General features: G+C 35.2%; 3 protein-coding genes and 1 long non-coding RNA gene across 6 annotated transcripts in view; 2 read left to right on the plus strand and 2 right to left on the minus strand.

The window, feature by feature from the left end:
* LOC128546262 (uncharacterized) overlaps positions 1-240 on the minus strand; it is an 8,470-nt gene extending 8,230 nt beyond the window's left edge. For both annotated transcript variants that reach the window (XM_053516558.1, XM_053516559.1), the window contains exon 1: positions 137-240. In XM_053516558.1, the coding sequence (XP_053372533.1) occupies positions 137-173 (37 nt within the window). In that variant the 5' untranslated portion in view covers positions 174-240. The remainder of the gene's footprint in view (positions 1-136) is intronic.
* A 12,684-nt stretch (positions 241-12,924) lies between these two features.
* Positions 12,925-54,644, minus strand: LOC123561052 (uncharacterized). The gene is made up of 7 exons (XM_045353205.2): positions 54,534-54,644; positions 49,880-50,045; positions 42,528-42,762; positions 37,569-37,764; positions 33,692-35,037; positions 32,675-32,759; positions 12,925-13,335 (listed from the first exon to the last, which is right to left on the minus strand). Exons 1-7 carry the CDS (start codon positions 54,609-54,611, stop codon positions 12,925-12,927), a joined length of 2,517 nt encoding a protein of 838 aa, XP_045209140.2. The 5' UTR covers positions 54,612-54,644.
* Positions 54,645-61,103: 6,459 nt separating this feature from the next.
* Positions 61,104-64,190, plus strand: LOC123560148 (perlucin-like protein). 2 transcript variants are annotated; one of them, XM_045352410.2, is made up of 5 exons: positions 61,104-61,246; positions 61,582-61,667; positions 63,222-63,312; positions 63,520-63,746; positions 64,018-64,190. In XM_045352410.2, the coding sequence occupies exons 1-4, from the start codon at positions 61,204-61,206 to the stop codon at positions 63,744-63,746; spliced, it is 447 nt and encodes a 148-aa protein (XP_045208345.2). In that variant the 5' UTR covers positions 61,104-61,203; the 3' UTR covers positions 64,018-64,190. The 2 variants fall into 2 exon arrangements, with proteins under 2 accessions (XP_045208345.2, XP_045208344.2); XM_045352409.2 differs by having other exon boundaries at positions 63,520-63,742.
* Positions 64,191-71,082: 6,892 nt separating this feature from the next.
* The window catches only part of LOC123560149 (uncharacterized), a 1,726-nt gene continuing 719 nt past the window's right edge, over positions 71,083-72,089 (plus strand). The window contains exons 1-2 of the long non-coding RNA XR_008365902.1: positions 71,083-71,171; positions 71,950-72,089. The exon at positions 71,950-72,089 is cut by the window's right edge and continues 86 nt beyond it. This is a non-coding gene — a long non-coding RNA (uncharacterized LOC123560149). The remainder of the gene's footprint in view (positions 71,172-71,949) is intronic.

Consider the following 72,089-nt stretch of genomic DNA (forward strand, 5'->3'; position numbering starts at 1 on the left):
TTCTTTTTTATTCTTAATTTGTATATTTTAAGTATAACATGTTTTAATTTGAATAGTTTTATTCCATATATACTGCACTTTGATGAGACTTTAATAAATGATTTATCTCTAATTATAGAAGTTAGACTGTGTTTACCTGTAAAGACGAGATATATCCATCTATTCTTTGCCATTTGTAATTGAATTGCATAGAATACCAATGACTGTATAGGAAGCTTTCCGAACCAATGACAAACTATGGCTGCACGCAAAACTGATTTGTGCATTCATAATTACATTATAACAATAACTATAAATACAAAAGAGCACCCGGCTAAACTGGCCTGTAAGTCATCTTAATTCATCAACAATGTGCGTATACATTCGTCTTCTGTCTGAATACAATGAATGTCTGCCATATGTAAATAGATATGGCAGACATTCATTGTATTAAAACAAAAGACGAACTGATAGGTGCGATCAAAACATGAACAATAACGCAAAAGCGTAAAATATCAACTGATATATCAAATCTACAGGCTATAACAGAATTATACAAAAGGTTCTACATTTTGAAAGGACATAATTAATCCGTATGATGCCTATGAAATGCATCACAGAAAGCAAGCCATCCTGGATGGCTGGGTCAATCCCCGCCTAAACGGTACGGAGAACATCTATGGTACATCTCACAGAAAAAATAATACTTTAACTACCCAGAATGGCTGCGTAATTTTGCATTGTACAGTTAAACTAAAAGTACTTATGAATATTATTCGTCATTGTCGCATAATATTTATCTGCAAACACATAATCTAATCGAAATTCTATTTATGAAATAGATATACAATTTGGTAAATGGTACTTCACTAGTGCTTATAAATTTGCTTTATCTCATGTTTGTTATATACTGTGTGCAGTCATACACACATTTGTGTTTATCATTTATAATTGTATTGTATATGTGTATGGGCTGGAAGCCTATAATAACGCAATAAACCAGTTTGAGTTAAATTTTTCTACTTTAACGCATGACCGATAAATGAATCTGTCAACATAACCTCGATTGGATAAAAAGACCTAGAAACAGGTAACACGTGTTAAATGATGAACGCAAAAAAGACAGAAGATATTTAATTCAATAAAGCTAATCATTAAATAAAAACAAAAGTTGGTCAAATTCAATTGTTTGCCTTAATTATTTATTTAGGCATTTAGACTTAGCCCTCGTTGTGTTGCTTGATAAAAAGGTAAAATTATAGATTATGTAGAGAACATAGCTCTACATCAGAATAATATTTGTCATAAAATTGAAATTTAGATTTAAATCGCGACTTCTTTGTACTATTTACAAGTTATCTACAAGACATTAATTAAATAAATACTTATATCAAGACTCAATGTCAAAGGACCTCGGACATGTTCCTATTCAGATTGCCTATCCGATTAAGGAAAAAGTGATATAGGGATAGACTTCTGAAATTGCATAGTTATGATAGTTGAAGATCATTTCTTGATAAATGCGACTTCATTTTACAAGTTTATGAACAAAAAAGAAGACTTTGTAGACATTTCTCATTCTCTTTTCTATTAAAATATGAACATAAATCATTTTTACGTTTTAAACATCTTTCCCACCAGTGACGCAACAAAATAGTTCACATGCCTTTGTAAATAATTATTATATACGTATGATGCAAAAATGGCACTTGGTCACAGGTGGGAAAGTGTTTAAAATTGAAAAAAACTATGTACAGGGTATCAGCAAATAAATTTTTACATAAATATTTGACACTTATTGCATGTGTTTCATAAACCTTACATATATACAGCTTTATTCATTTTTGTAAATATTTCAAGCACAGAAAACACTAAACTAAATAAATAGCGGACATAGAAAGTCGTAAGTCAAGAACCAAGCAAGTGGCTTCGACATATTACATATGTGTCTTCAACTTAAACATAACAAAGAAATACAAACGAACTTCTATGGGAATAGTGCCACTTAGGTGCAATTTTTTACCTTTTGTAGGACACAGTTGAAGCGAACCTAGAATGCATTTTAAGAGCAACATTTGCTTTTATACGATCTAGCATACTATACCCAAACAGAACTACACCAGACACTATCTCATTAACTAACCTAGTTGCTTCTAGAACTTACACTGACACCCATAGAACTAATACTGACTCGCCCATAACTAACACTGACACTCCCAGAATTAACATCAATTCGCTCACACGTCTGAAACTTATTTCGAAGCCAACCGAAATACTAGTAAGGATCTCAAAGAACAAACACAGACACCCCAAGAATATCTATATAAATGTTGATACTAACTAGTGAAGTTCTGTTCCACTGATATAAAATGCTAAAAGTAAGGCATCCCTGAACCCGCAGTGAAATAGGCAGTCTCCTGCACCCCTCCGTCTCAACTGAAAAAGGCCAACTACGCCAATGTATGGCCAGCTACACCACTGCATGTATTCAATAATAATGCCCGGTCAGTATTGTACATGTGTATAAATACAATATAGCAATAGATGTATAGAAAACAAACAATAGGATATGATCAATGCATCAGTGTTATCATGGGCACTCGGGTGGAAATAACAGAAGTAGAGTTAGGGACCAAATGTTTTGTTCTACTTTTATTTTTTCCGTTTCGTTTATTTTCAAAAATGTCAATAAAACTGATAATCTGCATGGTATCAGTTTATTTATTGTGTTAAAATATTTCATAGTAGACATACCTTAAATACCAATGCTTATTTTAACTAAAAATACACATTTTAAATTTTTCAAAAATATGACCCTTAGTTACAAACTGTTCGAATTTCAAGAAAACGAATATGAAATAAAACTAATTTTTGTGACAATTTGATAGGAATATAACTTATTTATCAGTATTTGAAGCTGTTATATAAAACTATCAGCTACTGAAGTCAAAACATAGCATTGAACTTAGGGCAAAATCCCTAGCATAATGTCCGATGTCCTTTGTAATAGAACCAACACGTTTAAAGTAAAAGTATTAGGCAATAACATGACAGAAAAACATGTTATAGGTGTATATGAACAACTGGCGGCGATAATATAAACTTTTCACTTCGTTTGTTTAAAATACGGGTATTGATGTAGAAACCTTTGACAGCAGAAAAAAGAGTCATACAAGTTAGAATTTTTTTTTTCATAACTTCAGTAAAGAGTGACTATAATCTGTTTTCATACTAAAGTAGTTTCGCACCAACCTCCGCGCAGGAATATCGTCAAACAATCATCCTTGCCTTTTCAAGCAAATCACGTGACGATGGTACAGCCATGTGATCCTAAAACGGCGACACGCTTGGCAACGCCTGGTAAATTAAATGCTTCCCATAATCTACAGGCATTTTGGTATTTATGTCACAGCCTTTAAGAGCATAATGAAAGTATTTACAGTATCAATTCTCTTACTGTACTCAAGATACTGTCAAATAATTCCATTGTTTACATTTTTAGCAGATGTGCGTCACAACACAAGAAAAAGAAGTAATTTTAGTATTACTGCATTATGTTTTAGTTTATTGCTCGTTTTACAAGCAAAACATATAATATTTAACTACTGAGATAAAAATTTTGTACAATGAAATTAAAATAATGAAAACTATAACACGGCTGAAATTCAGCCCAACTTATACGTGGTGGCAGTGTCTACTGTACCGATAAAGGGAAGTAACACTATTGGAGTTTCATCCCATGTACCCGGAAAAGACGTGTTAGGCTGGTTGCTAACGTATTAAGTTGCGGCGAAAATGACAATTGACGAGAGGTACGTTATTTTGAGTTTGTTTAATTCATTTCGTAGCTACACGAGTAAAACGATGAACAGGTATGTATGCAGTGGTCCTTCATCTTCACGGAGATGTAAATTTTTCCTATCACAAAAGTCGGATCAGATTTTAAACTTGAAAATGTTCTCCGTGACTATTTGATAAACGACATTGTGTCTGAAATCATTAGTTCTCCACCTCTGATTCATGTGGGGAAGTTGACAGTTACTTGCGGAGAACAGGTTTGTACTGGTACAGAATCCAGGAACACTGGTTAGGGTAACTGCCCGCCGTTACATAACTGAATTACTGTTGAAAAATGGCGTTAAACCCAGAACAAACAAACGTCTTTTCCGGTTACACGGGGTGGAGTTTGGTTTCGCGCAAGAATTCCATTGTACGGGTATAAGACTATCTCTGCTTACACGAATGAGTAACGTCGCGTGCTTTGATTGTTTAAAAATTTTACGGCTAAATACGCAGAGTTATTTCTGTTTTCGGTGTATGTACACGACTGAAATGTAAACGTTCTTTGCTCAGGATGAGCTACCGTCAAAATTTAACAAGAGTGCCAGAATGTCACAATATACGCCCGTCACAGCAAATTTCTTTACACTAGCACCTGTATTTGCAAATGGAATTTTAATTTTGTAGTTGTTTACAAAAAAAATTATTGTAATTCTTTTATTTTGTAAGTCCACAAAAAAATCCTTACCAGGTAGAGATGCCTTAAAATACACCCAAAACTTGAAAGTAACATCAATGTTGTACCACAAAAAAGTGGTCTTGGTTTTTCCCTACGGTCAATTATAAAAAAGTTACAATGTAAGTTATTTATAGTAACATCTAAGGGAAGTTAATCTTTAAAGAGAGAGAGAGAGAGAGAGAGAAAAAAAAAATCATAAAAAAATTCAAGTCCATACAAAAATCCTTACCAGGTAAAGATAGCTCAAAATACACCTCAGAATTAGATGTAACAAGCATGTTGTACTACAGAAAAGTGGTCTCGATTTTTCCCTACGACTAGTAATGAAAAAGTTACAATATAAGCTATTTATAGTAAAAACAAAGGGAAGTAATTCAAAAGAAGGGACCAGTGCATGACACTCCATCTCATGATGGTGTACAATTGTGCCAAGTTACATCAAAATCCATTCATGCATGAAGAGGAAATGCTCCGGACAAAGTCATTCTTGTATCTGACCTTTGGCCTCTAAGTGTGGCCTTGACCTTAGACCTAGGGACCTGGTTCTTGCGCATGACACTCCGTCTCATGCTTGTGAACATTTGTACCAAGTTATATCAAAATCCCTCGATGCATGAAGAAGAAATGCTCCGGACAAAGTTTTCATTCTTGTATCCTTTGACCTCTAAGTGTGACCTTGACCTTAGACCTAGGGACCTGGTTCTTGCGCATAACACTCTGTCTCATGATGGTGAACAATTGTGCTAAGCTACATCAAAGTCCTTTCATGCATGAAGAAGATATGCTCCGGACAAAGTTTTCATTCTTGGATCCTTTGACCTCTAAGTGTGACCTTGACCTCAGACCTAGAGACCTGGTTCTTGCGCATGACACTCCCTCTTATGACTGTGAACAATTGTGCCAAACTACATCAAAATCCTTCCATGCATGAAGAAGATATGCTCCGGACAAAGGCATTCTTGAATTTTTCATTCTTGTATCCTTTGACCTCTAAGTGTGACCTTGATCTTAGACCTAAAGACCTCGTTCTTACGCAAGACACTCCGTCTCATGATGATGAACAATTGTGCCAACTTTCATCAAAATCCCTCCATGCATGAAGAAGATACGCTCCGGACAAAGTCATTCTTGTATCCTTTGACCTCTAAGTGTGACCTTGACCTTAGACCTAGGGACCTGGTTTATGCGCATGACACTCCGTCTCATGACCGTCTCATGATGGTGAACAGCTGTGCAAAGTTTCATCAAAATCGCCCCCTTGCATATAGAAGATATGCTCCGGACAAAGTCTGTGGACGCCGACCGCCCGCCCGCCAGGGGCGTTCCCATAATACGTCCCGTTTTTCAAACGGGTGTATAAAAAGCCTACGTTCGGATTATGAATGTGTAAATGAAATAATCAGTGCCATGAAAATGGAAAGAAATACTAAGTAATCTGATTAAACTACAGGATGATTTAAACTGGAAAGTTGTGTATCATATAACCGTTCAAATCTGCATTGAGATTTTACTCAGAGATGCAAGAATCAATATAGAATAATTGACGGTATGAAGGCGGAACTGTCCGAATCAAATAAAAGAAATCTTGAACTACAAGAGCAAATTAAGACAAACAAACACGAGAACCAACAAAGAAACCTCGGTAGGCACAAAAAACAAACAAAGAACGTCCGCCACGTGGATTTTACGCTAGAAGAGGAAGACATTAACAGTTTGATAGTGAACAAAACACACGGCTATTAATGCATTTAAATTTAGTGTAAATATGTACTTTAATATTTTTGTCACACGTATAGTTTACAGTAGATAATATCAGACACTAAATTTGAACAGACAAGATAATATTATGTTTTCCCTGACATTCGCTCACATAAGATGACACTGCTTTTCACGGAGTGAAAAAAATCGGAGGGCAAGTGTCCTGCTATAAACTTTTAAGTTGCTAAGTTTTAAATCATATTCAGTAATATTTAATGACAATTAAGCTGATTTTCTGTTAAGCAGTGCAAGATTCATAAGTAAAAAGATAATCATCTAAAAAAGTCTTTGTTTCATTGTTTGGCGCTTCTTTCACTAAGATCTAAAGAATGGTTGTATAGGAATAATAAATATTCATATGCCTTTTCTTTGGCTGAAAATCGTAAATTGAAAAGTCATGAAATAATGCAGCATTCTGGTAAAAAAGAAATCACAGTTAGTTAGCGGCCATCCACAGAACAAGTGCGATATACATATTTTAGCATTCTGCTTTATATTGATCATTGTTAAGAGATGGTTGGAAATGTTAAATACTGGAATATCGTTTCAGAACAAAGCAAGAAAAAGGTGTTATTTTAGATTTCATTAGATCATTCCTGGATATGGGGTCTGAATATCTAATTACTTTAAACAGACAAGCCTACTAGTATGTCCACTTTCGGAGACAAAAATACATGTTTATGTATTTACCTTTCTACCAGCCAACCCCTGACTTTGTAGTGGTCATTGCTTGAATGGATGATCGTCCAAGCCTGCTGTTAACTACGGTCATGATTGCAATTTAGTGCGAACATTCCACAAACAAGAGGGCCATGATGGCCCTATATCGCTCACCTGAGTTAAGTTGCTTGCTTGAACAAATTTCTTTGCTAAAGCTTCAAAAACATGAAAGTAGGTCAGTAGGTCATATTCATGGTCACTGAAAGTCAGTTTTAAGATTAGTGTGCAAAACTATACATGTCATCCAAATTTCAAGGCTATATCTGAAAAAACAAGAAAGTAGGTCAGTAGGTCAAGGCCACAGACGGGTGACCCTTATCACTTGGGGTCATCGGGTAAATATAATTGAACAGGCTAGGAAATATGATCTGATAATTTTTGAAGTATTTTTTCCTATATAACTCATATATCAAGTGACCCCTTGGGCTGGGCCTCTTTTCACCCCAGGGGCATAATTCGAACAATCTTGTTAGAGATCAACTAGGTAATGATACATGCAAAATATCAAAGGCATAGGCACTGAACTTTCAGACAAGAAGATTTTTAAAGTTTTTTCCTATGTAAGTCTATGTAAAACTTAGGACCCCAGGGCAGGGCCGCTTTCACCCCATGGGCATAATTTGAACAATTTTGGCAGTAGACCACTAGGCAATGCAACATATCAAATATCAAAAGCATAGGCCTTGCAGTTTAGGGCAAGAAGATTTTTAAAGATTTTTTTCTATATATGTCTATGTAAAACTAGGGAACCCCGTGGCAGGGCCTCTTTTCATCCCAGGGAAATAATTTGAACAATCTTGGTAGAGGACTACAAGGCAATGCTACATACCAAATATCAAAAACCTAGGTATTGTGGTTTCAGACAAAAAGATTTTTAAATTTTTTTCCTATACAAGTCTATATAAACCATGTGACCTCCCGGGGCGGGGCCATATTTGTCCCTAGGGGGGAAATTTATACAATCTTAGTAGAGGCCCACTAGATGATGCTACATACCAAATATCAAAGCCCTAGGCTATGTGGTTTTGGACGAGAAGATTTTTAAAGTTTTTCCTTTCGGTCGCCATGGCAACCAGAGTTCTGTACAGAATTCAATTCTTTGATTTTTTTTTAAAGAAGACCATCCAGAGATAATCCCTGTGAAGTTTCATCAAAATTGGCTTGGTGGTTTAGGAGGAGATGTTGTTTAAAGGAAAGTGTGGACGGACACCTGACGGACGGACGGAAGACGGACGCCGTAGGATGAGCGATCACAATAGCTCACTCTGAGCCTTTGGCTCAGTTGAGCTAAAAACCAAGGATATTGGGTGGAAAAACAAGTAATTTGTAAGATCTCCGTAGAATATTGTATTATGTGATTGATTAAATACTGTAAATCTTTCAATTTAGTATGGTGACAATCGTGCTTAGTTCTTGCATTATCGGTCAAAGTAAACTGTGCCATGGATTACAGAAGAAATCAAATGTATATGGTTTACTTTGTGACAAATCATGCAGTGAAAACTGTCTACAAGGAACCTGCGATAGAGTGTATGGTTATTGTGATAAAGGGTGCACGATTGGTATTAAGTGACCGAGTATTACAGTGACAATACAAAAGTCCCTTCCGCTATAAAATTGTGTTAGAGTTCGTCCGTTGTGGTTGTGGTAAGACTTAAATACTTCAAGGCAATAAGGAGCTAAGAAACAAAAAAAACTTTTTTTGCTTAAATTTCAACAGTGATCTTGACCTACAAACATAAATCATGTACACGACACATTGTCTTATCATTGGAACATTTATATGCAGTGTTAATATAATTCATCAATACACATAAATGTTTTGGAGCGGAAACACATTTTATTTGACCTTGAATAGTGACCTTGACCTTTGACCGACGGACATGGGTCATGTGCGCGACAAGTAGTAGTTTAATCATGACAAACATTTCTGTATAGTAATTAAAACTTCTTCGAAGCAAATAAAAGTTACGGGGCAGAAACAAACTTTCACTTGACCTTACACAGTGACCTTGACCTTTAACCGACAAGCATAGATCATGTGTTGACAAAATGTCTCATCATGGGGAACGTTTTTGTGTACCACTGAGATAATCCATCAATGCATATAAAGTTATGGAGCGGAAACAATTTTTACTTGACCTTCAATAGTGACCTTGACCTTTGACCTACAAGCATAAATTGTCTACATATTGCCTTCTAAATACACAACACGTTTTATGAATCTAGCTTGCATGCTTTTCGAGTAATTGCAGGATACAATGTTTGTGGACGGACAGACGGACGGACCTTCTTACGAACGGACTTTTAGTTTGGGTTTTTGTTGTTATAAAGTACCAACACATGACAGAAAGTATTCAACAAGCAGTACGAAATGAATAGAATTTACCGTTACCTATTGTCCTCAGTACCCAACAAATGTCCTCTCGTTTGCTTGGACAGACGACCGGATCGACGGAGGGCATTCCTATAGGCCCCTCTGGTGAACCGGTAGGGGACTAATTACGTTTATCGCTGCGAAAAGTCATGCAATTAAAATTGCAGGCAACATGCACTAGGTACTGTCATATAGTACATGTAACGTTGTTTTACGCGCCGTTCCGACGGCGTCACTTTAACACGTGTTAGTATTGTATCATAATGTTTGTATGACGGCCTTGATGTCACTTATCTGTATTACATCCGCCGCTTTGTACAGATCAGCAATAAACTAAAGAACCGTTCATTATCGTCTGCTTACTAACATTTAGTGTCTATCCGACATTTTGGTGCCGTGGCCATGTCCTCAAAACTACGAGCCGTATTGAAAGGACAGAAAGGAGCAGTTACGCACATTCTGACGAAATTCGAAGCCCTCCAGACGATGATCGAAGAAACGCTCAAACATAAACTAGAGACAATAACTGGCATTCATGAGAACATCATTGGCAGATTTCCGGAAGATATTGCCGAAGAAATAGAAAACGAGATTTTGGAGCAAGAAGAGAACGCGATTGAGCTGAAGGTACAAAAGGTCAATAAATTTTGTAAAGTGACATTGTCGAATTGGAACGCTAATCTGCAAGTTTTCCCGATATCCTGGAATAAAGCCGGAACTTTTAGTTTATTAGTACAGCGGTCGATTTATTAAGTTCTTCGTGAGTCTGGAAACTGGTACTGGAGAGGCTGAATACAGGAAAAGAAGTCTCGTCCTTTAACAAATCAGGGCCGTTGAACTATAGTCTGTTGCCTTCGAATTTGGCTTAAGAAAGGCCCCGTGAACTTGGAACTTTATTGCTAAGGCTTTAGCAATATCATCGTTGATGGTGTATCATTCTTTGATAATGTCGTCTGGTAGAAGTTCATCCCATTCTAATTTCTGCTGCCTTAGGCCTCACCAAATTAAAAAGTTGTTCATCGGATTTGCCGCTCGTATATTTTCAGAAACACAAAAAATATTTTATTTTTTTGTTTTTGGCTTGCGCTCGCCCAATTGAAAAAAATCAATTCAAAAATTTTTGGTGCGCTACTTTTTACAGACGTAAAAGTGTATAAATGCTTTTAATTCCAGTCCCAGATTGTTCTCAAAATGGATTTTAATCAAAATAGATACATTCTACGCACACATTAAACCATAACACTTATATTTAGTTGCACTAAAGTTATTTCCCCTTTATGCAGTTACGCCATTTTCTTCAAATGTTTACCATATTACATGCTTCAAAAATCGATTTAATTCATTGAAAACTGAACGAAGAAAAACATACTAATTTATTTGATAACATCAATCTACATTATTTTGGTAACTTAAGAGTAAATACTTATTGATGCATGTCACTTATCTGTTTTCTGTTTTTTCCTGTCCAAATGATCATTATTTGCATACGAAAGTTGGTGGGGTAAGGAATTTACATTAACTCATATCACTTTATAAGTTCATTTTAGTTGATATTTTATATTTTTTATTTTCCATGTTATGTCAGGACATTGAAAAAGGCTTTGATAGTAAAAATGTAAAATGTCAGAATATTGAATGTTGAACGTCAAATGACAACTTTTTCACGTCTAATTGTTTGGACTAACATTACGAGTTGTTTTCAGAACAGTTTCGATTTTCAAATTTTCCAATCATTTAGTAGACTAATGTTAATGCACATAAATCTCCATTTCAGACTTTAATTGAGACTTTGTTTCAACAAATTTAATATGTTATGAAAGTTTAAACTAAAGTTAGAAAAAGAGTTGTACATAAGACATCATGCTTGACCTTTCTGAATCAGAGCTTTGTCAGTAAAAGGGGCATAATAGTCAGAAGCTATTAAAGTACAGAGCTATTGGTCATTACATAAAACTTAATTAAAAATATTCTATGTTAGAAAGGGGTATAACTCTGTCTAGAGTCAGACTTAAGTGTATTGTTTCTCCTGGTGTAGACTTTGACAGTAAATAACTGTTCTAAGTTTCAAATCAGAAGCTTTAATAGATCTAGTAACACTCACATAGATATTTGATGTATAAAAAAGCTTTGTAAAGTCAGCTAAGAATGCAGTAAATATTCAAGTCACATGATTATGGATGTGATAACTTAAGTGTGGTGTAAGGTTATGCATTGTTGTTTATTACATATTTTCTAACAGCATTTTCAAAAGCATGCATTATTTGATTACAGTGTACTGTATGACAATGTTATTACCTTTTTTCACGAGTTCGCTTTGTTGTGCGTCTGCAGGTCAGATTTTCTCAATCCCTGGGGACTTACTTTTTAATTTAAAAGGGCTATACATTCTATTTTAAGGTTTTTATTAGTCAGTCGAGAGCCAAATGAAGACAAATATATTTCTTCGCTCTTCGCTCGCTCCTGATTTTCTCAAAAAAAAAAAAAATATTTAAATTATTTTTTCGCTCGCCGCCTCAATTTTTTCAGAAAAAAATCCGATGAACAGCTTATCAATTTGGTGTGGCCTTAGTGATTTTATCAAAATCTTTGATTTCACGGTAACAGGACTAAGAAATCCTAGTGGGTCAAATTTGGCCGATGACTCTTCCGAAGTTTCTCTTTCCGTTAGTTTTGGTCAATTTCAGTGGACAGTGGGCGTTGTGGTATATACAGGACATCGTTTCCGGATTCTAGAGCATTCCTAATTATTTTATCTCCTGGTCTTTGTTTTCAGCTCCATTAGTTTTGAACCTACCTTGCAACGTTTTGCTGTTTGAAATCCACTACATGTATTTAAGGTTGAACGAAGCTTGCTGGAACAGATGTCTTCTCGTTATAAAGAAGTCAAGTTACTGCTGTTCGTCGGGGACACTCGTAAGTATGTTGTCGACATATAACCCTTTCTTAATCAGCTCGGTAATTTCACCTGGATGTGCTTCTAAATGTTTCTGGATCGTCGCATTGAGTATAAAAGTGAGCATGTAGCTCCAAATAGTACTGACTTAAATCTGTATGTCTTTTATGGGGTTGCTGGGTCGCTGAGATCAGATAACCAGTAAAATCTAGTGACGACACTATCGTTGTCGTGTTAATCAACGTTCAAGAATGCTTTCGTTCTCGATGTCCGTGCACATGGCGTTCTTGATGTTTCAGAACCGGGGCAATATTTTTGTAAGGTCAATCAGGTGGGGAGGGATGTTCATCAAGCATTTATTAAGGCTGGAGAGTCACGTGACGACTTGCAGCTACAATCGTAAACAATGCGTATTGAACTGGTCAGTGAGTCCTTCACAGGATCGTGGGGAATGTAGTGAGACTTTCTGTTGGTGTGCATTGCATCAGCGGTTATTTATTTAATCTGTTGATCACTTCCTTGTCGACTGTTCACTTCATTAGTAGGTAATATTTCGTGCTCTTCTCTCCATGGTAGTTTGGCAAAGTATGAAAGTGAAGGTGATACATGTATCTTGGTTACGTGTTAGGTACTATTCATATTCTTGTTTCTAAGTAACAAGCTCGACTCTCATTGTTTCTACCTTCCATATATTTCCGGGTCGACTTTTTCTCTGACATGCGTCGTGACAACATTCATCATGGAGATGTTAATATGTATGGTATTTCTTGTTGTATTTTTACTAATGGGTCCCACCAGAAGGTATCCGATTTTTGATTGTATGGCTGTTGGTCCGTTGCCACGAATAACTTCATCTTGCATCGTCCAATAATAATCAGCTCCAACTAACACTTTTATGTTGAATTCATCATTCTTAGTCACTGGGTGAGCGAGCTTCAGTCCCTTGAGGTAAAGTAGTTCTCTAACTTGGTGTCTGTAATTTCTAAACCGCATGGGAGTCTCTAATACTCTCAGTACTTTGATTGGGATTTCTTCGGTAGCAGACTCTAAATAGATAAAGGATATTTCTAAATGTCGTAGTTGTCGCTCCTTGACAAAGATAACATTTCTTTCCCTTTAGGTTTCAGTTGAAGTTTATTAGCCATGTCTTGGGTTATAAAACGAAATCATCGAAAAGTATATTAGACATAAATGACGCACTGGTCGATTTTATTGTTGATACAGCATGTTTCATTAGAACTGGACAGGTTACGATCGAAACTGCAGTGCCTGTGTCCTTCACGTTGTGTTGTTGATTAGTAGTATTCTCTGTTGTTGACAGTATTTCCATGCGGCTTGGGTGTACTTCCGGTCGTTGCTAAAGTATTTCCAGTGTATAAACTTGTTCGTTAGCATCTGGTGCACTTCTTGCAGCGGAGTCTTGACTTGCAGTCGGATACTTTGTGGTCGACAAAGCTGTTTCTTCTTTACAATGTCTAGTCACTGCACGGGATCGGTTACTTTTCTGCATTCAATACTTGGATGCTGTCTGCCATAATACATGAACATTTTAATTGAACTACTGGAGACTTTCTGATGCACATTTGAATTGTTTCTCAGCTCCGTAGTACTCGGACTTTGTAAGGTAAACGGATGTCATGGCTGTGATATCTTGGGGGCTAATAAAATGAGGAATCAGCATCAGGGATGGTTATCTCGGACAACAAACAGCTTATTAATTCAGACAAGCACCATGTGTATGACCCGTGCGCATGTGATCTTGGTTATATTCCAACCAAGTTATTTGACAAATATAATACAACAGTGCTCATGTCGATTTCGTTCCTTGGACAAAATATGTATATTAAATGTATACTTAAGCTTTAAAAAACTCTACGTTGGTTTGGATAGGTATAACAAATTTTAAAAATACCTCTATTGACAATATAGCACGTATCAAGCGATCGCTTAACACAAATGAAAGTAAATAATTGATTGTTAAATTGACAAATGAATCCGTTACTTGACCCAAACTTGATTAATCAATTTTAGGCTCTTTGGATGGGCCTCTGTGGACGAGTGGTAAAGCTCGTTAACTTCAAATCACTTCTCTCTCATCGATGTGGTTTCGAGCCTAACCGGGGCTTAGCATTCTTCAGGTAAGGAAGACGTCCAACTGGTTTACGGAAGGCCGGTGGTTATATCCTCCAGGTGCCCACCCGTTATGAAATAATGCCCAAAGGGGCACTTGAAATATTCCTCTACCACGAAAAGCTGGAAAGCGCCATATAATAATTGTGTCGATGTGACGTTAAACCAACAAAAGCAAAACATAGGCCCTTTGGCATTGGTTGTGCATAGATCTCGATGATAAAAAAATATAAGAAGTAACTTGAAAATTCATTACACGATTTATGCATTTCGATTAAATATACAAAAGGACTGAGTGCATTTGATACAGACTATTTGAATAGACAAACTGCATGACTGTTCAGTTGTTTGATTTAATTCAGCAATGTATTCACAACGACACAACTTTGCCTTAATTCTCGAGTTAATTGTCTTGTATTGTTTAATGTACTACCGAATGAATTTTTTTTCAGAAGCGCCGGCGATAAACAACACTCCAGTGGGAATTGCTGTAAGTGGTGGTTGTTGTTCTTTGTGATATTTACTGATTTGATAGTCACATTTATCTCATTTTATATACTTTATATATTGGTTATGGAAATTAATTTTGGAAAGAAAGTTGAGGCGCTTTACACTATATACCTTACGCATTTATCATATCCTTGTGACAGGTATTACAGACAATGGGACTTTCGGTAACCTTTAATATCGTATATTTATATTATTCATACAATTTATATGGGAAGAAAAGGCTTTTAGTTTCGGCAAAACAACATCGGCGTTATAATAGCGAACGCGGTCGTTTCCTCGAGAAAGCACTCGTAACCTTACGTCATACTTGGTATTTTTTATGCACATATACAAAGGCAAATCAAATATATAAAATTTCGCAGTACTTTTGTTTTTCTTATAATTCTTATATTGATTTTAATTGTCGTTCCTTATTGCCACGACAAAAATGAAAATGTTGCAGGCTCGGTTTGATTCCTCGTTCTTGGACGGTAGTGGTAACGCATGCTGTCGTCCAAGCTCTCTAGTCCCGGGCTGAACAAACCTCAACATACACACATGTTGCAATTGCAAAAACAATTTAGACATCCACAGATGTTTAAACGGGGGTGCACACGTAATCTTTAATGATACACTAGTGTGTTATTCATGAGAAACGGTGTATGGTCTCTGGTTAAGATAATTGGCTTAACCTAAACGAGAAAACAGCAGGCCAAACTAAACAAACTGACTTTAGAAATAGAATATCAGCTCTGGGAGCCTGCATATCACAAAAACTACCATAACCAAAACCAAAATACAGGCACCATATACAAGGGTTGATTATAAAATATACAAAACTATGAAAGCAGGAGTACTGGAACCACCCAAGCCAAAATGCTCAACCTGAAAAAATTAAAGTACCAATACCACAACAAAAATTGTGTTGAACGTTCTGAAAAGATTGAAATATAACAGTTCTGATTGATGTGTGTGTGTGTGTGTGTTCGGGTTTAACGTTTTTCTCAACAATTTTTCAGTCATATAAACGACGGTGTCTACTTGTAGCAGTGAGCACAATGCCCAACTTTATAGTGCTGCCTCACTGGAATATCACGCCGTAGACACGTGGCATGATACCCCACCCAGTCACATTATACTGACACCGGGCTGACCAGTCCTAGCACTATCCTCTTAATGCTGAGCGCCAAGCGAGGAAGCTGCTAGTACCATGTTTTTCGTCTTTGGTATGACGCGGCCGGGGATTGAACCCACGACCTCCCGCACTCAAAGCGGACGCTCTACCACTAGGCTACCGAGGCGGTTCTGATTGATGTATTCGAATTAATTTGTTTTCATCGCGTTATATATATATTACAATAAAATTATTTGTTATTAGACAACATTTACAGAGGAGGAGTAAGCAAGGTAAAAGTAAAATATAGTTTTTATTTACATCTATACATTTCATGTTATCAAAATAGAAAAATTTGAATCGACTCCAATGGAGACAAGTAAAAGAGGGTAAACAAAGCTAGCCTAAAGAACATAAAATGCCCCAGTTGCCCTTTCCGTTAAAGTACATTGTACATAATGTAAAACTTTTTAATTTGGTCAAATGTCATCAGATCTAAATTAACTGAATAACAATATCATCTTTCTACATGTAATATGTGACAGTCAATCTTGTAACATGTATATAATGTATTTTTATCTACAGTAACGTAAATTCTTCCATATTGTAATTGCCCCTTGCCGGCGGGGGGATAGAAAATGCCGGCTGTATCTCCATGCAGAGGGGTACGACTCCCCCGAAAATGGAGCCACCTGGGGAGATGATATGTACTTGTTTACATGTGTACATCCTCTTTTTGGGATGTTGGTGCAAATACACATCTTTGGCCTCTGATTCGGTGTAGACGTTTTTGGCGGTCGTATTGGCCCGATACGATCAATCGGCTAGTCATGCCAAGCCCTAGAAAATCTCTTTAATTACGTTTGCATCTACTTGTTCTTCACTTTAAATATCATCTATGTGTTTTCATTTCTAAATTGTACAATTTTCTGAGCTTTTGCAAATTTATGTTATACAAAATCTGATGTCTCTCTCTATTGTCATATCTTAATGCGCTCAGCAAATTTCATTGTACGTTCACACAGTTATTGAACACTTCACTGTAATATGTATTTCCATCTTATTTCCTAGAAGGCGGTGGCTTAGGGTCAATTGGTTGGGTAGAGTAGCAATCCCTTCAATCCCCTTATTGTTTTCTGCAATACAGCTGGTGATATAAAAAGATTGCAAAATATCTGGCCGAGTATACCACTACAGTATCCCTAACATGTATAAGCTGGATATCCGCTTTGTTTACATGTTCCCTTGTTGGACTCCGCGGCGGGTGGGGGCTGCGAGTGATGAATCTGAATAATTTAAATATGGAAAATACAAATAAAAATAAACGACCGCATACGGAAACAGACTCTGACTGCAAGGAAGGTGAGAATTCTTCTCACCAACCATTTGACTCAAACACTATTTACCTTAGCTTTCTTCTGATTCAGTCCACCGACGAAACATTTAAAATGTCAAGTATCTCTCCTTTTGTGATTGAGAAAACACTCGAGAGTGTCGCTGGTGCTCCAAAATCAGTTAAGAAACTACGTACAGGGGACCTGCTCGTGGAGGCTGACAAAGCAGCGCATGCACATAATTTACTAGGCATGACGTCATTTTTAACCACCCATGCAAGTGTATCCCACACCGTTCTCTGAACTCCTCAAGGGGGATCATTCGTTGTCCTGATCTTGCAGGAGTATCGGTGACGGAAATTGTGCGAGAACTTGCTGCGCAACATGTCACTGCTGCTAGACGCATTGAAATAAAGAAACTAGGCAAAGAAATCCAAACGAACACTATCATTCTAACATTTGGCGTTCCATTTCTTCCTTCTGTTATCAACATTGTCTATCTTCGTACAAAAGTTTCCACTTACATTCCAAATCCTCTTCAATGTTATAATTGTTTCAAGTTTGGCCACAATGGAAAGAACTGTAAAGCTGATCACATTTGCCCAAAGTGCTGCCAAGATGGCTATTCTCATGAACATGACACCTGCAGATATCCATTGCGTTTTGTGAATTGCGGCGAGCCCCATTCAGCCAAGTCTCGAGACTGCAAGACATGGAAGATCGAAAAGGAAGTTATCCATGTCAAATTCACACAGGGCATTGGATTTCCTGAAGCTAGACAAATTGCCAATGCTAAATTCGTATCTCCATCACTGACATCGAAATATTCTTCCATAACAAAATCTAACTCAAACAAATCAACTCAATGTATTGATGCGTCTACGCAAACTGATTCTGTGCCTGTTCCAAATGCTCAAAACGAAAAGCCAAAGTTGTAGCAAAACCTGTTCAGACACCAGTAGTTCAAAATGCAGCTGCTAAACCAAGGCTGCCACCAGCTGTACCAAATGTTCCCAACTACGCAAATTCGCAATCGTCAAAGCAAAATGTTACATCAAATTCTAATCAACGTGGGGTGAGTCAAACACCCAGACAAAAAATTGACTTGAAAACTGATGGGTTTGGAAAGGGATTAAATGATCCCATACAAACCCATAACCGGTTCTCTCTTGATATGAACCGGTTGACAGGGGGAGATGATGACGATCCGCCATTATCTGCTCCGTCCAGTGTAACTAGCACAGAGGAGGGGAAGATCAAAATGTTCCCACCTCCTGAGTCAATGCAACACTAATACTTTAAATTTCCAGTCGTTCAGTTTTCGTTTACCATTGTAAATGGAAAGTAAAATTATCCAGTGGTAAATGGAAAGTAAAATTATCCAGTGGAATTGCCGTGGACTTAAAGCAAATTATAATGAAATTCTCCTTCTCTTATCAAAATATAATCCTTCACTTATGTGTCTTAGTGAAACATTTTTAAAGGAAACGGACAAAATGGCTTTCAAAAATTATTCAGTGTATAACTTCATTAATACTAACACTGATAGAGCTTCTGGTGGTACATCTATTATTATTAATAATGCATGTCCGCGCAGAAAAATTGTTCTAAATACAAGTGTTCAATCAGTTGCAATAAACGTTACATTGCATCGACCAATTACTATCTGTTCGATTTACATACCTCCCAAATTTAAACTAAATCTTGAAGATCTTGATGATCTTATAAAACAATTACCACAATTTTTTTTGCTTATGGGAGATTTTAATGGTCATCATGAATTTTGGGGCTGTTCTGACAGCAACACTAGAGGTCAAATTATTGAAACTTTTATTGAAAGAAATGCCCTCTTTTTATTAAATGATAAATCAAAAACGTATCTTCATCCTGCAACAGGTAACTTTTCTTCGCTTGATTTGACAATTTGTCAACAGAACATCTTTCTTGATTTTGAATGGAAAGTACTGGATGACTTGCATGGTAGTGACCATTTTCCAATTATTATTTCAAATACTTCTAATCTGCCATCAGACCACCCTTCATATTTCAAATTTAATAAAGCTGACTGGAAGCAATTTGAAACGTTATGTAAAAATGATTTGACTTGGGAGAATTTTACTAATTTTTATGATCCTATTGATCGGTTTTCGGTTCTTCTGTCCGATATTGCTGACAAGTCCACTCCTAAAACTTCAAGAAATGGTAAACATAAAAATAAGCCTTGGTATAATGATGATTGTAAGACCGCTGTTCGAAAACGTAGAGCGGCCATCAAAAAATTTAATATACGGCCGACAAAAGACAATCTTCAAGCAGTTAAGATTCTGAGAGCAGTGCTCGCAGAACTATAAACAAGCAAAGAAAAGATCATGGCATTCATACGTTTCATAACTTAATTCTAGGTCATCGGTTAAAAACGTCTGGGAAATGATTCGTAAAATAAATGGAAAAGGAAAACCTTCAAATGTTTCCCAAAAAGCAGACCAGTCTATTGCATCTACCAAGGAGGACATTGCCAATACACTTGGTGAAACTTTTTCAAAAAACTCTTCATCAGACAATTATGATAAAAGGTTTCAAAACATTCAATCAACTAAAGAAAGTAAACCTTTAAATTTTGATTCAAATAATGATGAAGATTATAATAAACCTTTTTCGCTTACAGAATTGTTTGACTCTTTAGACAAATGTCATGATACTGCAGGTGGCCCAGTCCAAATTCATTATCAACTTTTAAAACATTTACCACAAGAATCATTAGACCTCCTACTTGAAATTTATAATATTACATGGAAAACTGGCATTTTTCCAGATTCCTGGAGAGAAGCTATAGTTATTCCAATACCAAAACCCGGGAAAGATAGCACTAACCCCAGTAATTATAGACCGATTGCCCTTACTAGTACTGTTGTTTATGTAAAACTCTAGAACGTATGATCAATTCTAGACTAGTTTGGTATCTTGAATCTCAAGGCCTAATTACTAACTTTCAAAGCGGTTTTCGCAAGCAGCGCAGCACAACTGATCATCTTGTTCGACTGGAAAATTTTATTCGTGATGCATTTGTTAAAAAAGAGCATCTAGTGTCTATCTTTTTCGATTTGGAAAAAGCTTATGACAATACCTGGAAGTATGGTATTATGAATGATCTTAACGACTTAGGTTTAAAAGGTCGTCTTCCAACATTTATATCACAATTTTTATCTGATCGCAATTTTAAAGTACGTGTTGGTTCAACCCTGTCTAACTCATTTGAGCAAGAACAGGGAGTTCCACAAGGTTCTATTTTATCTGTTACACTTTTTAGCATCAAAATTAACAATATAGTGAAATGTTTGTTACCAGAGACAGATTGTTCATTATATGTTGATGATTTTTTGATATGTTATCGTTCAAAAAATATGCGTACGATTGAACGCCAATTACAGCAGTGTTTGAATAAACTTCAAACTTGGGCCATGGAAAATGGTTTTAAATTTTCTCAATCAAAAACTCAGTGTGTCCACTTTTGTCAATTACGGAAACGTCATTGTGACCCTGAGCTTTTTCTAAATGGTACAAAAATACCCGTTGTTGACGAAGCAAAACTTCTTGGTGTTATTTTTGATAAAAAACTTTCTTTTATACCACACATAAAACACCTGAAAGCCAAATGTTTGAAATCGTTGAATCTTTTAAAGGTAATTTCAAATACTGATTGGGGAGCAGATCGCAAGGTTTTGTTAAGACTTTAAAAAGCTTTGATTAGATCCAAGCTGGATTACGGTTGTGTTGTTTATGGTTCTGCCAGGAAATCGTATTTACAAATGTTGGATACTATCCATAATCAAGGTCTTAGTATTGCTCTTGGCGCATTTAGAACATCGCCTGTTGAAAGCTTGTATGTTGAAGCAAACGAACCCTCCCTTTACACGAGACGTGAAAAACTGTCATTACAATATGCTCTGAGGGTAGCTGCCAACAAATCCAATCCTGCTCATAAAATCATATTTAAACCCAAGTACCAGGATTCGTATGACAGAAAACCAAACCAAATAAAACCTTTTGGATTTCGCATCAGCAATTCTATGAAGGAAACTGATTTTGAATTTGATGATATAAAAGAAAACTTAGTTCTGAATACACCACCATGGACTCTTTGTTCTCCAACAGTTCTTTTTGATATGAAAACCGCCTTGAAAAAGTCTGAAACAAACCCTGAAATATTCAAGTCCAAATATAATGAAATCAAGTCGACTTACAAAGATCATTTTTCAATTTATACAGATGGTTCTAAAGATGATTCAAAGGTTGGATGTGCCGCCGTTTGCCATCTGCATCAATCAAAATTACGTTTGTCAAATAACGCTACAATTTTTTCAGCCGAGGCAAAAGCTATTGATCTGGCCCTTAATTTTATTTCAGAATATAATGAAGAAAAGTTTATCATCTTTTCCGACTCACTTTCTGTATTACAATCAATACACAACCGTCATACAGAAAATCCTCTAATTCAAAATATTCTTGTCAAGGTTCATGAACTATCTTTTAAGAAGTCCATCATATTCTGTAGGATTCCTAGTCATGTTGGTATTCATGGAAATGAGGATGCTGATACCGCAGCAAAGAAATCACTTTCATTAAATCAATCTAAATTGAAATTACCATATACTGATTTTAGGTCAAATATCAACAAATACATTTTAACTAAATGGCAGTCTTCATGGAACAATGCTTCGTTCAATAAACTTCATGAAATTAAACCTACTTTAGGTGAATGGCACCAGGGAAATAGAGCTGTTCGCAGGGAGGAAGTTGTTCTTTCTCGTTATCGAATAGGTCATACTCGGTTAACTCATTCGTATCTTTTGAACTATGAAGATCAACCTGAATGTGTACCATGTCAAACACCGCTTTCTATTAAACATATTTTAATCAACTGTGTTGACTTCGATCCACAGCGCAATTCATACTATAATGTAGAATCGTTAAAAGAGTTGTTTGAACAAGTTCCTGCCGACAAAATTTTGCAATTTTTTAAACAAATAGGCATATATCATAAAATCTGAACTTTTTACTTTAATAGTTTTATAGATGCTTTACAATTAACGTAATTCATTTAACTTTTTTTCTCGGCGATATATGACCTTTTTGTGTCGGTTCGCCGTAAAACCCAACTCATTCATTCATTCCATATTGTAATTGATAAACGCCTAAAATGGGTTGCTCGGCTTCCGGTGTTGTGGTCTGTGGGCCAGTTTCTGTAAGTCATCTAGTTTTTCGATTTTGTAACCCAAAAATTAGGCAAAGGTTCATTCACTTCAGCCTCAATACATTACACACAAATATTTAGTAGATTATTACAATACTGACTTTCAGATATTTGCTTTTGCTTATCTAACAGTTCTAAATAAATTAAAGACTCATTGTAACAATTGTTTCTATCGTTTGAAGATTTCTACAAAAATTAGGGGTTAAAATATCCCACCCAGCCGAGCTACATTTTCCCCATTTTTAAAAACTCATAAAAGTATCAAAAGTTTTGTATGTTTTAATAAGATATCATAATAGCTGTGTTAAGATTCACAATTTTATATATTTCCATCAGAAAATATAATACTTTGCAATCAGTTTACGTTAAGAATCACAATTTTATATATTTCCATCAGAAAATATAATAATTTGCAATCAGTTTACGTTAAAGACAACGTGTATTCAAATGTAATGCATATAAATCACATGCTGCTTGTCAATAAATCGAACCTATGTGTGTTTCGTTCAGAAAGGCATTAGGTACCACTAATTTTCTTGTATTTTAGATGTCAAAGAAAGCTTACTTTTGATACTTTAGTTGATAAAGATACTTTAAAATGTAACATACGTAACAGTCGCTACTCAAATGTTCCACCTTCAAGAATTAGCAACATTGAAAACACACCAACAATTGCATTTGAATGCTTTCGAATTGAATAAATTACTGAACTGCACACATGACCGTTATAATTTTGTTGGACAAACAACAGTAAAACAATGATGCCTCTTTCAGCATCAACGTAAAGATAACACAGATTAGCAATTTGTATGGTTTCTGCTTCAAAGATTACGAACTGATATTTAACAGTAGACTTGGTCACAGTATGTGCGCAGTCTGAATATTTTTGACTTCCATTCAAAAGAAATACAGAACATGAAATTATCTAAGAATCAAATATACGTTACCTAGTTTAAAAGTCACATATTCATTTCATATTTCGTATATTATTATTCCAGGCTAATGCATGTATCATGCTTACTGGCATTGCAAAGTACCTACCCAGTCATTTGCAAAGTACCTACTCGGTCATATTTACAGCATTACAAAGATGAAATGAAACATACATTATGAAACATACGTTACCACGATTACACAGAACATTAAGTAACATTAAAGCTAGGATAGATTAGACAGAGGTTTTTATATTTTCAATGGGTTGTATTCATTACATTAGTTTTTACTGACATGTTGGTCAGACCGACATCCACCCTTTCAAGTATTATGAATGATAATATAACATTATTATATAGCTCAACATTTGCCTAATTTCCGGGTTACGAATTTCAATTTTTTTTACCTTGGCCCACCGACCATTGGTGTTGCAAATCAATATGTGCATTATCGGGGTAGATTTTGTTTTTGTACATAGTGACAACTTTACGAGTGTTTTGAAAAAAAATGCAAAATGCTATTTGACACTAAAATGAATAAAGGTTACATGTGTGATATATCAGCTTACTAATTTAAGAATCACGAAAACTCTGCTGGCTTGAACTGTCAAAAAGTATGGAATCATGAAAATGCCCATGTTATAACTTCTGTGCCTACATTTTGGAAATAATCAGGAATATTACATATACTTCAATAAAATGTTGCTCTTAGGGAATCGATTGGCAAAAGATAACCGGGAATGGCATTGCGCCACGGAAATAGAGTTGCTCATATACATAATGTCATCAGTTAGATCTTTTTAACTCCCAACAGGTTTTACAGTGTGATTTTTCTTTCCGTTATCATTTTTATTTAGTTGTCGTTTGCAGTTTACGGCCAACGCTTGGCAGAAGGTACACATAAAGACATCCATTAAACTGTTTGCATCAAGATACAATTAACGCTGACACTACTTTGCTGTTCATATGGAGATTAAAATCACGTGGAACATTTGCCTCAAAGAATTTCTCTTCAAATGGTCTTAAGTGCGCATGCCCAAACCGAAAGCTAACGTAACGATCTACGACGACGTTAACGACAAACGAAATGTATCCACTCTTCTGAAGAATTTCTAAACCTGTCTCCGATTTAATGCTGAATGTTTAATAATGCAGAAAGAATGAATAAATTACAACAGGAATGCTTCGAAACATTGTTGTCTTGAAATGACGTCAATGACGTCATGACGTTATGTGTCAGTTACCGTGTAAACTTGATAACTTTCATTTGAAAGTACGTACTTTTGTGCATTTTCTTTATTTGAAATATTTTTAAACAGCCATTATTTGCTGAAATATGAGTCTTTCGCTCTCAATAATGATCATCATTTTGCTTCTTTTATGTATATAGTTATACTCAAATGTTGTGCGGAATGTAAGAAAATGGATGATAGTAAAATAATTTTCTTTAATTTTTTTGGCGGGGGTGGACTAATATGTGAGCGTAGGTTAGAATGTAGTGCGGAGAGATAATCAAGGTGCGGAGGAGGAGGATGTGTGCTTTAATTCGCGATTAATTATCTTTCAAGAAATGTCGGTCCTTCAATGGTAAGGTCGCATAAATCATATATTTTTCCTATTAGACAAATATATCTTGAACGAGTCTTTACAGAAATTAATCACGTAGACTAGACTGGTTTAGTCTTTAACTTTAAAGAAGATCACTTGATTTTAGCTCCACTATTCGGAGGGGGGATGGGGTGTCTATTCTTCTTACGAAGGCGTCGGCGTCAGTGTTGGCATCGGCGTGAGCTTACTTGGTTTAAGTTTTGCGGCAAACTGTTTTTTGTTTGTTTGTTTTTTTTGTCAGCATACAAACAAAGTATGTGCAAGGGATGTGCCCATTATGCGTTAGGTCAAGGTCACAAAGGCGTTATACCTAGGTTATATGTTAGGTTAAAGGTTTTCGGCAACCTTTTGTTTTTCTGTCATATCTTTGTTACCATAGCTTATATCTTAATGTAAGTTCACATAAACATTGTCCAGCATATAAACAAAAGGTGTGCAGACGCTGGGCTCATTATACAAAAGGTCAGGGTCACAAAGTTGTTTTAATTTGACTTTTTTCATGTTAATTTTATTCGAGAGCTTCGTTCATAGACAAAGTTTGGTACTGTAAAAGATAATAATTTGAAATTAAAAATGTTTCTTTATAATAATCATCTGCGTGTGAGGTTCAATCACCAAAACTCTTATTGCTTTTTTTGACAGGATTATGCCCTTTCATATTTAAAGTATTTTTGGCAATCTTCGTTTTCTGGACATACATTTGGTACTATAAAAGATAATGTCTTGAAAATCAAAATATGTCTTTACCATCATCATCTGCATGTGTGGTTACAATCCCAAAAACTCTAATTTGTGTTCTTGACACAACTATGCCCCTTAATAAGCGGTTAAGTAACATGTCGTATGGTCGGGCAATGGAGATGCCCTGCTGTCGGTAAAAAATGTCGTGCGATGCGATCAAAATAACTTGTTAAGCACTCTGGATAAAATGCCGAGTGCTCTGGCAATAAGATGTCATACACTCGAAATGTCGAGTGCTTCTGCTATATGATTTCACTTGCTCGAGATAAAACGTTGAGCTTTCGAAGTAAGATTAAAACATGAATATATATTTGAAAGTCACAGTTGCCAGCCTCTCAGTGAATAGAATCAAGCTAGGACTGGACTGTATGTATGGGACCATTTCTGGAACGAAATGTTCTTGTGGCGCCCCAGCTTTTACGCCTTTGTAAAAAGGAGTTTGAATTTTACTGCAGAGATGTTTCTCATTAGTTACAAAATAAGATAAATATCCAACAGGTAAAGACGCGTTTTAAGAATGCTGCCGTCTCAACAATGTCGTGGAGAATTTGTCTCTGGTTTGGTTTCATTTGTTACAATTATCCTGCTGGGATTAATAGGGAAGACAAATTGAATGATATGTAATTTTTTGTTTGATATCATCGGAGACTTTTCTTTTAAATATACAATTTTTGTTAATCAAGATCGACATGAGAAACGTATGTGCTCCATTTAGGAAAGGTTGACAATGTCTTTCGTGCGCTTTAGTTAGAAGATGTTTTTACAATATTTTTAGAAGATGAGAAGAGCCAAATTGAAGACCCTTTAACAGACACTTTTTTAATTATTTTGCATTGAAATTGGAGTATGTAAACTACACTAAAGAGAAGCGACTTCTATAAAGTTAGTATAGACAATTCCCTAGTTTACTCCTTCGTTATATCTTTACTTTAATAGCAGAAAATCATAAAATACGCAAAACTGGATATACCAAAGATTGAGATGTTGAAGATGTATTACCAAAGCGCATTTTGGCAATTTAGTAAATGCGTACTCAGATTTTCAATGACTGTATTTATACACAGTTAACATTTTCCTGTTAGTTGAAAATTGAAAAAAAAACATCAAAAATATGTTAGAATATACAAAATTAATTAAATTTCTGTATCAAGGAAATAATTAGTGTAATTTATGTCTGGAACAAATTACCATAAGAATGTTTCAATCAAAATGAAGAACCAACCCAGCACGAATTTTGACATTATAAATTAATATGTACCGCTTTGCAACGAGTATACCGTCTATCAATGCAGACTTGAGATTATTTCCTTGTCGCTGTCTTATCGATATAGGTTGCGATGCTGACTGGCATAATCCATTGCAGACTATAATTTCCTGTTGTTGTTTTGTAAACTCTCTGGAAGGGTTAAATATTGTTATATCATTTTCTTTATTTGTTTTGTCTTTATTTCATTACAGTACCAAGACATGGTCCCTCTATAATCAGTTTCGTAAACTAGAATGCGGCTTCATAATGGATTATTTACATTTCGTCCATACTTGATGGTTAATATATACATTAGTTCAAACTAACCGTCTTCGTCGATGTATGCACTCCAACTCCACCAAGGTTAGAGAGATAAGGTTACATCATCAGGAAATTATTACGGTTATATAGTGATGTATTAAAACCTTACAAAATTTTCTGTTCTTTTTCGAGAACACACTACCTATATGTATTTGTAGTTAAAACTCAAATACTATATATGTATGTGGTGTTTTACTATTAGTTAGTAATCCACGTGGTGTAATGTCAGTACCATGTTGAAGGGAAGCAACTACTTCAAAAATAACATAACTGTAATTACGACTTTTTCCCGTTAAGATAATTGCATATAGTACCGAGTAGTTATTGCATGTAAAAAAAGTCTGAGAAATTACCATACATCCGTCATACATTGGGTAACAGTGCAACAGAAGTAGTATTTGTGGAATTCAGAAACTTTCCAAAAACGACCAAATACAGCAACACCTACCTAATGTTGTCAATCGCTTATTATCTAAAAAACACTTTTCTGACATAAAAGATGCAAGGTTCATCAGCTCAGCACTCTTCCAATAAAAAAGGGCAGGCTTTTGGAAGCTGTATAAGAAACTGTTCAGACAGATACTAGTATGAGGAAATCTTGTTATTCATAGAAAAGAAAATATTTCAATGGTAGTTAGGATCTGAGTACCATTAAGTTTGATTCTGCCGCTACATACTGAGACTTGCTGTACTGTTTGCCTTGTTCCCGGTGCTTCCGACGGATCTACTTTTCAGATTATATTTACTTCACAACAACGGGTGTTAAGTGCTGTGTGGCGGCCGTAAAAAGTCTACACTTCGACTTCATCTCAGAGTTGTTATATTGTTTGGTCCTCGGGATCATTGATTTCAGTTCATTTAGATTTGAATATTGAATACTGCTTAAGCCGGTGCTAGGGTGCGTGGGCAGTGTTGCATTTTCCATTACTGCTAATGAACAGACTCAATCAAACCGAGTCTGCAATTTTCACTGTTTGCATTGTTCTCGGTGCTTCCGAGGGATCTACTTTCCAGATTATATTGAATGGTCAAGAAATGAATCAAGTGAGCTCTAAATGATAAGCACCCTCTCGTACAAAAGATCTGAATAGCATTTTAACATTTTTAGACAGTTTGTAGACAAAAGGTGCCTAGTCTGTTTTCTTCATAGTTAGCTTAATATGTGTAATTCATCAATACATAGCATCTTGCCATACATCTAACAGACAAATTACTTCTTACAACTACATGAATCGCTTTCATTATTCTGAAAATTGAGTTCCGAAATTTATGTATGAATCTAGCTTTGATCTATGGTATATTGGAAATCCTGAAGATACGACAGTAGAAGCACACTATAAAATCATGGATAAATAATTTATCTTAAGGGCACTTGGAAGAACTGTTCATACAGCTTTGCCATTTTCGTGTAAGCGTTGTAGAATGCGTCGTTTGTAACAGATCTTAAATCGAACTTTGTTGCAGTGAAACACGGATAAGGGACGTATATTTATAAAATTATTTATAAAGTGTGCAAATGTAAGTTGAATACAGCACGTGCAAAAGACTCATCTTAAGCTGTATAAAAAGGAGTGTGTTTACATTTCATTTATATTTTGTTATTCAGTCATTGTTGGGTTTTTTGTGTGTTTTTTTTTGTAACAGGTAGTTTCATATAATGTTCAGGTAAAAAGAGACAGATTTGGACGTATTGAAATTCAATTCAATTCAAATTTATTCAGACAAAAATCATAAAACATTATATATAACGTATACAGTAAAAATGCATGTATACAATAATTACTATATCTACAATACTTTGATTAAAATTTTATAAAAATCTAAAATAGAAATGCTAATCAATACATGAAAGATCACGTTAATCATATTTTATAATTTATGACATAGAAAAAAAAAAGAAAAAAGAGATGATCTTAACACCCAAGATGACACAATAAAGAAAAACTAATTACTTATTTCCAATGAGGTCTCATTTCATGTTTTTTAGATATTTTGATGACTACTGTATACGAATAATATGTGATATATACGAAAAGTTTGTAAGAGTGTTTTCGAACAATTTTCAATTAAAGAAAGCGGATAACACTATTATTCCTTTAACAAGATAATCCTTTCCGTAAAATGATTTTCAGCGACCAGTGTCAATTAAAATAGGACCACTTATAAATAAATTACGTGTCACATTTACAACCAAATGCAGTTTGTTTAAAATGAAAGGGTTAGGAATTTTTCCTAAAGATAAAGTAAGTAATTAAATTTCGGATTATGTGGTACTCTGGGTTTTTAAGGGGGTTTCACTTCATTTATCATTTATATTTTTCAGTTATTTTCAGTCATCATTTATAACAGGAAGTTTCTTTCATATACTGTACTTGAACGTATTGAAATATTGATGACTACTGTATACGGATAATATGTGATTTATACGAAAAGTTTGCAAGAATGTTTCCGAACAATTTTCAGTTAAAGAAAACAGATAACACTCTTGTTCCTTTAATAAGTTAACTCTTTTCGTAAAATGATTTTCAGCGGCCAATTTCATCTAAAATAGGCCCAAATATCAATAAATTACGAGTTACAACCCATACAGTTTATTTGAAATGAAAGAGTTATGAATTAATTATAACCCACTTTTAAATGTAAAATATAACGATAGTTTTCCTAAAGTGTTTAACATAATAAAGTTCTGCATTAGGTAGTACTCTGGATTGTACACAGACTGTCACTTCAACTCATAGTGCTGCAAATCAGTTGAAATTACTTGCATATTTCGAGGGGTAACTGGTCTATGTGTTGCAACAATAACATTTATATATCAAAATGTTCGTCAGGGTCTGTACTTTCTGGAACTGCTATTCATTTTGTCCCATCTGGATGCAAAGTCAGAGAAATCCAAGATGGCCGCCAAGATGGCTGCCAAAGCACAAACAGTTAGGGGATATTAATATTCATTACTTTCCCTTTCCATGGTTTGATTCAAAAAGATATATATCATCTTTTATGGTAGTAGTAATACCACTAATGCGATATAAGTGTAGTTTGATTCTATTTATCATTGTTTTTTACATTTTCTTATCTAAAATATGCAAAATTAAGCTCAAAATTAGGGGTTAGGGTTAGCATTTTCATATGTAGGATAACAAAGGACAAACAAATGGTGATTTCAAGCCGAAATTGTAGTTCGGAGTATGTTTATTTAGATCTTTCATCAAATAAAAGAACAACCAGTGTGTTAGAATTAAGTTGTAGGGTTTCAAGAGTGGGTGGGGTAGTTCTAATGCATTTCAGATGATCTTGTATAGTGTTAGGTTCTACATTTATTACGTTATATTTATAAATGAAAAAATAATAATATCTGATTGATACATTTACTCAGTATACAGTCACAAAGTATTTAACTTAATGCCAAGTCAAAATTTAAATGTATTAACCAAAATATGGTCAGAATTGGCTGCCAAAATGGCATCCAGAATGGCAGCCAAAATGGTGACCGAAATAAGGATCAAAATGTTGCAATATTTTACTCTAAATTAATAGCTTCGTGCTTTCACATCAGTATTTACTAAATATAAAAAGCTTCTGTAGACTTTTTTTTCTAAAATCACCATTCAAAGCAGATAAAATGATGCATTACTTAGTAAGCTAATAAATGTATCAGCCGCTAGTATACATTGTATGTTTACACTAACTAGTCATTTTATTTTATGCTAACTAATGAAATACTGTATTCTATCAGTTAAATATTTTCATTTCTCATCGCTCACACTGTGAAAATATGAAATCTATATTTTCACACTGTGAGAGATATGAGCTCCGCCCCCTAATACATTGTGTATGAATTTTAAATTATTTGCTTAAAACAGGATGGGGCAAAAAAAAAAAATTTTAAAAAAAAATTATAGTTTGCACTTTATTCTGAAGCTCAATAATGAAAGATCAACTTTATATATGGGTTTTGATCAATACCGTATAAGTACTTTTTCCTGTGGGCTTAATATTCTGCGATTTTTTGAAAAATGAGGTGGTATTAAATTTCTGCGCACCTTATTTCTGCGGGGTCTTCCTTCTCATGTTGATGGGATTTATTTCTGCGGTTCTGTATTCACCAGTTATTACATTAATTTCAAATAGACAGGTACATATCTGTTATTATTTTGACAGTTATGTTTGCTCCCGGTTTGAAAATAAAAGTTAAAGGATACTGATGTAACATCGTCATCATCACATGATGTTGAGTGTTAAACGCAAGGAGAAACAGCCATTTTATAAATACGGTCATGCCAATCAAACACGAAAAAATGTCTGAATCTATTATTTGCAAACATTCTTGTCTGTGCATTGTAACGGTATGATAATTTTTGTTAATCACGCCTTTTTCAAGTCCCGTACAAATAACGGTAAATATGACCGACAGATCGGTTAATAATAGACACAAAGAATACAATGGATTGTGTTTGTCACATAATTTAAGAAAATTGAAACTGAGAGCTGACTGCTCAATGGTGAACGAAAATCAAAACAAATTCGATGTTTTTATTATGGTTTATTCAATACCAAAACAATAATAAAATGGTTCTATTATATTACCATTACTACTAAATTTTCAACTTGATTCGTCAGTCTTTGGCTACGTGGTTGACAAAAGCCGAGAACGCTAACGGACGTTGTATTATACTTAACCGGATTATAATGGCGGCTTGTATTGTTGTATCACAGCATGTCAGGACAAAATTTTCTGCGGATTTTAAATCTGCAGTCTTATTGTCTTCTGCAGAAATAAAGTTCCCGCAGAAAAAAGTACTTATGCGGTATTTAATTCCAGTTTTCACTTGGAATAATTGCTTTCAAATGAAAGAATACTAAGATTTACATTTTACACCCACCAATGAATGAATAGATAAAAGACTTAGCTTGCTTTCTTTTTGGTTTGAGTCAACTATGTACAGGGGCGGCCGAATCTGATTTTGACTGGCTTGTCCGTTTTTGTCATTTGCTATTTTTTACTTGTCCGTATGATAGTTATATAGTAAATTCTGGCCAAATTTCACTTGTCCGTACAAGCTTTGGGACAACCTGGGCAATACGGACAACTGAATTTGCCGGCCCTGCTATTTATTAACTCTGACCAAGCTTAGTATACACTGTCATTCTATTATAACTCAAACATCCTATGCCAACTTTTGCAAGTCTGTCTCATTTTCAACAATGTACAATGGTCATAAAAACACACTACAGTAATGTCTTATGTACAGGAAATTTTACCTTTTTTCTCTCTGTCTCAACCTGTTTAAACTGCTCATAGCACTCCTCTAGTTTGGTGTGTAACTCATTAGCAGGACCACTCCTTCTGTACAAAGATATCAAATTTTAGTGAGTTAAATATAGCAAAATTATCTACTCCATTAGTTATGTAATATCTAATATCTCTATATCTATATATATATGCCTATGTGAATAGTATAGAAATACAGGCACCACTCTGAATTACATCAATGACACCTGCATTTAAAGAAAGGACGAGATTCACTTAAGCCTGATATGGCCTATACAATTTGGAAAATTTTCAAACTGGTTATAAATGGAAAAAATATACATTGCTTGCAACCTGAATGTTAACCTGCTAAGAGAATTATTGGTTTTTCTACATTTATTTCAAAACAAAGATGAAATCAAAGATTTTGAGAGAATGAGCATTTTTTTGCCATATTTATGTCAATTCTTATTGTGGTTACCAGCCGTGCTCATACTGAAAATTTCTGATTTGTTTAAAATTCTGAATGGTTTCCCATACCTGAAGTTATCAAAGTATTTTCATTTAAGTCAGATATTTTCTTTGACATTGAATAATTTATAAACACTGCCTGCAGTTTGATAAAACAGTACTTCTTGATGAAAGATGAAAGAAAACTTGGAATTCACTCCATTTAAACACTTTCAGTTTTAGGCCTTTAATGGGCAAAAGTGAACCTTCTCCTTTATGACACCAATAGCCTATCCAATAACACTTTCAGTAGGCATTATCACAAGATTATGTTAGCAGAAAAAGCCACAAGATCACGTGGCCAAAAAAGTCATGAATACTTTTTGGGCAACTGCAGGATCGAGATTTGCGGACAGAACAGAGGGCATTCCTACAGTCCCCTCTGGTGTTTCACCAGTAGGGAACTAATTAGGGAGAGTAAGATGTGTTCTCAAAAATCTGACTAATATATATAACTAAGTGAAATTTGTGAGGTTTTCTTCAGATAAAAACATTCAATACATAAACACTCAATTTACCTCTGTTGTCTGAATGTAGGTAAGAATGGAGGGTAACCATACATGTAGCCTGGTGGTACACCTTGATACGCCATGTCAGTATACTGCACTGGTATCATACGTCCAAATGCATCTATCGCTACCAAATCAAAACCTTCTGGTGGTACAAATGGCTGTTGTAGTACTGTACCAGGAGGTAGCATAATTGGAACCTTTTGCGCTGGATATTTAAGAAGCTGTGGCTGTGGTACACTTGTTAGAAGATGCGATGTTTCCATCATCACCTGGCCACCTAAAACATCTGTTGGCAATTTTTCAGTCTTCATTACCGGCATGTCTTGTCTCCCCTGTACAGTATAGAACTGTGTGGTTGGTTGTGTGGTTGGTAAAGGTTGTTTAAGCACTGTCTGCAACTTAACATTCTCTGTATTAGTATGAACTGATGGCACAAAGTGTAATGGTTTTGCTGAACTTTGCGATATCATCTCTTTACTTAAAGTAGATGCTCTCTCAAAACTTGGTATTTCTGATGCCAAACTGCTACTTGAGCTCATGGGGATAGAACCTGGTGTGCTTGGGTTAGACCAGGCAAAGTTACTGCTGTGGGCACTGGGAATTCCACAACTATTAGGAGTTTGAGTCAAAATCCTTAGTGGTTGTGTTTTATGATTTACGAAAGAGCTTTTGTTATTAATGTTACACAAGGTGTTTGAGTCTTGAGAAAGTGGCAGTACATTCTGATCCCTATTGAATGCTGTCACTATAGGCTTAAAGCCGGTTTTTCCATTCATAAATGGACTTTGAGTTGCCTGACATGTATCTGGTGAATATAGATCAGCTCTGTCAAAATTATACTTCAAAATATCCTCATCTGTAAGTCCCTTATCACCTTTGAATGTTAGCGCACGTTTTGCGGATGAATTCGTCAGTGATTCTGCTATACTTTTAACATTATTCAACAAGTTTTGAGTCTGCTGAAAATTGTCTGAATTCTGTTCAAGATCACATTTTGAATTCACAAAAGGCTGAAATGCCGAACTGGTACCGGTCACCTCAAAATCTTTGCGAGACAACATTCCCTTATTACCAAACTGAACATTATTCAGCTGAGCACTAGCATCCCTTCTACCATTTATGTCAGACTGGTCAATGTTTTGTGCAATATTTTGCAACTCGAGATACGAGTCAGTGTCGCTGGAATGCATGCTGGATTGAGAAGTGTATGAAGAAATGCTACTTCTCTCTGACAGTCTCCTACGGGAAGGTGTTGATGGCACAGGTGAGAAAAAGTTGAAGCCAAGGTCTTTGCTTGACATGCACATGGGCTGGTTGCTGAAGCATGGCATATGCTTACCTACATCCCCATGCTGTGGACAGAAATAAGATGAACAAGTGAATAATCTTTTATCATTTTTAACAGTTTTTCAGTCATGTTAGAGCAAAACAGTTGCTTAACGCAGCACCTGGATTTCTGAACAGTGCTAATCTGTTCTAATAAAGTAATTAACTAATTTCGAACTAATTCACATAAAGAACAGTACTACTGGAACTAACTTGCAACTTCTCCACATGAAGGGGAGGCACTAGAACTTCTCCACATAATGCACAGGTGCTTGGGCTAACCTTTTGAGCTACAGACAAGGTGATTCAATTCATACATTAAATTCTGTTTGATGCTGTGTTCCTATATTCTTAACAGAACTAACCTGGTTCCCACAAGACACTGCCACCTTCTCCATATGAATCAGAGGTAAAGGAACAAGCGCTCAACTATTCGAAAAATTGATTGAAGAATGGGGTAAAAATATTTCTACAGATATTCAGACAAAAGAGAAAAATACATAAGACAAACAATGTTCCTGTATTTGTGGATTTTGATAAGTCTTGCACTAAAGGGCAATGTGTTTACCAATTTCAAAGTCCAAAAAGGACCATTATTCAGCCAAAATAGTTGTCAGAGTTATGTACTCTTGCCTACAGATGGAAATCATGATGATAAACAAGTGTTCAAAGTTAAAAAGCCATATATGTCAAATAGTTTTGACAAAACGTGAACTTGTATGAAAACAGAACCAATTTCCAAGTCCAAAAAGGGCCATAATTCAGCAAAAATATTAGACAGAGTTATGTACTCTTTCCTACAGATAGAGACTATTATACTGAACAATTGATAAAAGTTTCAAAGCCATACGTCAAACACTTTACACGAAATATGAACTGGTATGAAAAACTTATCCAAGATTTCTAAGTCAAAAGGGGCCGTAATTCAGCCAAAATCCTTGATGAAGCTAATAATTTCGAGGGGTGAATGCAAAAGAGGTCTAAGTGCTTCTTTATTTATATGCACTTAGACCTCTTTCGCATTCACCCCTCGCTATGTACTCTTGCCTATAACTGGACATGGTGATGGTCAACAGGTGTTGAAAGTTTCAAAGCTTTATCTTAAAAGACTTTGTCAAAATATGAACTGGTACGAAAAACTTAACCCAGATTTCTAAGTCAAAAAGGGCCATAATTCAGCCAAAATCCTTGAAGGAGTTATGTGCTCTTGCCTATAGCTGGACATGGCGATGGTTAACAAGTGTTGAAAGTTTCAAAGCTTTATCTTAAAAGACTTTGTCAAAATATGAACTGGTACAAAAAACTTAACCCAGATTTCTAAGTTGAAAGGGGCCATAATTCAGCCAAAATCCTTGATGGAGTTATGTGCTCTTGCCTATAACTGTACATGGTGATGGTTAACAGGTGTTGAAAGTTTCAAAGCTTTATCTCAAAAGACTTTGTCAAAATATGAACTGGTACGAAAAACTTAAACCAAGATTTCTAAGTTGAAAGGGGCCATAATTCAGCCAAAATCCTTGATGGAGTTATGTACTCTTGCCTATAACTGGACATGGTGATGGTTAACAAGTGTTGAAAGTTTCAAAGCTTTATCTCAAAAGACTTTGTCAAAATAAGAACTGGTACGAAAAACTTAACCATGATTTCTAAGTCGAAAGGGGCCGTAATTCAGCCAAAATCTTTGATGAAGATATGTGCTCTTGCCTATAACTGGCCATGGTGATGGTAAACAAGTGTTGAAAGTTTCAAAGCTTTATCTCAAAAGACTTTGTCAAAATGTGGACTCGTACGAAAAACTTAACCAAGGTGTGACGCCGACGCCGTGGTGAGTAGGATAGCTCTACTTATTCTTCGAATAGTGGAGCTTAAAATAAATCCAGACACATTCTATCAAGTTATCACAGAAACATAACTCTCCAACGAATCAAAATTAAGACCCCACAATCTCTAGATTTGCACATTCCCTACTGAGCTTAGGTGGTGCGCTTACAAGAATATTAAACATCTTATAATATTGGTTACATACTTATTTGATAACTCTGTTAAGTTTCATGGAACCTGAAACGTCAATATTTTTTCATACCGACGTTTAAATTTCATATCGGGTGTGTGATGTCATTTGTGACATCAGTTTCATGCATGTTGTCGTTTTTAAAAGTTCTTTTACGACTTTTAAATTTCACCCAGGCTAAATAACAAATTTATATCATTTTTATAAAAATTTTAGGTGTATATGCATACATGTAATAAAAAGATTATTAGATTTGCATCAAGAAATACGCACTCGTTCTATCGCAGAATAATACTGCGCTCCTAAAGTCGCGCAATATTTCCGCTGCAGAACTCATGCATATTTCTCGATATAAATCTAATAACCTATAATTATATGCACCATTTCAGGCTCAGACCATGGTAAGACCACTGACAGTCCACTTGTCAGCTGGATAATCTCCCCTGCTTAAAGCTTATAATCACAATCAAGCTCAAGTTATGGCTAACCACCTTGACTGTTTTGCAACAGATGACCCCTCAATAACTTTGTTTCATGATATTTTACCTGAGCTACAATAACTTTGGAGGTAGATCTATTAGCCTGATTGGAGTGTTTGTTGTACAGTTTATCCTCCCAGTAGTTGGGTGTACTGTGTAACTGGCCTGCAAATGGTAGCGGACTTCTCACATCAGATGCCCGTAATGTAGCACTGTCTTCTAGGCCTGCTGACCACACACTGCTCAGACTGAAGTCATGATTTCTGTAAACATTTATATAACAATTAGCTTTTTTTTTTTGATCACCAGAATTCAAAATGAAATTTTAGGTAATGCTTTGATTTGATAAAGTATACATTCTCATGACAGGGTTTTTGGGATGTTCAAATATGGAATTTTTTTCACAGTAAATTGTCAAAACTGGGAGAAAAGTATTGACAAATCAATTACAAATTTAAAGTATTCCCTATCGAAATTTAGAGAATATATTTCTCATCAGTTCTATGCTCCATGATAGGCGAGCATACAGTTGCCGATTTGTCCGTCCTTCCGTCACACTTTTGTCTGTAGTATAACTTGAAAAGTATTAATGGCATTTGATTGAAACTTCACATATGGAACTTTACCATATCTAGTTTTTGAATGATCTCCCTTTATTACACAAAATAAGGCTTGTCTAAGCATTACTTCAAAAGTATTTATAGCATTTCATTGAAACTTCACAAGATGATAGATGCCAGTGAAGGGAAATGCACTGTCAAAGAACCATAACTACCTTACCTAGGTTTTGAATTATATCCCTTTATTCAATTTTCTTCTTTTTATTATCTCCATTTGGTTTCTAATACGTTATTCCCCATATTGGGACAAGCAAATGCATTGGGGAGCATCATTCAGTTTTACTGATTCCTTGTTTTCTAAGTTGCTGCTTCTTGATAGACTTTTCTGAATTTCAGAAATGGGATAACTGATGTAAAACCCTGCTCTTGGTGGCCATGTTTATTAACATATTGAAATAATTTTAACAATCTTGGTAGAGGGTTACACAAGTACCATTTGTGTGAAATCAGACCGGCAGTTTCATTAGATTTTTTTTTATTCTCCATGATATAACATATAGGGAAAAGTGACCAACCAAGTGGACTGGTTTGAATAATTTTTAAAGAAGAACACCCATGGAACATCCACCCCAGAGTTTCAGAGATGTTGTTTGAAGGAAAATGTGGATAGGACAACTGATGCCAGACAGCGAGTGGTCACAAAAGCTCACCCCAAGTACAATATGCTTAAAAGTTGAAAAAGGGGCATTACTTGATAAAATTGCAAATCAGAGTATGGAACCTGTACAGTATATGTCAGCTCATTACAGTTGACAGGTATTTGAAGTTTCAATCTATTTTTAGGAGAGGGTACTGAGATATAGATTACATACAAAAACTTTATCTAAGTCCACATAAAAATCCTTACCAGGTAGAGATAAGTCAAAATACTTCTCAAAATTGGATGTAACATGCATGTTGTACTACAGAAAACTGGTCTTGATTTTTCCCTACGACCAGTAATATAAAAGTTACAATATCAGCTATTTATAGTAACAACAAAGGGAAGTAATTCTAAACTAGGGATCTGGTTCTTGCGCATGAAATTCTGTCTCATGATGGTGTACAATTGAGCCAACTTACATCAAAATCCCTCCATGTATGAAGAAGAAATGCTCACGACAGTCATTCTTGTATGTGACATTTGGCCTCTAAGTGTGACCTTGGCCTTAGACATAGGGACCTGGTTGTTGCACATGACAAATCACCTATCATGCTTATTATCTGTGTCAAATTATTTTGAAATCGGACCATGCATGTCAAAGTTATGGACAGGGCACGAAGACCACATTATCAGTAAATATGTAGTGAAAATTGGCTAAGTTCAACCAAGGACTGTGACCTTGACCTTTGAGCTAGTGAAATGGTTTTGCGCATGACACATCGTCTATCCATGCTTATCATTTGTGTGAAATTATTCTGAAATCGGACCATGCATGTCAAAGTTATGGCCCGGACACAAACACCACCCTTTCCCGAACACGTAAACAAACAAACACACACATTGACAGGGGTAACACTATATGCCCCCACTCCCCCATTTTATGGCGGGGACATAAAAAGGGGCAAAACTTTGTAAAAATGCAAAGCAGAGTTACTGTATGGAACCTGTGTATCACATGTCAGATCATATGTTTTTTCTAGGGGTGTAACGATACATCGAACTATCGACGCATTGCGATACTAAGTGTCCCGATAGCATACATCGATAGAAAAGTCACGATCCAATAACAATCGCCGATAGTTCCTTCAACAATTGATAGTTTCGATAGTTTTGAAATTTTTGTAAATACAGAAATAATTTATAATTTATAAACCAAGAAACAGAGCCAGCTTTCATTTGCGCCTCGGAAAATGTTTACGTCTCCATTACAATAAATACCCTCACGGAATTAAACTACCATAAAGGACTGAGAAGTCAGTCTGGGAGATACTTAATAAATTTAGTTTCTTAGAAACTTTGATTAAATATATTTAAATAACCTGTTAATTTTAGATGAGAAAATATACTATGGACATGGAGAAAGAAGGCTATATACTTGTATTACACAGCAAACTGTTCGGTAGGGCCCTTCATTTAGTGCCGGTACACCTTAATCCAATCCGTTAATTTTCGTCTTTTTTGATGCTTTGGGTTACTAAACATGTTGACATTCGCAACAAAATGGCCGATTCGTTTGAGTATACCTTGCATAGGTTTATTGTTTTACTTATTTTTCCGAAGCCAAGGAAGGCAATAAATATTTAATGTTAGAATTATTTCTGTCCGTTTCAGTTATACAAACATCTCAATGTGTGTTAACAGCAATTATAAACAGTGCCGTCTCTTACACTGTGTAACAATGCCAATTGGTAGCTTTACTGTATAAAATATGATGGACGATAACTATCTCAATAGTATCGCAATATTAACCTGCAATAGAATGGTATCGCAATAGTTTTTAAGCAATATCAATAGTATAGCAATAGTCAAAATTGGCCTCAATAGTCACCCCTAGTTTTTTCCAATGATTTGGGAATGGGCCGTGGCCTTTACAACTGGGTAAAAAGCGTTGTAAAACATCCAAACTGAGAATTGTTAAGTCATATTTTTTTACATTAAAATGTTACATTTAAGAAAAAATGGCCCTTAAATGCATTATTAACACTCTATCTTGTGTTTTAAATGTTCAAGGTTTCACTGGTACAGTCTTGTTTGAACAAGTATTATTTTTCTTTTTTCTTTTTAACTTTGGGAATTTCAACTTTCAAATTGGGAAAAAAAACCCCACAATTTGCCATTGGGATTGGGGCCAAATTTCAGCCCCAAGTTGGCCTGAAAAAAAAAAAAACAAACAAGAGGGCCATGAATGCCCTGTATCGCTCACCTGACCAGACCTATTGACCTAAAGATCATCAAGATTAACATTCTGACCAAGTTTCATGAAAAAAAAAGTCATAAATGCGGTCTCTACAGTGTTAACTAGCTTTTCCTTTGATTTGACCTAGTGACCTAGTTTTTGCCCCTACATGACCCAGATTTAAACTGGACCTAGAGATCATCAAGATTAACATTCTGACCAAGTTTCATGAAGATACAGTCTTACATGTGGCTTCTACAGTGTTAACAAGCTTTTCCTTTGACCTGACCTGGTGACCTAAAATCGAATTCATCCAAGATTTTATTGAGGGTAACATTCTGACCAAGTTTTATTAAGATTGGGCCAAAACTGTGACCTATAGAGTGTTAACAGTCAAATTGTTGACGATGGACGGACAGATGACGGACACAGGACGATCACAAAAGCTCGACTTGAGCACTTTGTGCTCAGGTGAGCTAAAAACCACACACAAAAAAACAGTGACAGTGAACAAGTGTGTGAACTTACAATCAATTCCAACAAGTGGTTACGGAGATACCAGCTTTAATATTTATTTTTTTCTACCAAATTAACACACAGATGCTAACAGATGAGCGAGTGCAATAGCTGTACCTATTCATCCAACACTGTCAAGCTAAGAAGCATTTCAGCAGAAAATGGGTGGTGTGGGAGTAAACTGCTCATGACCGACCATCTAAAGCTTTCCCTTTGATATGTAGCCTGGCAGATTATAATATTTCAAGTAACCAACTTGAGTTTTCATAACTATACTTTTAAAGCATGACTCTAATGTAAGTCTATAGCAAGAGCTGTCGCATGACGGCACACTCGACTATTCTAAGAATAGGTATATTGCAGGGTTCGAATTTAGCCAAATTTTCTACTTGCATTTTTTCGCAAGTGGTATTTTTTTAACTTGCTAAATGAAAAAACAACTTGCATTTTCCGCGATCTGTCACTTTATTAGAACATTAACACAAACATCCATGTGACAAGTCCAGCCAATTGTTTTGCGCTATATAAATAGTAACTTATTATAAATTACCAAAAAACCCACCGGATGTGGTAAACGTCATCAAAATTGGCGCAGGTACTTGTCAGCAGTTGAAAAGACATGCGCACTGGACATCTATCGAGTGTAAATTTCCGTTTACGACGAAAGATGAAAGAGTGCTCCGAAATTCGTTCTGCAAATGACAATGCACTGCAATGACCGCGAGTTGTTAAAGAAAGAACAGTGTAAGATCGGGACGACCGCTAGAAATGCACATTATTCGGCCAAAAATTTTCACTCGCAAAAAAATGCTGGTGTCTGAAATCTCACCTCGCAGTTTGAAATTTGCACTCGCATTTCACGAGTATGCGAGCTTAAATTCGAACCCTGTATTGTCCAAATTTGTGTAAGAGTTTTGGGACATGTACCTTTCACCATGTTTTATCCACCTCAATAACTTCCAATTCAGTACTGGAGAGAGCAATTTGTATGTAAAACTTCAACCTAGATTTTCTAAGTTCGGTGAGAATAATTAGAGATCTCCCAGATAAGGGAATCTTACACCCACTTACCTGTCATTAAAACTATTTGAAGCCACTGTGTTTTTGCCGTCACCAGATGACCCAAACCCATCAATACCAAACAAAGAAGCATCATCTTCTACAATCTTGTTCACAAGATCATCAAGACCCGAGAGTTTATCACTACTGCAGCTAGAGTTGAGATTAAGTTGATCCAAGTTCAAGTGGTCGAAAAATCCTGAATCAACTGCAGAAGCAGCACTCATATTGTGACTACTGGCTGCTCCTGGAAAATCAAACCATTATTCACTAAAATTACACCATTGTTAAATTCATTCTGTCTTAGTGCTACAAAAAAGATAAACGTTTTCTTTGACTAATGTTTTTGCTTAAACTTTTTTAATGACATAAATGCATTATAAGTTTTAAAGATGTTACAATAACTATGCTCAAAAATCAACATCTTTCACTAAAATATTTTATCATTAGATACCTATTTAAATCTAGAAAATCTGTATCAAATATAACATTAAAACAAAAACAGACCACATTTGGCAGAATATGTACAGAAAAAAACAACAAAGCTTTCAACTATTAGTAAAAATGGAGTAAGGCCTAAAAAAAAAATATGTTTGTTTCCTGTAACCCGACCGACCGTAAGTTTTTACCGCCGACCGCAATTTTTTTATGGGCTGAAATTCGAGATTCTGATCATATCTTTATTGATTCACAGGAGCCTGAAATTCTATCTATAATGCTCCAAATGGCTAAATATAAAAATTACCCCTCCTATATATATAAAAAATATATATAGGAGGGGTAATTTTTATATTTAGCCATTTTGGAGCATTATAGATAGAATTTCAGGCTCCTGTGATTGATTATAGGGATAATGTAGTTGTACCCGACCTCGTCGCACATAGTCACGAACGTTCCTGGTTCTAACGACATGAAACAACATGGTGAAAAGCCTGTTTGTCGGTAGACTCACAGGAGCCTGAAATTCTATCTATAATGCTCCAAAATGGCTAAATATAAAAATTACCCCTCCTATATATTTTTTTATATATATAGGAGGGGTAATTTTTAAATTTAGCCATTTGGAGCATTATAGATAGAATTTCAGGCTCCTGTGGTAGACTCGAGGTTCCGGGTTTTCACCCGCGAAAATCGAGAAGTTTTCTTTGATGCATATCGGGTTCAAAAGTTCTGCCCCTTGTCAATCAAAATCTCGGTGAATTTCAATACTGTTCGCCGCCTCAAGTGGAAGTATGGCAGTAGGCGGAGCGTCATATACTAATTAGCTACTGACAGATGTCAATCACGCCACGCGCCGACTGACACGTGGTTATCTCGCGGTTTGTATTTAGTACTTCATTATGAAAGGTGTTTATTGATCAAGGTGTAAACGTTAATTGATAAACAATTCGTAGAAGAGCAGTCTATTATCATGTTTGTACCACTTGTTCAGGGGTCACGCTGTCGGTTGCACTTGAGCCATTTGCGACAAAAGATTAATTGTGGCCCCGAAAATCTCTAATTGGCAAAAACGGCCCGAAGCTATGTCTGTCTGCAAAACTATGAACTTTGCCTGTTACACAATCGCCTCAGTCACAATCAAATGCATACTTTTTAGGTGCTCCATGTTATACACCCAAATTTAAAAGTGCATGTTTATATATTCTGTCTTCAGCACTTCAGGAGTTACATATCACTACCCAGTTGCAGGTAAAACTACTATCAGGTAGCTGATGTACATATAAAACGAACGCCATGCTGTTCAATAACAGAAAAAAGGCCAAAATTCAGCGTTATATTGTTTCACCTTAAAAAATGTGCTTTTTGTCTTTTCATTTTAAATAAAACCTGAACCAACAAGACCTTTTTGTGCTGTTTGGTTTACAGGAAAATTCGTCTTCTTTCAGCTGCAAATTATTTCAACTGTCTATGTCACCCACAACAGAAGCTATGTACTGAAGACTGACATGACCGTTTTGTTATATATTTTGCCTTTTTACTCTTCCTCATATCAGATATGTGATTTCATTATAAAATAATTCTTTTTTTACTGTCTTATTTGTCTCTGTGCGAACTTCAGTCTACCTTCTTCTGAAAATAATAGCATTCTTTCAGGTGGAAGTTTCTTATCTCCTCAAGTTTGACTCTGAACAGACAATGATAAATGCGCCAATTTTTTTGTCCTGTCCGTAGACACCTATTTTCTTTGTGAAGGATGCAATATTAGAGTTTAATCACTGTTGCTATGAAAGCTGCTAGGATAGTGTCTAAGTTGATAAACATTAGACGGAATTAAACTGGGTTATATAGATATAAATAGTTGTTGAATTGCAAAATGTCTTGTCCGTAGACACATGTCTTGTCCGTAGACACTAAAGAAACGAAGGTTTTTTGACAAATATCATTTATAAAATCATACTGGAGCTATTTATCAAGTTTCAGTGATACACCACACTTAATGTTTATACAAAATATAGAATAAATATATTTCTAATGAAACTTACTTCTTCCAAATGCAAAATGTTACAATCTGAATCTGAGAAGTACAATGGATATAGAATATGTTTTAATCTTATACATGACTTATATATATGTTAAAAGCTATCAAAAAAGGAATAATACATTTCTTTCTAACCCTCCCTTTGTTATGGCAAAAACAAGGCATGCAATGATGGTGTCTACGGACAAGACATTACGCAAATACTATTCAATATATTTTCTGTTTTCAATAAAAACCAGCAATGGACCTTAGAAATATATCAAGAGTTCTTTGAAATAAATCAAGAGACTATGAAATGCAAAAAAACCCCAATCTTTTACAAGTTAGTAGTAAAACAGAAAGAATGAGAAGATAGAAGCAAAATCATTTGACATTTGGTCATATTCTAGTGGAGTATGATCTATTGTTAGACATGGTGTGGGCTGTCCACTTTCAACTTAAACATTTTGTTATAATCCACTCAATATGGCATATTTCTGTGCTCTTCAGGGCCAAGATATAATGGTGATTGGTTTTCAAGATTTCATTCTATTCATTTGCCGATCAACTTTTATTCTGTAACTGACTGAAATCACATAAAATTGAAGCAGTTTAAAACATCTTAAAAAAGAAATTACAAGCAATTTACTATGTGATTAACGTAGTCTCCTAGCAGCTTTCTCCCTTTCAAAAATGAGAGCTATTTAGATTTGTTTGTTTTTGGGGGTTTTAATGCCCTTTTTCAACAGAATTTCAGTTATGTAACTTAACAATTGTTAATTGATTCTGTACTGTACAAACATGTTCTCTGCAAGTAACTGCCAACTTCCCCACATGCATCAGAGGCAGAGGTCTAGAATTTTGAAATCATAGTTTGATTTACGATTTGATTTAATAACATTTGTTCCAGTATTTTTCCAAGAAAATAATATTAATATAGGTGATAACATGAAAAAAAGAAGTAAATGTGATAAAAAGATAGTTAAAAAACTTTGTCTCCAGTCATACTATCTTACATAATGGAAAAAGGTCAATATTAATCAAAAATATTACTGGCTAGAAAAAGATAATGTATCTTGGAAATTTTAAGAAAAAAGCATAATATGTAAGTCATTAGCTGACTCAAAACTAAGTGATAAAAACTTATCACAGTGAACATTTAATTATTCTGTAAACAGGTTAAAATTCACAGGAATTTTATTTTGCAGGACTACTTAAAATATTAGTATGAGTTATAACATAAATGGATCTCACAGAATAAATGTCATGAGTATTTTACAACATACAGCTATTTAAGCAGTCAGCAAGGGAGTTTGTTTCATTAGTTTTCCATTTAAGACACAGTTGTAATCTTTTTAAGATGTTGTTTGTGAGCTATAAGTTTAACAAGTTCTTCCTACTTTTTTAATGTTTCTACTTTAATGAACATGTTTAGATGAACTCATAGAGTTCTTCATGTTAAACTTTGCGTTTATACTTTTTTACCATTTCTTGATTGATATGGTTGATAACAGCATGTAAATATATTTGCCTCAACAAAGTCTAGTCAGGTGGTTTCTTCCACCATCCAATTTCAGGAAGATTGTGGTTTATTTTGTTTAGTTGAGGTTAAAAGTTATTACAGATAAATAAACATAGTCTAAATGGTGTACATAACAGGCTGCAAGGTCAGTTCTTAAGCCCATTAAATGCATGAGCATTGATCAGAAACATTATTACTCTATCTGTCTTTTAGACAGAAATTATGGTCAAATGTCTTGTCCGTAGACACCAAGCTGAAGGAGATTTTTAACAGCCTATTTCAGTGAGGATCCTTCCAAGTATCATTATTTTTAGTATATAGTGAAATATGAAAACAATAAGTCCTAATTTATGTAAGCAATAGCACAGAACTTGTCACATAATGACATTTTGATTTAGTCACAGTTGTTCAAATCCTTCAATTATTCGAAGACACATTCCGAAGACCGTTAATTATACTTCTTTTCATAAATTTGTTTGTTATTTACTTGTTCTTGGTCATTTTAAACATAAAAAGTTCAACAGAACTAAAAGACTGTCTTCTAATACCTATGTAGAAAGCACTTGGCGATGATGTCTTGTCCGTAGACTTTTGGGTAAATTTCGGCTTTCATTTTAAAATTGCGATATCTCTGCCAAACATAGTCGTAATCACAAAAATGAGACCATCATTTAAAGAGAAATGACTGAATTTTTAGAAAATAACATATTTGAGTTGAATAAATGCATTTCAAAAGGTATGCAAAAACTGAAAGCAAGTAGAAAACAAAAATTTCTAGACTTTTGAACTTCAAAAGAAGATAATAACTACAAATCTTTGTGTAATTTATTAGTTTTTTGGGTTTTCTGCATTACTTTTATGTACCTTATCATGTGGTAACAATTTTGTTGGGTCTCAAAGAGTTATTTGAATAAAACAGTCCTTTAAAAATGGTCATGTCTGTTTTATTTTTTCCCTGAAGATTCATCTTAATACGAAAAAAAAATATTGTCGAACTATCAGACAACGACAGCTACCATTGTTTTTGTAGAACCAAGGTATATGGTAAATTAACATTTCAAAATAAAAGAGTTTTACAAACTTTTATTTTTGACCCCAAGTGAAACAAAAAAATGCATTTGATTGTGACTGAGGCGAATGTTTACTGAACAAAAGGAATCAGTGTAGAAAAAAAACTTGTATGAACAACATCTGTTATTGAAAGGCGGGAGCAAATTTTCAACAATTTTATTTGATTAGTAATTTAAATCAGGCCTCGACTTTAGCGGTGGACCGTTGGACCGATGCAACCAAAAATATCGGCAGGTCCACTATCAAAAGTTGGGTAGACCGACGGTCAACCAATTTTCAGTCACGGTCTGCAAATAAAATAAAACCCTTAAAAGTGAAAACATAGGAGGGGGGGAGGGGGGGCGATCGTATCCATATCGGCGAATTCACAAAACGAAAGTTGATTTTGCTTTAGTACAGCATTCTACAGTTATAAGCATTGGCGAGTTAAAGTCAGGATAGCACGAATGGACTACTCCACCGATCAGGTGAGTGGTTTTTACGTGGTAACTTTACCAAATTGAGTAATTACATCAGGCAAAATTACCTGGATTGACTGGAATTTACCCGCGAATCGTTAAAATATCGAAACGTCATGCTGGTAATTTTCCATTCCACAAGCACGTGCGCCCTATCGTAATACTTAATTTACATCGCAGTTACTTTTCACACAAAAAACGCGCATAGTGCATTCATTTTTTAATATAATCGCTTCAGATATTCAACACCGCTTGAGAACTAATACAGTCTGAATTCTATAACAATTTTAATAAGATATCGACAGGAATGTAGGCAAAATTCTTTTAAAACGATCAATTTTTCATAGAATGTTTTGTAAAATTTCAAACAGCGCGATCTTGATTATTTATTTCCTTTTTAAAGTAAATAAACGGTACATACTATGGTAATAAAATTCAGACTTTTGACCAGAAAGTACAAAAAACACAATTAAAAAATCTTAAATAATGAAAAAGCGGCAGCAGTTTAAATACATGGAGTAAAACGATTTTTTTGCAAACAGATTTCTGTTAGCACGGCAGAATAGATTACGTGACCTCATGAACGTAAATAGAAATGTGGTTTTAAAATGAGGCAGTATGATGTTGTTGCGATTTTTAATAAGTTTTAAATGAGTCTTCGTACATATATTTTTTGACACAACACTTTGTTAGATATTCTTCTCAAACAATAATGTAAATTTCTTGAGGGCAAATAGGTCAACATCGTTCACGGTCTGACACATTTACATGTCAGTTTATTCGGGATATTGCACATTCGCTTTTAAAAAATTAAAGAAAAAACTTTTTTACTGATTTCTTCTCAACAATTAAAGGAATCGAGAAAGTACGATCAGACAGTGATGTGTCACATGGCGCGAAAACATGACGTAATGCAATGACAATCTCGTGGAAACCATACCGCTTTGATCTCCACTGCAGATGCCACAATAACCGACACACTTCTTTTAGCTCTTTGAGGGGGTGTTAATTGATGATGAAAACGAGGCCAATTACTTAGTTTATCATCAGAATGACTACCGATAATTGTTGATGTTTTTTATTTTTTCACTTTCAACACTGGTGCTGATTGTGTCCATATTTTGGGACACTTTTCAAAATAATTATTTTTCGGGATAACAAATTGCTACAGTCTTCCATTTTTAATTATTTAGAAATAAGTCCTGTTTCTTTGAGTCATATGAAGTTATGACGTCTACAGCATCACAATTTATGAGATAGAATTGGAGGTCCACTGAAGTCTGAGCAGGTCTACTAGATTTTAGCAGTTGGTGAACCTGCTGGCAACTGCTGAAAAAAGTTAAGGTTGAGGCCTGATTAGGCAGTTAATTGGCGATAATAAGGTTACTAAACACTGAAATGTTCTGACACCTACTAAAAAAAAAAAAAAAAAAAAAAAAAAAAAAATTCCCTACCTACCGACCCCCATTTTTTTCAGCATGTTACAGGAAACAAACATATTTTTTTTTTACGCCTAACCTACATGTGAACTTTTTTCTGACTTCTAGACTGTACACGAGTGTATGCTTACACGGAAAGCAAATCTTTCTTTTATTTCATGTCTAGGTTTTCTAACACACCTTTAAAAAGTGTCTTGAATAGGTTCATAATGTATATAATCTATATAAAGCAATCAATACTGAGAGTTCAAATGATCCTGTATCACTGTATCAGCAACTAGAGAGTAACTGTTTACAAAGCTGCCCTGACTGGAGCCAACATGTTACATGTATACATTGTAGTACTACATAACTGAAGTTAAAGGACTATTTTTTTTAAGATGTGAAAATGTGAACTAAGTAAAAGAAATATTTACCTGCGGGGCCTGTTTCATCAAAAGTCGAGTTAAATGACAATGGATGAAATCCATGTTTCTGTTTAGGTGGTGCATGATAAGGTGGCAAACACTCCCAGCTGGACTGAGCATCTTTCAGATTTGTCATTGTTCTTGTCATAGGTCCACTAGCAGGAGAGTTGTCATTCTGTTTATTGAAAATTAAAGAAAATGTTATCCACTTCTTTAAACAATTTAAGTACCGCTTGTCATTAACTGAAAATTTTCTAAAATTTAATAAAGTTTGTAGGTCCTAGGACAAATGGTTCTCTAGTTATTGATTGTGGCATGTGACAGGCAGATGGTCCCTTTGACCTTGACCTTTGACGGAGTGACCCCAAAAACATTAAGGGTCATCTACTCTGTAAGTTCTATCACCCTATTAAGTTTAAAGGTTCTGTGTCATATGGTTCTCAAGTTACTGATCTGAAATGGATTTCCAGTGTTAATGTGACAGCAATTTTGATAATTCTGATAAATCTGTTTTTTCAACGCTCAGTTTTGTTCATTTTATAAAAAATTCCTTTTCACAATCAACCGTGGTGGAACTAGAAGATGCTTTTGTAGAAAAGAGCATGTCTCCCCCAATGCATTGTAGTAATAGGCAAGAAGTCAACAGGGGACAGTCCTGAGTCCAAGAGACACCGATGGTTGGCAGCAAAATGGATCATCTACTCCGCATGTCAAATCATCCCAAGAAGTTTCAACATTCTGGGCCTAGTGGTTCTCAACTTATTGACTAGAAAGAGTTGTCCATGTTCAGGCCCCTGTGACCTTGATCTTTGCTCAAGTGTCCCCAAAATTGACAGGGGTCATCCAATCTGTAAGTCCTATGACTCCTATCACCCTATGAACTTTGAAGGTTCTGAGTCAAATGGCTCTCAAGTTGGTGATCAGATTCAGATGCCTGTGACCTTGAACTTTGATCAAGTGACCTAAAAATCAGTTGGAATCATCTACTTTACATTTCCAATCATCCTATGAAGTTTCAACATTCTGGGTCAAGCGATTCTCAATTTATTGATCGGAAATGGTTTTCCATGTTCAGGCCCCAATTTTCTTGACCTTTAATCGAGTAACTCTAAAGATTAATAAGGGTCATCTACCTTGTAAGCCCTATAATCATTTAATAAAGTTTGTAGGTTCTAGGACAAATGGTTCTCTAGTTATTGATTGTGGCATGTGACAGGCAGATGGTCCCTTTGACCTTGACCTTTGACGGAGTGACCCCAAAAACATTAAGGGTCATCTACTCTGTAAGTTCTATCACCCTATTAAGTTTGAAGGTTCTGTGTCATATGGTTCTCAAGTTACTGATCTGAAATGGATTTCCAGTGTTAATTATGCAATTTATCTTGAAACAAGTTTCTGAAAATTCTTATTTAGGCCTTACACTCAGCAAGGATCTTACAAGGTCAACACATATTACTAAAGTTGCTAAGAAAGGCAATTCTACCATGGCGGTTTTACGTAGAAGTCTTAGAAATTGTACTAAAGACTGTAAGAAAACAGCATACATCTCACTGGTTAGGTCACTGATGGAATATGGAGCCATTATATGGGACCCATACTTACAACTAGAATGTGTCTGTAGGACATAGGGTGTGCCCCAACACTGGTACATTTGTCACAAATAAGGAGAAATAATTCGAATGTTGGCAGTCTTAATGGGGTATAGCCTCAACAAACATTTTATGAAAAGGAATCATTATTCTAGACCATATACTTTTTGAGCTATGAGCATCACAAACAAAAAATCCACTATTTTGGCTATTTCAAGAGCCATAACTTTGTAATAAATGCTAAGATTCTCAGGAAGAATGCCAAGTGTGCAAGGACACATCGTGATAAAGATCCAAGCAAGGTTTCATAAATTTACATCAAATACTTTTTGAGCTAGACACATAATTAGGTGAAAATGTGCATTTTTTTACTATTTCAGGGGCCATAACTTTAAAAATAGGGGGTGGAGCCAGCCAAAAAATAAGAATTGTGCAAGTTTATATCATGATAAAGACTTATGCAAGTTTTCAATCATTTATATTAAATACTTTTTGAACTAGGTGCATCACAAGGTGAAAATGTGCATTTTTGACTATTTCAGGGGCCATAACTCTGAAAATAGGGTGCGAACCAAAATAAAAAATAGGAGGTGCGCAAATCAAATCATGATTAAGACTCAGGCAAGGCTTCATGAATCTATATCAAACACTTTTTGAGCTAGGCGTGTCACAAGGTGAAAATGTGCATTTTGGACTCTTTCAGGGGCCATAACTCTGAAAATAGGGGGCGGAGCCAGACGAAAAGTAGGAGGTGCGCAAGTTCATATCATGATAAAGACTCATGCAAGGTTTCATCAATTTATATCAATTACTTTTTGAGCTAGGCACGTCCAGGAAGGTCTAATACGGGGAGTAGAAACTCCGTATAAATCAGTACATTTATCTGTACTATGCTGTCGTCCATACCTGTAAATATCGACCAGTCGTTAGCGATCGATATTTTGTTTTCGCCACTATCGCTTAGCGCGTAATTAGCATATTACCTCAAATTAATCATGGAGCTATAACACTTATTGTTCAAAGGGTTTACCAGTCACATGTTAAGTGGCGATAATTAGATGATCAGAGATTGATCTAAAGGGATTCTGAAGCAAAAACAGCATGCGACTGCATGTGGTGATATGCTTAATCATTATGAATTAACTCGAGCTCACTTCCCTGAAGAAATATTTTACCACGTAACTTCAAACCTTTATCAAAGGGCCGAGATTTGTTGGATTTGAATAAAAAAAATGGAAAATAACAGAAAGCTGACACTTTTCTTAATCTTGTAGAGCCATAATTATAATTATTGTTTATAATGTCAGATTTCTACATACAGAAACAAACATTCTTCTTGAACGTAGGGAATGTTTCAAACGAAATTGTTGTTTAAACTCCAAAAATTAGTTTAATAAATTTAATCTTAAAACTGATGTGTGAAAAATACAATGTATTTGAATTAAAATAACAATATTTTTTTTTAAAAAGGCCGACGACGAAGTTACATTTAGTATTCCGAACATTTAGATAAAACTGCAGAAAATCATCTAGGTTTAACACGCATTTAAATAGTGAAGAACAGAGCAATATCATAAACAAATATTTTCAGGCAACAGTTAACAGTTTTGACTTGCTATTTTCATTAAAATATGTCCTAATTTTTTTTATTCTAAATACTCTGAATCAACAAGGCAAATATCATGTAAAAAACGACATCTTTCTCTCTGGGTAAGACAAGTCTAGATTTAGCCATTTTCACAGGGCGAAAAGTAACATTAATGTAGATATTTTCCATTTAAAAACAGATGCAGGCAATAATTTCATGGCAGAACTTTTGTTTTCAACAAAAAATTCAACAAATGCTTTCCCAGATCTTCACTGAAAGGACGAGTTAAACTGTAAGGCGTAAGTGTTTGAGTAATAGCAGAATAACCTACGGCATACGCTTCGATTGGACGACAGCATCAGATAAGATAAATGCCTGTTTCCAGTCCCCGTATCAGTTGTTCCAGGCACGTCACAAGGTGAAAATGTGCATTTCTGACTATTTTATACACTTGCAGCCACTACCTGCATGATCGCACCTTTGAAACATTTAAAGCCTTCCATAAATGCTAAACTGACCCCATAAGTTGCTTTGAAAAACACAGTACAAGTCTCTACGAGCGAAATATTTCAGTTATCCCCGGTGATTTCATTCCGGATAGCGGACGTGTTCCTGGTTTTTATCACTTCGTTTGGCAGCTGAAATCGCCGGGGATATTTGAAATATTTTGCTCCTAGAGACTTGTTCTGTGTATTTCAAAGCAATTTATGGGGTCAGTTTAGTATTTATGGATAGCTTAAAATGTGTCGAAGGTGCAATCATGCAGGTAGCGACTGCAAGTGTATAAACTCCGATTTTAAAATGTTCCACAAGTTTGCCGAGTAGCTTCCCACAGCGTTACGCTCGCATAGTTCACCTTTTCAATGTATATGACACTATTACCGGATTTTTTTGCCATCAACTTTTTTTCATTTGACTAACATAATTATATAAAGTATATTTGTTTGAAAAAAAATTATATTAAACAAAAAATGTACACTGGACCCGTGACTGTGCTCTGGACCCCTAGCCACTTCCAAAAAAAATCCCATGTCAGGAACAAGATATTGCATAATGATATATTTTATATACTTATTTGATTTACAGTCACACACCATGAAACTGCATGTTCGGGCAATTATATGGTAGAGCATTTTACAAAACGCATTGTCAGCATTGTTTCCATGCTTTGTAAACAAACATCAACAAAAAATAAACACTGAAATCTGGCGCCAGATTACAGGGCTTTCTCGAACACTACAAACGAAAATTGTAATTAAACTGAAATGATTTAATGAATAAATATTTTTTTGCCAATTTAAAGAAAAAAATCACCGTGTGTTTATGTTTTCTAAAGCATTACGTCATTCATTCATGTTCAAATCAAAACAAAAACAATCGTCGTACCAAACGAAATATTCTAGCAAAATTAGACAGAAAAAAACAAATAATCGTTTCTTTCGACCTAATAATCAGTTTGAAAGAAATGATATTCGTCTGCACATACACTGCGAAATGCTGTCTTTGCGTCTTTTTTACATAAAAGACTAAAGTTTGAAGTTCTGTTTACCGCAACCACCGCCATCAAAAGAACATTTTCTCGTATGCTAAACAGCTGTTCGAAAACCTCGTTTTGAAAACGAGAATAAGATAAACCCACCGCGGAGTTAAAATCTGTACTCGGAGGAACATGCCAAAGGGATCAACTTTTGTACAATATGTCTATGTCTATGTTATACTGCTTAACAATCGTATCGATTATAACTAGCAGGCGCGTTGTCAGGGATGGCTGTTAAAAATAATAAGAATACAGAGATTATGTGCATCTCAAAGATATGATTAACGATCTAGAGTATCTTCCACCGATAGGTGCTAGTGACCACGCGTGTCTCTGTTTTAACTTCGCATGCTATATATCAAGAAATGTCCAAAGTGAACCAAGATTTAACTTCTATAAGGGAAATTACGCCTCTGCGAGGCAGGAACTCTCAAATTTTAATTGGACAGTATTGAGTCAGACGATATAAACACTTTCTGGGATAATTTCACATCTGTATTAAATGATTGCGTCGATGCGAACATTCCTAAAGTAAATCCCTCCAACAAAACAAAGAAAAAACCATGGGTTGATAAGGAAGCACTAACCGCTATCCAGGCAAAAAAGAAGGTTTGGAAGCAATATTGCATGTGTCAGACAAAACAAAACTATCAAAAATACGCTGCTAAAAGAAATCAAGCAACAAAGATTTGTCGTCAATCTAAGTTAAATTTTGAACGCCTTCTTGCAAAGAACATTAAATCTGATAGTAAATCCTTTTGGAATTACGTGCGTTCACAGTCAAAAACTCATAGTGGTATAAGCGATTTGAGAACTGAGGATGAATCACTATCAAATTCTGATCGACAGAAGGCAGAACTTTTGAACTCGTTTTTCTCAAGTGTTTTTACCGATGAAGATTTGGATAATGTTCCAGAACTTGAAGATAGGGGGTTCATTGGCCCATTAATTAGTATTAACATGGATGCATCGCGTGTAAGAAAGAAATTAAATGCTTTAAAAACCAGTAAATCTCCAGGCTTGGATCAGATTCACCCGTTGTTTTTAAAGGAATGCAGTGCTGAGATTAGTGACATAGTTTCCAAGCTTTTTACAATTTCTTTAGAGACTGGGATTTTACCAGATATATGGAAAAAGGCACAGGTAACACCAATTTTTAAGAAGGGGGATAAACATGTATGTGCGAATTACAGACCTGTAAGCTTAACAGTTATATTATGTAAAGTTTTAGAATCGTTTGTTCGCGATGCAGTTATGAAACATATGGAAACCTTTGATCTTTTTACAAAGCAACAACATGGGTTTAGGTCAAACAGATCTTGTGTTACTCAGTTATTGGAAGTAATTGAGGAATGGTCAGATATCCTCGAAAAGGGTGGTGATCTGGATTGCATATACTTGGATTTTGCGAAGGCATTCGATACTGTTCCACATAAGAGGCTTCTAGATAAACTGTATGCTTATGGCATTAGGGGTAATGTGTTAAGGTGGATTGAAAATTTTTTAAACAATCGTCAACAGCAAGTCCGCGCCGGTAATATGCACTCTAACTGGGCTGCAGTTAAAGTGGTATCCCTCAGGGCAGTGTTTTAGGCCCAACATTATTTCTGATTTACATTAATGATTTGCCTGAGGTTGTTGAAAATATTGTAAAATTATTTGCTGACGACACTAAGTTGTATCGTGAAATATCAACTGACATGGATAGACAGAGTATACAGTCGGATTTATCAGCTTTATCAACTTGGTCAGATAAATGGCAACTAAAATTTAATGCCGGGAAATGCAAGTGTATGCATCTAGGGAAGAACAACAGTGGCGCACAGTATTATATGTTTGATAGCTCTGGAAATACCCCTATTGAAAATATCAAAAAAGAAAAGGATTTAGGAGTAATCTTCGATGACGAACTCAGTTTTAATGAACACATTGCACAAAAAATGAAAAAAGCCAACCAGTCTTTGGGGATGATCCGTAACACCTTTACTTCACTGGATGCGGATATTTTTCTTCCTCTGTACAAGAGTTTTGTCAGACTTCATCTTGAATACGCAAGTGTAGTGTGGACCCCAAAATTTAAAAAAGACATTATTTCAATTGAAAATGTCCAGAGGCGTGCTACAAAACTTGTGAGCGGAATGAAGGATTTTACATATGAAGAGAGACTTAAGAAATTAGGCCTGCCCACATTGTATTATCGACGTGAACGAGCTGATATTATACAACTTTTTAAGATAATGCATGGATATGACAAATCCTATATTCCTAACATAAAGTTTTCAACATCTACGTCTACAAGAGGTCACTGTTACAAACTATCCAAAAATCACGTAAACAGTCTAGTGAGTCAAAATAGGTTTTCCAACAGAGTCGTAAATAATTGGAACAATATGTCCCAACAGACAGTAGTAGCAGAAAACGTGAATGCCTTTAAGAGTGCACTAAACATAGATTGGAAAAATAAAGATAATAAATTCACCCTTCAGTAGACTATGAAAATATTTCACCAGCCTTAATGTGTGCGTACATGTGTAATATAAACTTTTATTGTGAATGTATGATTTAAATTGGGCCAACACGAGTTTTAACTCAGAAGACGGCTATCAACATCAAGGTAAATCAAGGTAAATCAATAAAGTAAAAGAACTATTTTACAGGTCAGGTTAAAAAGTAAAAGCAGGAAGTTGAATTAGAACTGATAGAAGGGTGGTAGCTGCCCAGCAAATACTTCTAAGCTGGGACTAGCTTGCAAAGACACAGGGAGACTGTTCCAAAGACGTATGCTTCTAGGAAAGAAGGAGTTTGCATGATAATGTGTCTTTGAATACGGTATCAAGTAGTTCAAGTTTCTAGTAGGTTTAAGGTGACTGTGGTCAACAAAAACAAGGTGTTGTTGGATCTTGTATAACATAGTAACTGTACTGATCTTACGGCATTGTTCTAGGGTTTGGTTCTACACTACTGGTGTAATTGTAGTCATTATAGACATATCTTGCTGCAGATCTTTGAACTTGCTCGATTTTATGGGTTAGGTATTTTTGCCATGGATGCCATATGGTGGAACAGTACTCTAACTGGGGTCTAACATAGGTTTTATATGTGTAACAGACTGAAAATACTTCAGCTCTGACTGGGAATCGAACCCGGGACCTCTCACACCTAAGGCGGACACTCTACCACGTCACTATAAAAGCTAGCTCAATAGCAAGGAAGTATAAGTGCACCCTTATACTCTACCTTACTACATACACCCCCTCCATTTTAGAATTCGTCCTCGAATTCCAGGAGTTTGAATCTCTGTGGGACGTTCCAAGGTGTCTATTCATATCTACTCGTGAGTTATTTACGTTGGGCGCCAAAAGTAATAGACTGAAAATGCTTTAGCCCTGGCCGGGAATCGAACCCGGAACCTCTCACACCTAAGGCGGACGCTCTACCACGTCGCTATAAAAGCTAGCTCAATAGCAAGGAAGTATAAGTGCACCCTTATACTCTACCGTACTACATATGCAACCTCTTTGACTCTTTTATTTGGGGTTTTGACGTTTCGTTTGAGAAATCTTAGGAAATATTTTGCTTTGGATGTTACGTTGTTGATATGATTGGTCCATAATAGGTCTTTACTAATGGTTACGCCTAACTATTTGGCAGAATCAGCCGATTTTAACTCGATGTCATGCAGCTTATAAGGGAATATTACAGGGTTTCTTTTGCGACTGATTCTTAGAACTTCGCACTTATCTGGATTGAATTCCATGGACCAATCAGACTCCCAGGTTTCGAGACTGTTCAAAAAGGTCTTGCTGTAGAGCTTGGACATCACTGTTTGATTTGACCGTAACATAGACTATTGTATCATTTGCGAACAGCCTCACCTTGCCCATAACACTTTCAGGCAGATCTTTTATGTACGAGAGGAAGAGGCATATACTACTCGTTTTCAGTTCGCCTAAGTTGTTGAAATGCTCTGCCAATGGATTGCTCCATTTCGTTCAAATCTGGCCATTCTATTTCACATTCATATTTCATATTCTATTTCACAAACAGTTGTCATATCAACTGAATGTATTTAATTTGATTGTTAAATGTTACGATTCAATAACACTGTACCTGAGTAGGGACTAACTGTACCGGTGATCATGCAGCTCGAGTACAAAACCAAACAGTCCCTCAACATGAAGTATTGCAGCAACAATCAGCAGTCCCAGAAATTACAGAACATTTAGGTGAAACATTAACTGTCACCGGGTGTTATAAATGTAGATGTAAACAATAGTTGCCACTTCACCGGGAGATCTATCTTCTATGGACCGCCACCAGCAGCTGCACCGAATGTAATGATGCAGGTATAGCCGAAGCGAACACCAGCCATTACCATGCCTTTACCTTACCCAGAAACAGCTTCAAGTGCTATGAATAGTTGTTCACACAGAGTTGTAGGAATACACACCCAGCACGCCCCCTTGCAACAACCCCCTCAGCTGTACCTCAGCAGCAATTACAGATTCAACAAAAATGCAGACTAGTTCTTAAAACTCTACCAGCTGTGGCATGTGACCCTGAACAACACGGAAGGGATCCCCAAGTATCTAGCGGTAGGTCAGCAAAAATTGTGTCTCAACAGGCATCTAGTGACTCCCAACGGCAACAACAAGTACACATGCAACCAGAAAAGGGTTCTTTCTCAATCCAACGCAGACAAACTCAGGCACTTCTGAACCACAAGGGGAGGGGTGCTGTCGGTTAGAAAATAGTTCATCACTCAACCATACCCCATTTTCAAAGAGTGTTATCAGCTCCTCAAAAATTATAAGCGGCAATGATCACAAGTTACTTAAGGTGGCCTCATCTAATTGTAAAAATATTAAGGGATCGTCACATGCAGTTTTAGAAATCTTTAAAGACTGTCAATTAATTTTATTACAAGAATATTGGAATGGTATTTCAGAAAAGATAGACTTTGTAGGTAAAGGGTCAGATAACAAAAATCCAGCTACCACGAGGATTCGGGGATGTCGCGATCATGTGGGACAAGTCTTTTAGTAAGTTCAGGATGGTTCGGAGCGGATTCAATGCATCGAAGGTGGGAATAAACACTCAGAAAAAAAAAAAGATTCTACTAGTTTCTGGATACCTTCCATGTCGTGGTTACTCAACGAGCAACAGTGATTTTTATGAAGTAATTGATGAACTCTTTGAAATAGTTACTAAGTATAGAAATGCACACACAGACATTATAGGTGCAGACCTTATAATTTTAATCTTGGGTCAAATGTTACCGACAAAAGATAGTCATATATGTTAGAATTTATTAGAGAGTTCGATCTTGAATTTTACTGTGTTGGCTCTACTTTTATCCATCCAAAAGGTGATTTGCCAATAGTCATAACTGTGACAGTTGAATTGAATACAGTTAAGGGAGACAAAACAAGAAGTAATTGAAATAGCACTTTATGTAATGTAAACTGGGACAAAATTGACAAAAGTGATTACATTGAATTTTGAAAATTTTGATGGTCCTGGATGGAAACATTGAAAACGCAGTTGAGGCACTCTGCCTCGGGTAAAAAGAAACGTTCGAGATTCTCTAAACCTAAGCTATCGGTCTGGACCTCTGAAATAACAAACTTTTTTAAGAGACTTCGATCAGCAAATGAAGAATGGAAAAATATGGGAAAAATAGAAACATACTTGATCCTTCATTTTTGGCAAGAAAGGAATGTAAGACCGAGTTCAGGCGGTTATGCAGGGTTAATATTGCCAAGGAATTTTTAAATGATAAACAAATATTATGAAATCGCGCACAAATAAATACTTGTCAAGAAGCAAAGAGGATCACTTAATTAAACAGTTGATGACCAGTATGTATGCGTCACTTGCTATTCAGGAACTGTTCAAAGGTATTCTGGAGGGCTTTAAAACGCGTTTTGAATAGCTGGCGCAAAACTGATATGACCCAAGTAGCAGCGGTTTGATTCTGTTCATGAGAGGTAATGAAATATTCAACACCTCTCACGCCCCCTAGTACCAGCTTAAGCGAAACCCTATTACAAGCGGAACTTTATTACACATGTTGAATGGACCCATGGTCCCAAATGACCAGAAAATATAACAACACTAATCCTATTTTTAATAATTGTTTTCATGTGCAATACTAAAAGTAATGTTTTTGTAACCATGTAAGTATGCATAACGTTTATCTCGATAAGCACTAGTAGTGTAATCTTAATCTCTTAATATTTCACATATTAATTATATCTTTTAAATATGCTTAAACACATGGTTATGTCTTCTCTTTGAGCTGCTTTATCTTTAATTTCTGTTTATACATGTTTGTCGGAAAAAGCTCATGAGCTAATATTAACTAGTTATATCATACTCGACTTAAAAAAACCTTCTTTTATCTTGTATTTAAGATTAAGAATCTCTAAACTACAATAAACGTAGCCGGAAAACAAGTTTGTTCACCATACACAACATTTTTGCATAGTTGTTGTCAACACAACGAGGACGTCATATTTCTTATCGCAGTAATCAGTCGTGAGACAATCTAAACTGACATACTTTCGACCTAAAATTAAATTTAACAAACTTTCGGTATCTTTCGTTTTCCTTCAAGATGTTTAGGAGCCTTAGAATAGCTTTGTTGTTCCAAACTGTTGGTATGTAGATGCTTAAATGCTTAGAACATAGATTATATTGTATTCATCACAGGTTGGTTGATAAAATAATTGCAATTAATGAAGTTTTGATATTTCAGCAAAATTGCCATCAATCATTTTTAAAATAAACTTCTGAATGAAAATAGTCATAATAATTGTGATTAAATAAAAAGCGTGTGTAACAGTAGCAATATCAATTTCTGCATATCAAGTTTCGCATTTTTAAGAAATCGAGAAAAAATGAAACAACTACTTTAACATATCGTCCGTTAAATATTTGAATTACAGGATTTCAGAAATTAAGGAGGTATATCACAGTCGACTCTTTATTATAGTTGCATCCTGTCCAAATGGATGGCTGAGCCACAACCAATCATGCTTTCTCTTCAGTCATGATCGCGAATACTGGCCAGGAGCTTTTGTAAGTCTAATTTTGATGCACATGTATTTAAGAAATAATGAACAAGACGAAGAGGTTATAGTAAAGTGCCTGCGTAGCCCGAATGAATTATTCTACGCAGCGTATTTATCGAGTTGGGGTGTCTAAATATATCAAAACTTGGTTCTGCTATAATGTTATTTCTATTCTAACGAATATACCTTTCATTTCTTTAAAAAAGGCGGATGAAATATAGAGAAGCACTACCTCTTGGGGTATATGTTTGATGCCAGTGACGTCGACGTGCTATCAAAACACTTTTTACGCAAGAGTTTACACGTTCCGGAGTTTGTAGACGTCTAATGAACTTATCTGCGTGCATAATAATCGATCCAGAGTGTGTTAAAATGTTAACAACGTTCCATTATATCATTTGGATTGTGTAAAATGTTAAGATCAAATATGGTAGCACTCTTTTTCGGTGCATTAGATGTAAACGTGGTATCAATATTGCTGTGTTTTCATAAAAAATGTTGTTTTTTTTTCTTGTAGAATTACAAATAACAATCAGCAGTTTTTGATGACTACAGATATCAGATTATGTATATGGGTGCCATCGTGGGCTTATAACCCAGTGGAATATATTTGAATAAACTTTAAACTCTATTTAAAAGAGGCAAGGGTCTTCATTGAATATTATTGCCAATAGCAACAACAGTCTTAAATGTTTGGAAATTGAAAACAAGAAAACCAAACAAAAAGAACGAAAACCAAATAAAAAAAAACAACAAAAAAAAAAAACAACAACAATCTTTTCAGTTTTAAGTACACATTAACACATTAATTTTGTTTGAAAGGATTTACTTTAAACTACAGTTTTAACGACGAATGTTGTAAAAGAATTGTTGCATGTCATTTATATCTTGACTTTGATACGCCTGAACATAAGCAATTTATTATATTCTTAGTTTAATGTGAAATCTGTACCCATTCACTGATATGTATACACGTATAAATTGTCATTCTACTTTGCTAAATTTATTAATGAAGTCAAAATCTAAGGAATCCCTTGGTACTAAATTTGTAGCAAGCTGAAAATTAAGAAATACAATTTGAAATATTTAAGCATGTTCTTAGTTTAGTTATTTTATATGTATTTACATTGATATACTCTCTCGTATACATGCATGTACGTACAGTATATGTGACGATGAACTTCTATGTACAAGGCAAGTTGTCAATTAAATTTCTGTACTGTTCTGTTCATTTTTATATTTTGAGTAGCTATAAAGAACTTTTAAAAAGCCTGCACACTTATTTCGTTGATTATTACTGCTAATAACGACAATAACGGTCTCGGACAATAAGAGGATCACCTTTGGGGAATTACATATTTTTACTCGACTTTCCAATTGTCATAACATATGTTTCAAATTTATTTATTAAATCCGTTAGGCTCACAAGTCCATGAGGACAATAGTTCACATATAAAGCTCCAATCAAAAACCTTCAATGTATGTATACCCATGAACATATGAAACAGCTCTCTGTGTAATACCACGTATAGATTACATAAAAGCAAACACTTCATTGCAGCAAATGTGTAAAATAATGGGAGGACAGCTTGTCGAGATTCATAGTGCTGCTAAAAACAACTTCTTACTGCAGCAAATAAAATCTTCAGGCCGTAAGTATTCGTGTCTTTGTAGATATCAAATTACAGACTACCGATACACAGAGTTTAAATATAAACGGAAATGACATATCTCATTTAAAAAATAATGAAATTTATAGACATATATAATGCTTTTAGCATACCTATGCTGAATATAGAATAACAAGAAAAATTATAACTTGAAGGTATGTAATTAACGGACATATTTCCATTTTACAGATACTTTTTGGATTGGTTTAAGCGATGTAAGTGAAGAAGGAAACTGGATTTGGATGCCGAGCTTGACTTCTTCTGCGGAGTACCACAACTGGAACACAGGCCAGCCCAGCACAGTTAACGCTAATAATGAGCCCGAAAACTGTGCAGTTATTTATACAACTGGAAAATGGAATGACGCTGCATGTTCAAGCCTTTACTATTATATATGCGAAAAGATGGACCAGTGAGTAGGTCTCAACAGCTGTTTCTTAAAATCAAAATGACACCTTTTTATGATCAAAGCATAATATATTTCAATAGTCAAATATCTTAGCTCAGTGCATTATAATTTTTATACTATGTGCATTTAAGTATTTTAATCTCAGTGTGCATTTAACTATATCAATGTCAATGTGCATTTAACTATATCAATGTCATTATTTTATAACATTGTAACAATTACTCTGCTGGTCACATTTAATTTAGTATATTGACAATTGTTTTCTTGCTAAATTTCAGAGACGGAGAGATAGTTGGATAGACCACAGACAATAATGTGTGTACAGATATATCTGGCAAATTCCTTACACAAATTTACAAATGCATAACATAACTTAAACCAAAACTGCCTTATTTTTTACGGACTAGGAACCGTTAGTAATATGCATGCTAATAAACCATTCTTAAGTTTTCACATTTGTTTGCTTTGTATAATCTATCATTATTATTATTGTTAATTTAAAAGGCAGCGTTCATACTCACGCGTCACCCAGGTCTACCCTATACCAACAATAGACGCACTACAGAGTACTGATGATAGGCAAAAATATTCCCTTACAAACAAAAGACCAAGAAATTAAAAGCAGCATTGCAAGATGTTGGTACTGGCCAATTGGACTTATATGGTACAACGCGAGGACAGACATTGCCTCCAAGGACAGATGTCATCAACCAAACACATCTCTAAATAAAGTAGACATCTCCTGGCTGACATGCGAAACAAAAGAAAACAAGTCAGTTTGTCGTTGAAACAAAGCCTGTCCTTAGCATAAGTGTGAACGTGCGTTGGTCTGACTGTAGAATGCGAAATTTTAATAGATACCGGTGGTAGAGCATTTTCATCTTTAGGAGATGTATCTATCTACTGCTGCATACAAAGACTATGCAGCAGCGATCAGATGTAAACAGAAACTACGTGAAACATACTGCTTGATCCGCTGCCTCAGTATAATAAGAGAGATGATACCACCAGCTGCTTCTGTAACTCGGTCTGGGATGCTGTATCGAGTGCGCAAGCGCCCTTGCAAAATCCACGGGAACCGAATACAAAATCCGAAATATAGCTCTTGATATAATTACGCCTTTATTATATAGCCTACTTCTACATTTTTTGGCATCTAACGAAATATTTAATGTTTGCTATTGTTACAATGGGAATGAGTGAAGTTTTTATTTGCGGTGTTTATAGAACTGTGTCAGGTCATGCATACTGAATGAAAGTAGCCCGGCAACATGCAATACAAAAGGAACAATACAGATTTTTTCTGCCTGTTTATATTAACAGAATTTATATTATATAATAAAGATATCTATAAGACGGCAGATTGGGCGTTCGAGTATTCTTGTACAACTTTGGAATATGTTTTATTACTGTCTAAAGCGTGTAGTCCTTATAAGCTCTGAATCTTTTGTTTGGTATACATGATACGAGGGCTCTTCAAAAATAACGTAGACTTTTTCTCTAGCTTTTATATAGTTTAATGAAGCAAAACAAGAAATATACCATCATGATTTGCAGTCTTTCTACTAACTGCACTGCAAATTTGACGCGATTATGATCATGCATTCAGGAGTTACGCTTCCTCGAAAACAGTCACTTACACGGACCCGGCGCACGGCGATCATATTTCAACGACGCTAACGACGTCGTGCATTCATTATGATGTTTTCATTAATTAAGTTTGCATTAATTCATATTTATAAATTTATTTTATAAATTTTCATGAGCAACACTTCAGTCAAAACAAATTGTTTGGTTAGAATGCTAAATATGTATGAACACTTACGACACGCATCTCAGACAGGGTACTCAACGTGATAACTTGGTCTTTATCTACGGCGTCATACATTGGCGTTAATGTCTATTCGCAGTTTTTCCCCTCGATCTGCGCTGTTTTTAAGCAATTCTGGACCATTTGAGAATCGTTTATACCACTTTAAGGTAAAGACACAGATGACTGAACATTGTTGTTGCGTCTGTTTCATTGAATTATGATTTGTAGTTGCTGTTCTCCATAACTAAGCAACTGTCGTATCATCCATGTTAGTCGATGACGACATTACATGCATCATCAACAGTAATACTCACTTCGTTCAAACGTTGTTTTCTTCCGTCTCTCACGTCGGAATGACGATATACTCTAAGTACATGTCGACCTGACGTGTTGCTGCACTTTGGCATATTTTTGGGCAAAAAGTGTAATTTTAGCTGCGAACATTAGCGGTCGAATTCAAATCGCGACAGATTAAAAAGCGACTGCGCCGGTTATGCGTAGCTATGGTAATATAAACGTTCGATGCGCTTCGCTTATTAGCAAAAATGTTACAAAAAATATATGACTAAATAACAGAGAGATTCCGAATTACAACGATATATTTTACATTATTATTGACACAATAAGCAACATTTGACAGCAAAAGTCTACGTTATTTTTGAACAGCCCTCGTAACACTCAGAATAGGACATTCAATAAATAAATGCTATTAGTAGATCTTTGCAACCAAGCATAACAATAGTAGGCTTGGTTCTCTGGAGTCTGTTCTGGGCAGCAACGAATGCACTAGTTGACGAAACATAAAATTCAGTTGCTCCCAAGGATTAACAGTGTATATTGTTTATTATTACAGTAACAACAACAATAAGTCTAAGTAGGGAACTTGAAGGATTTTTACGGGGAAGTAAATTTGTTGTTAAAGTTAATGAAACCAATTAGGAGGTCCATTTGGAGAATAGAACTTAGAAGTTTAAGTTATAAGAAGAAGACCTAGATTGAGTCTGACTGTGAGAGGTAATGAATTGTGCGAAATTCCCACATCCCACAACACCGACTTAAGCTCAGTTTTTAACATACTATTTTAAGATAAAAAATAGACATTTTTTTTCTCCAAAAATAACAGTTTATTGTTGATGGCCGCCCCCACCAATATTAAAGAGCATCAGAGTGCGTTAAGCTGAATGCAATACCGTGTTAACTCCTATTAAATAAAGGAGGAGTAACGACAGTGCGTTCCACCCTCGTTACAGATTTTATGTTAATTTAGATTCTCACTTTCAAATCGAAAACACCAGCCCTACATATGCTGTGGACGAGTCAAGATTGTGGAAAAAATATGAATGTTTCTGAGATTAAATCTTGTTCTGTGTTCTGTGTGCAAAGAAGACTGTCAAACCAAACAGTATAAATGATTTTCTGGTATTTTTCAAAATATCTGATTTTCGCAGACTGTACTGATACATTTTCTTGTTATCTCAATAATCTTACTGTAAGTTTGATTGCAGTAAAATGAAATGTCAACAGATGGGACACATATAAATACATAAGAGTATAAAGGCCTAGGTCACGCATTGTTCATGCAAAAAGCTTAATACGCGAATTAAGCATTCAATAATTAAATTTTTCTTCCTTTTGATAAAGAAAATAACAATATTTAATATGATTAAACAAATCAAAGAAATAACTCATTTGTACGCCCACAACATTAGTAATTGTCTTGTGAAGGCTGTAGACAGACACCTCGTCTTTGGTTTCCTTGTTGTAATTATGTTTAATCCTTTAGTGATCATGTAGTCTATCTGATGTTAAAGCGTTTCTAAGGGCACGAGGAATTATTATTATACCAGATTTATATAGCACCCTTTTCATGATAAACACGTTCAAAGGCGCTTTACATAAACGCAGCCGCAAAGGGTGTGAAATTCATCCTCTACTAGAACAGACGCAGAGCGATCTTACCAGAGGGACAGATTGAAATAAAGCCCCAGGAACAGATAGAGAGAAATCGTTTTTAGATCCAGACTTGTCCGGCTAACTTAGCCTAACTTTACGAATAGACAGTCTGGTTCTTTAACGTGCCCGGTGTATAGTAACGGTACACGTGAAGCCGTCTTTCCTGGGAATAACCAGTACAGGCCTTTAAGTTAGGTGGGAGACACTTAAGAGCATCTCAGAAATTTCCAGTGCCCGGACAGGGATTCGAACCCCGGAACTCTGGATTGACAGTCGAGCGTGTTAACACTAGACCACCGGCACACCTCTGTTGCGTACAATTTTTTACAATATCCCCTGAAAAGACTCAGTCTGCAGGTCTGCTATTATTTTGTTTGGATGCGTTTTGTGCGTCCATATGATCTCCATACATATTGTATTTGAAATGATATGAATAAACTAGCGCCAGCGGAGTTCGATGTACATGGTACTTGCATTTTTACTGCTATCAAAAGTTATCGTACTGGTATTAAATCTTCAAGTACATAATCAAACATGTAAGTACATCCGATCAACCTTGCTTGTAGGGAGAGAGTTTTTAAAAAAGCTTATAGCTTTCTATTCAATCCTGTTTTCATATTTAGCAGTTTACTGTAACAGATATAATTATGCCAATGAAATACTGTTTATAACCTTGTTTGTAGAGTTTAATCATAGGCAATAACTGAGTGCTTTTTACTGAACAGATCAGAACAAATATATTACAGAATAATGTTTCAGCTAATATAGTAATCACGTGATAAATTACATCTGACATGTGATTTAGGTTTTTTAGATATGATATACAGCATAATAAAGAAATTAAGAAAAATACCAACAGAGGATATACAAGATAAATCTAAACGAATATATGTTTACAAGAGTGTCATCAGTTACATACATTTTGGCATACTACTTCCACGTGTACTATTATATACGGTTTACAAATACTTTATAGAAAAGCGATTTTCTTCTGTCCTTAGTTACGTCAAAGCATATGAAAGCAGATATTCCTCCATAACCCGCCATTTTGAATGGGAACCTTTAAAGGGTATGGATCCAGATTATCGCCCTCGTTAAGGAACAAAAAGTGTTTAAAGGCGCGAATAGAAACAAATGAAGAAAACGTGTTTAAGGAGGCGGAAGGAAACAATGTGTATATAGTCGGTTAAAATGCCCTTCAGAGCTTATGTTATTTGAATATGGTTTGACGACTCATGATTAAATCTTATTTATTTTGTCTTATCCACTTCTAAATTTCATCTCACTTAAAGAAGCCACATCTAGCATTTTAAAGTCAACCATGTACATGTACAATTCATTATTCAATCAACTTTTTCACGCCATACTCAAAACTCAAAGGAAACAACTACAGGCCACTCGTGAAATTTCTCTCGAAAGAATTCATTGCGACATTATAATTATATCGTTTATGTATGCCAAATGAAATTTTAAATCGTGGACTTTGACCTGAGATGAATTCTTATCTTTATGACATTAATGATTTCAACTTGTTGTGTGTTTTTATGTAAAATCATGATGTTTAATGTTGTGTTACTGTTTTTCGTTGTAGAGGGAACCGTACAAATTATAGGTAAATATCTTTTAATTATTTATATGGTAATCAGAATTATCTATTGAATTCAATTAGTTGGGAAACTTCATGCAACAACTTGCAGTTGCAACTTAATTAGATAGTTTGATCCGAGTTTAAATATACATGTACTAGTAACCTTCAACATTAGATTCAACAAAACTTAAAACTCATGAAAACCTACATGTACCTAAAAAGGTTGCACTGTATAAAGTAATCAAGATACGAACAAACAACACCACAGATCCAAAGCCATCTTACAGCTGTGTATGTATGGGTGTGTATTTTGCATTATTAAGTCTACATTACAATGATATTTGTTTTCTTATTCTTTAGTTTACAAATTTTTGAAATTTTTTGTAGACATCAAGAATATACTCATTTTTTGACACATGGAGAGCTGCAAAAATTGTTTTTTAAAGGCCTAGATTTTGGCAGTGGGCCATGGGATTTCTGTCTTCACCTGCACAGTTGGGGGCTAATGATCATCACAGTATGGTTCCAGTAAAAAAGGGTAATTGTTTATTGGAGAGTCAGTCTACCTTACAAGTGTATCAATTGGTGAGAAGTGGAAACAATGTAATTTATTTTAAATTAATGAATAATTGATAACTTAAGTTATACTAGTTGTTTGTTGTTTTTTTTTTGCATTTCTATGTGAAGAAAAATATTTGTTGATCAAACACAATAATAAAATAATCAGAAACTTATTTCCACAATAATGAAATAATCAGAAACTTAATACTTAAAGAAATATGCAAGATTTTATTTTTTCAAAATCTGTCTGGAGAATTGTGATATTTCAGAAAAATGTGTCTAAAATTGAAAACAGAATGTGCATTTCAAAGATACAAAGCAAAGCATGAAAAAGTCCCCTTTGGCAACATACTGAAAATGAAAATTGGAACACAATAATTTTATATTCATATAATGTTGATCACATGAATACAAGAAAATCAATTTCCAATTGGAAAAATATTGTTTGTCAGCACAAAGAATTCATGAAGTTTTGTGTTTTATTATCATTATTATTTTCAATATTACTACTGTATATTTTATCATCCTATAATAATATAATATAATATAATATAATATAATATAATATAATATAATATAATATAATATAATAATAATAATGACTAGTATTATTATTATCATTATTATAACATGAAATTAATAGTTATTATATCATATAATATCATAATATCAAAATAATAACTTTTATTATTATCATTCCACATTCACTGAAGAAAAATTAATTTCATTCAACTCCACTGCACACATCTTCATAGTCTAGTTGGGGTCCCTGCTGTGCTAATTGCCCTCTAATCAGTTACTGTTACATAATTGCTGAAAAGCAGCAGATAAGATGGGAGTTGTATATTGGATTTGGGGGGGGGGGGGGGGGGTACTTAAATAGTAGTGAATTCTTGGCCTTTAATGAGATGTATAGTACAGTTATTTTTCTCCGACGGAATGTACACTAATAGTATTTGTTGCAGTCTGTCATTGTCTCTGATCGTGTTGAGATGGGATTAGAGAGGTAGTATGTTTGTGTAACATTTAAATAATAGCAAACTGACAAAGCTTCACTGATCTTAATACACTTTGCATGTGTAATATATACCTCCTTACCTGACATGGTGCATTTCAGATGCGGTATGTCCAGATGGCTGGCAAAGACATCAACAATCATGCTATCATTTCAGCCACGACAGAGAAGAATGGACAGGGGCTTATGTATGAGTTAACGTTATCCTGTTTAAAAAAATTGTTTTTGAACAAATACATTAAGCAAACAATATTTTATAACGTAGTCTAGTTAACAAAAACTGGTATATTTTTTGTCAGCTCATTTGGGAAGTTGCTTGTAAAATAAAGGGTCTTGAATTTGGGTTTAGAAAATTGTTTAAAGAGCTATACTACGATATATTGATGTGATTTTAAGAAATTTTACTTTTCGCAAATTTTTGGCGATAATGGGTGGTATCTAGTAGAAATTGACGACTCATCAGAAAATACCTTCCTGGCCCAGCAGGTCAAAACGCTTGGTCGTAAGTTACCTGTAATTTTGCAGAGCATTAAAAATTTGTGTGTGTTTTTTTTTATGAAATGCAACGCCGATATTGTAATTTCTTTCCTGCAAATTTTAAAAGAGCTCACTGGCGTGGAAGATATTACTTAGTATACTTATTGTTTTTTTATATGTTAAGAAGACCTCTTACGAAGTAAAGGAAAACGTGAAAATGGTTTAAATAGCTTTCGCATTTAAAGGGGAAAAATCTAGGACTGGTCAGCCGGTTTCAGTTAAGGAGGGTAGGGTGCAATTAAAGGGTTTAGCTCATGTGACAGCTAAAGTAGCTTTAAACTTCGATGCGATCAATGATATGATGTAGAAAACAGAAAAGACATCAAAACTAAAAGCAGTTTTAACATTGACTGACTTATATCATATTTGACATTTATGTTAAATGTCCCATGTTCAGATAAGAATAGTTTAATAATAATATCGTTCGATAACTTCACCGGAAAGTTTCATTTTTAGATTAAGAGTTTAGATTTAAATATTTCAACAGAATAATACTCTATGCCTGTGGTTTGGGTCTTCTGTTCTTCCGGGAAGTCTACATTACTTTATTTTTATTTTTTAATGTTTACAGAGATTTAGCAATAACAAACTATGGGGGTGTCTCATGGTTTTGTAGGAATTGTAGTTTTAACAAACATAAATTAGCAGGTAGCAAACTAGGCTTATGTGCATTCCAGATTGGAAATTCATATAAAAATGTGAGACTTCTTCATTTCAAACACTAGATTATTGTGAATTTACAGATGTAAGTTGGATTGGTTTAAGTGATTTAAGCGAAGAGGGTATTTGGGTATGGATGACAAGTAAGGCAAAAATAAGCGACCAATACACCAACTGGGTACCAGGCGAGCCGAGTACCTATGACATAAATCATGAACCGGAG

Source organism: Mercenaria mercenaria, chromosome 10 (assembly GCF_021730395.1).
Source record: "Mercenaria mercenaria strain notata chromosome 10, MADL_Memer_1, whole genome shotgun sequence".
NCBI lineage: Eukaryota > Metazoa > Mollusca > Bivalvia > Venerida > Veneridae > Mercenaria > Mercenaria mercenaria.

Coding starts and splice junctions, on each gene's coding strand:
- LOC123560148 (XM_045352409.2), top strand. CDS start 61,204: ATGTTTAGGAGCCTTAGAATAGCTTTGTTGTTCCAAACTGTTG. Junction 63,313..63,519: donor GCAAATAAAATCTTCAGGCC/GTAAGTATTCGT, acceptor TCCATTTTACAG/ATACTTTTTGGATTGGTTTA. Junction 63,743..64,017: donor ATATGCGAAAAGATGGACCA/GTGAGTAGGTCT, acceptor GCTAAATTTCAG/AGACGGAGAGATAGTTGGAT.
- LOC123561052 (XM_045353205.2), bottom strand. CDS start 54,611: ATGGCGGTGGTTGCGGTAAACAGAACTTCAAACTTTAGTCTTTTATGT. Junction 42,763..49,879: donor TGATGAAACAGGCCCCGCAG/GTAAATATTTCT, acceptor TTGATTTTCCAG/GAGCAGCCAGTAGTCACAAT. Junction 37,765..42,527: donor TCAAATAGTTTTAATGACAG/GTAAGTGGGTGT, acceptor AAATGTTTACAG/AAATCATGACTTCAGTCTGA.